Raw genomic sequence first — 72,089 nt, 5'->3', positions numbered from 1 at the left:
ATATTCACCCTCTTTATAAAGGGACAAGGTTTTCGCTTTTTCCCTCTCGTGCTCAATCAAACCCTTCCCCCGCCTCGAGTTCTAAAACCCAAAGCCTAGGTTAGGTGCTCCGGATCTTCAATCATGTCCGGATCCAGCCTTCAAGGCCAATGGATGCCCTCCTCCGTTACAGAAGAGGACATTAAGAAGTTGAGGGAGGCCAGATACCTGACCGCCGAGGTTTTGCATCGGCTGCCTGCTCGAGGGCAGATCGTCCCTACTCCCGAACCCAACGAGAACGTCGTGTTCGTCTCCCACTTCCTCTGAGGTCTAGGCCTCACTCTGGATCCCTTCGTCAGGGGTTTGATGTTCTATTACGGGCTAGATTTCCACGATCTAGCTCCGGACTCCTTTCTCCACATCTCGACATTTATTGTCATGTGTGAGGCCTTCCTCCGTGTTACCCCTCACTTCGGCCTGTGGCTCAAGACCTTTGAAGTAAAGCCAAAGATGATCGAGGGGCAACATGCAGCGTGCGGAGGTGCATCAATAGGCAAGATGGCAGGAGCCCCATGGCCGAAAGGTTCCTTTTTAGAGGTGTCCGAATTATGGCAACGGGAGTGGCTTTACGTCACGGCTCCCAGAAGTGCCAAGTGGGCGGCTGCTCCCGCTTTCCGCTCGGGCCCCCCACCACAACTGATGTCATGGATTAGCAAAGGTCTGAGCTGGGGTCCAGCCAAGGACGTGCCTATACTGCAAAGCCGCATCCGAGATCTCTTCGAGGGAGATTTCAATTTGGTTGTGGTAATACAAGTTATGCTGGTCCGCCAAGTCCAGCCTTGCAAACGCCGACCCCTTCGCTTGTGGGAGTTCAACCTAGAGGACCGCGTGCCATTCAAAGTTTCCTCGGCCTGATGCACGAGGAGATGTACAAGTCATTCTTCGGACCTCAAGTAGAGTGTCCGGATATTACCGAGGACGTGGGCCTGAGCAGTAACCGCGCCGCCGAACAAGTAAGAAATTCCTTGGCCGAACACACCGTCTTTTATTCGTCATGATGTTATTTCTGAGAGTTTGCTTTTTGACCAGGACTGGCTAACAAAGGCGAAGATGATTCGGTGTCTGGCCCCCCTCCCTGAGGGTTTGGAAAATCCGGTATTGGAAAAGATGCTCGAGGTCGCACCTTGCCCGGAGCCCTCGAAGGAAGATACGGGGGGGGGGGGGGGGGATAATACAAGCGGACGCGGGCCCCCGTCGCTGCCAGTTCCAACCAAGGGAATGAGCGTCTCCATGAAGGAGGATAACCGGGGGAGGAAAAGGACTGCTTACGAGGATTCGGAAGACGAAGCCTCCAAACGGGAGAAGAAGTCTCCCACAGAGGGTCCTGCCTCAGGGGGTGCTTGTGCCGCACAAAGTCCGCGGGGGGATCAGCCCTCCATCGAGTCGTAAGTGATCCAAAATACATTAATAGTAAAGGTATGTTATCTTTTTTCTGAGAAAATAACCACCGCATATATCTTGCAGTTCGAGCCTTAGCCCCTCTCAGTTGAGCTCGTCTTCGGGGGATCTTCTTCCAGAGATGATGGAGAGCGAAACGCCTCCCCCGGACTCCTCAGCTCAAGAAGCGGGCGACCCCGAAGTGTCGTCACAGAGGGCCTCTCTGGATCCGGTGAGGCCAGAAGATAAGCCCATAGACCCCCAAAGTCCCCAGCGTCCGGCTCCCGAAGAGAGCAGACAAAAGAGTCCGGCACCGTCTGGTGTGCGGTCGGACGTTCTGAGGGAGTTGGTGGGGCGAGCGGCCATCTCAGAAGAACACCGTACGCTGATGGGTACGGTGATGGAGAGAATTTCTTCCGTCGAAAGCGGATTACATGAAGCCTTTATGAGTCTACTGACAGGCTTTGAGGTACGTGAGATAATATGTGATAGTACTGCACATGTTAGGTGCGCCCTATGTAGATAGTAGCCCCTGAGACTCTGGTTGCCGTCGAGAACGGCGGCGAACAGAGGATCATATTCCCAGGCAATAACCAGACTGCCCCTATGTGCAGGTGGTGGAAGCTCCGGTGGCTAGCCGAACTAGTGGGTTTGCCAAATTAAAACGGCAACTGGATGTGGCAGACGCCGACATCGAGCTTGTTAACAAGAGGCTTGACGAGGCACAGGGTAAGTGTTATTATCTGGTGAACACCACATAGTAAGAGCAGCATGACGCCAATATCTTTAATATGTTGTGACTGCAGATGGAGCTGCTAAAGGAAATATGCCCTAGAGGCAATAATAAAGTTATTATTTATTTCCATATATCATGATAAATGTTTATTATTCATGCTAGAATTGTATTAACCGGAAACATAATACATGTGTGAATACATAGACAAACAGAGTGTCACTAATGTGCCTCTACTTGACTAGCTCGTTAATCAAAGATGGTTATGTTTCCTAACCATAGACATGAGGTGTCATTTGATTAATGGGATCACATCATTAGGAGAATGATGTGATTGACTTGACCCATTCCGTTAGCATAGCACTTGATCATTTAGTTTGTTGCTATTGCTTTCTTCATGACTTATACATGTTCCTATGACTATGATATTATGCAACTCCCGTTTACCGGAGGAACACTTTGTGTGCCACCAAACGTCACAACGTAACTGGGTGATTATAAAGGTGCTCTACAGGTGTCTCTGAAGGTACTTGTTGGGTTGGCGTATTTCGAGATTAGGATTTGTCACTCCGATTGTCGGAGAGGTATCTCTGGGCCCTCTCGGTAATGCACATCACTTAAGCCTTGCAAGCATTGCAACTAATAAGTTAGTTGCAGGATGATGTATTACGAAATGAGTAAAGAGACTTGTCGGTAACGAGATTGAACTAGGTATTGAGATACCGACGATCGAATCTCGGGCAAGTAACATACCGATGACAAAGGGAACAACGTATGTTGTTATGTGGTCTAACCGATAAAGATCTTCGTAGAATATGTAGGAGCCAATATGAGCATCCAGGTTCCGCTATTGGTTATTGACCGGAGACGTGTCTCGATCATGTCTACATAGTTCTCGAACCCGTAGGGTCCGCACGCTTAAGGTTTCAATGACAATTATATTATGAGTTTATATATTTTGATGTACCAAAGGTTGTTCGGAGTCCCGGATGTGATCACGGACTTGACGAGGAGTCTCGAAATGGTCGAGACATAAAGATCGATATATTGGACGACTATATTTGGACACCGGAAAGGTTCCGGGTGAGATTGGGACAATACCGGATCACCAGGAGGTTATCGGAACCCCCCGGGAGGTATATGAGCCTTATTGGGCCTTAGTGGAAAGGAGGGGAAAGGAGCAAGGGAGGGGCCCCCTCAATGCCAATCCGAATTGGGAAGGGGGCCGGCCCCCCTTTCCTTCCTCCCTCCTTCCTCTTCCTTCCCTCTCCTACTCCTAATAGGAAAAAGGGGAGTCCTACTCCCTGTGGGAGTTGGCCTCCCCCCTAGGGTGCGCCACCCTCCTTGGCCGGCCCCCTCCTCCACTCCTTTATATACGGGGGCAGGGGGCACCCCATAGACACGACAATTGATCATTGATCTCTTAGCCGTGTGTGGTGCCCCCCTCCACTATAATCCTCGATAATATTGTAGCGGTGCTTAGGCGAAGCCCTGCGACGGTAAAACATCAAGATTGTCACCACGCCGTCGTGCTGACGAAACTCATCCCCGACACTTTGCTAGATCGGAGTCCGGGGATCGTCATCGAGCTGAACGTGTGCTAGAACTCGGAGGTGCCGTAGTTTCGGTGCTTGATCGGTCGGGCCGTGAAGACGTACGACTACATCAACCGCGTTGTGTTAACGCTTCCGCTTTCGGTCTATGAGGGTACGTAGACAACACTCTCCCCTCTCGTTGCTATACATCACCATGATCTTGCGTGTGCATAGGAATTTTTTTGAAATTACTATGTTCCCCAATAGTGGCATCCGAGCCTAGGTTTTATGCGTTGATGTTGTGCACGAGTAGAACACAAATGAGTTGTGGGTGATATAAGTCATACTGCTTACCAGCATGTCATACTTTGGTTTGGCGGTATTGTTGGATGAAGCGGCCCGGACCGACATTACGCGTATGCTTACGTGAGACTGGTTCTACCGACGTGCTTTGCACATAGGTGGCTGGCGGGTGTCAGTTTCTCCAACTTTAGTTGAACCAAGTGTGGCTACGCCCGGTCCTTGTGAAGGTTAAAACAACACTAACTTGACAAACTATCGTTGTGGTTTGGATGCGTAGGTAAGAATGATTCTTGCTATGCCCGTTGCAGCCACGTAAAACTTGCAACAACAAAGTAGAGGATGTCTAACTTGTTTTTGCAGGGCATGTTGTGATGTGATATGGTCAAGACATGATGAGATATAAGTTGTTGTATGAGATGATCATGTTTTGTTGAAGTTATCGGCAATAGGCAAAAGCCTTATGGTTATCTCTCTATTGCATAAGATGCAAGCGCCAAATAATTGCTTTACTTTATCGCTATGCGATAGCAATAGTTGCAAGAGTAGTAGTTGGCGAGACGACCATGTGACGACACATTGATATAGATCAAGATGATGGAGATCATGGTGTCATGCCGGCGACGATGGAAATCATGACAATACTTTGGAGATGGAGATCAAAGGCACAAGATGATGATGGCCATATCATGTCACATATTTTGATTTCATGTGATGTTTATCTTTTATACATCTTATTTTGCTTAGTTCGACAGTAGCTTTATAAGATGATCTCTCACTAATTATCAAGGTACAAGTGTTCTCCCTAAGTATGCACCGTTGCGAAAGTTCTTCGTGCTGAGACACCACATGATGATCGGGTGTGATAGGCTCCACGTTCAAATACAATGGGTGCAAAACAGTTGCACACGCGGAATACTCAGGTTAAACTTGACGAGCCTAGCATATAACAGATATGGCCTCGGAACACGAAGACCGAAAGGTCGAGCGTGAATCATATAGTAGATATGATCAACATAGTGATGTTCACCATTGAAACTACTCCATCTCACGTGATGATCGGACATGGTTTAGTTGATTTGGATCACGTGATCACTTAGAGGATTAGAGGGATGTCTATCTAAGTGGGAGTTCTTAAGTAATATGATTAACTGAACTTTAATTTATCATGAAATTAGTCCTGGTTGTATTAGCATATCTATGTTGTAGATCAATAGCTCGCGTTTAGCTCCCCTGTTTTATTTTGATATGTTCCTAGAGAAAACTAAGTTGAAAGATGTTAGTAGCAATGATGCGGATTGGATCCGTGATCTGAGGTTTATCCTCATTGCTGCACAGAAGAATTATGTCTTTGATGCACCGCTAGGTGACAAACCTATTGCAGGAGCATATGCAGATGTTATGAACATTTGGCTAGCTCAATATGATGACTACTTGATAGTTTAGTGCACCATGCTTAAACGGCTTAGAATCAGGACTTCAAAGACGTTTTGAACGTCATGGACTATATGAGATGTTCCAGGATTTGAAGTTAATATTTCAAGCAAATACCCGAGTTGAGAGATATGAAGTCTCCAACAAGTTCTATAGCTAAAAGATGGAGGAGAATAGCTCAAGCAGTGAGCATGTGCTCAGATTGTCTGGGTACTACAATCGCTTGAATCAAGTGGGAGTTAATCTTCCAGATAAAATAGTGATTGACAGAATTCTCTAGTCACCATCACCAAGTTAGTAGAACTTCGTGATGAACTATGATATGCAAGGGATAACGGAAACGATTCCCAAGCTCTTCGTAATGCTGAAATCGACGAAGGTAGAAATCAAGAAAAATATCAAGTGTTGATGGTAGACAAGACCACTAGTTTCAAGAAAAGGGCAAAGGGAAGAAGGGGAACTTCAAGAAGAACGGCAAGCAAGTTGCTTCTCAAGTGAAGAAGCCCAAGTCTGGTCCTAAGCCTGAGACTAAGTGCTTCTACTGCAAAGGGACTGGTCACTAGAAGCGGAACTGCCCCAAGTATTTGGCGGATAAGAAGGATGGCAAAGTGAACAAAGGTATATTTGATATACAGATTATTGATGTGTATTTTACTAGTGTTCGTAGCAACCCCTCGCTATTTGATACTGGTTCAGTTGCTAAGAGTAGTAACTCGAAACGGGAGTTGCAGAATGAACATAGACTAGTTAAGGGTGAAGTAACAATGTGTGTTGGAAGTGGTTCCAAGATTGATATGATCATCATCGCACACTCCCTATACATTTGGGATTAGTGTTGAACCTAAATAAGTGTTATTTGGTGTTTGCGTTGAGCATGAATATGATTTGATCATGTTTATTGCAATACGGTTATTCATTTAAGTAAGAGAATAAATTGTTGTTCCGTTTACATGAATAAAACCTTATATGGTTACACACCCAATGAAAATGGTTCGTTGGATCTCGATCGTAGTGATTCACATATTCATAATATTGAAACCAAAAGATGCAAAGTTAATAATGATGGTGCAATTTATTTGTGGCACTGCCGTTTAGGTCCTATTGGTGTAAAGCGCATGAAGAAAATCCATGCTGATGGGCTTTTGGAATCACTTGATTATGAATTAGTTGATGCTTACGAACCATGCCTCATGGGCAAGATGACTAAGACTCCGTTCTCCAGAACAATGGAGCGAGCAACAGATTTGTTGGAAATCATACATACTGATGTATGTGGTTCGATGAATACTGAGGCTCGTGGCAGGTATCATTATTTTCTGATCTTCATAGATGATTTGAGCAGATATGAGTATATCTACTTGATGAAACACAAGTCTGAAACATTTGAAAAGTTCAAAGAATTTCAGAGTGAAGTGGAGAATCATCATAACAAAAATGAAAGTTTCTACGATATGATCTCAGAAGTAAAATATTTGAGTTACGAGTTTGGCCTTCAGTTAAAAACAATGTGAAATAGTTTCACTACTCATGCCACCTGGAACACCACAGCATAATGGTGTGTCCGAATGTCATAACCGTACTTTATTAGATATGGTGCGATCTATGATGTCTCTTACCGATCTACCACTTTGGGGTTATGCATTAGAGACAGCTGCATTCACGCTAAATAGGGCACCATCTAAATCCGTGGAGACGATACCATATGAACTGTGGTTTGGCAAGAAACCAAAGTTGTCGTTTCTTAAAGTTTGGGGTTGCGATGCTTATAAGAAAAAGTTTCATCCTGATAAGCTCAAACCCAAATCGGAGAAATGTGTCTTCATAGGATACCCAAAGGAGACAATTGGGTACACCTTCTATCACAGATCCGAAGGCAAGACATTCGTTGCTGAGAATGGATACTTTCTAGAGAAGGAGTTTCTCTCAAAAGAAGTGAGTGGGAGGAAAGTAGAACTTGATAAGGTAATTGTACCTTCTCCCTTATTGGAAAGTAGTTCATCATAGAAATCTGTTCCTGTGACTACTACACCAATTAGTGAGGAAGGTGATGATGATGATCATGTAACTTCAGATCTTTGCCATCTGCCAGCAGATGGCAAAGAACGTCTTTGCCATCTGCTTACAAAAAACAGATGGCAAAGAAATGACAGATGGCAAAGAACCTGGTTTCCATCAGCCAGTTCTTTGCCATCTGCCAGCAGATGGCAAAGAATCTTTGCCATCGGCTGGCAGATGGCAAAGAATCTTTGCCATCGGCTGGCAGATGGCAAAGAAGTGGGTGGGGCCCAGTGGATGACGGAGCTGTAACGGCCCACTAGCCCCACCTTTTTGCCATCTGCCAGCCGACGACAAAGATTCTTTGCCATCAGCTGGCTGATGGCAAAGAGGTGGGGCTTTGCCATCCGCTGGCTGATGGCAAAGAGGTGGGGCTTTGCCATCCGTTGGCTGATGGCAAAGAAGTGTGACTATCTCCTCCCCCTCTTCTTCACAAAAAAAATCTCCTCCCCTCTCTCCCAGCCCAGCCCCACCCCCCTCTCTCTCTCCCCCAGCCCGGCCCACCCCTCTCTCTATCTCCCCCCAGCCCGGCCCCACCCCTCTCTCTGTCTCCCCCCAGCCCGGCCCCACCCCTCTCTCTCCTCCCCACCTCTCCCAGCCACCACCAAACCGCGCCCCAGCCCCGTGTTCCCGATGCTGCCCCTCCCTGCCATCGCCCAGCACCGCCGTCGGCCCGCCCCTCCCCGCCACTACAGCCCTCCCCTGACCCTCCCCGCCACCGCAGCCCACCCCTGCGCCCGCCCCCTCCCCACGGCCCTCCCGGCCACGACCCAGCACCGTCACCAGCCCGCCCCTCCCCGTCACCGCCCAGCACCGCCGCTGGCCCACCCCTCCCCGCCACCGAAGCCCTCCCCCGACCAGCCCTGCCACCACAGCCCGCCCCTGCGCCCGCCCCTCAACCGTTGCAGGACGTGGCGCCGCCCCCTCCCCGTGGCCCTTCCGGCCATCGCGGCCGTCCCCGCCACCGCAGCCCACCCCTGCGCCTGCCCCTCCATCGAGCCAGGCCGCGGTGCCGGCCCCTCCCCGCGGCCCTCCCCGCCACCACGCCATCCACCGAGCCAGGCCCCTGCGCCCGCCCTCCACATGAAAAAGGTGCAGATGTATAGCACTATGTCACGATTTACAAGTTTTTAGTAGAAGATGGACTGAGTTTGGGGTTCTTCATCTATTCTCAGTGAGATGTAGAGAATGCTCATGCTGATGATAGACTAGACTAACCCGTCTTTTGTTCCTGTGCTTTGTTCATCATTTAATCGAATTATCATTATTTGATTTGCTCTCTAAATCAACTCGGAGACACAAATCGGCCTGATGTTGGTTAGTATGCTATCATGAAAATCTTTACATGTCTTCGCTGAACACCTCTTTACATGTTTTCATCCATACGAGGTTTCAAACTTGGCCTCCATTTGTTACAAGTTTTGAGCATGATACTAAACCTGTATATATATATATATGTATTGGTGAGAAATCCACTAAGGACGTTCTACAATGATGATGTAATCCTTTCTCTGTTTCTGAGCAGAACATGCACAGTAACTGTGATGCTAGGGTTCACATCTATACACGGACATGCAGGTCCCCATGTCAAATTATGCAGTTAGGTTGAATTCCCATTAGAAACTGGTAGGATGGGATATAGGCCTCTGAAAAATCTTTCAGAGAAACATCTTTTGTATGTGATCGAAAGAAGTTGATGAACAGAAAGCAAGATTTATAGTGTTAAAAATCTGCTTGATGTTTCAAAAAATAATGTTCAGACTTGCAGTCGAAGTTGCAATTGGAATTCAACCAAAATTCACAAAATTCTCTTCTTGCTACATTACAAAGTAATTGCTAGGCAGTTGCAGTGTAAGTTGGCAAGTTCTGCTAGTGTAAATCTTGGACTATAATTTGTAGGTGTTCTTGGACTCTTTTGCACTATAATTCTTGATAATTTTCAGTGTCATTTACTTTGTCAACACAGTGTGTAGGCTCTGAATGTTTTTATGCTATTAGCCTATTAGGTGCACACATTCTTTTGTATTTTTCTGCATGCTTTCACTAATATTGAGGCTGCAGTGTAATTTTCAGCTACCTAAGGATTATAGTGTAGGTTCTATGATTTTTTGGACATACAAGTGTCCTCCGTTTATTTGTCAGGAAATGTGAATGTTACCAAATTGAAAAGCAATCAAGTACTAAATAGACACTCCCTAATTTTAAGATGATTTTTAACCTAGCCTTTTCTGTTTAGTGCTGGTTTGGCTTACTTAGCTTTTATATTTGAACAATCAAGTTCACAAATAGATACCAACCTAGACACGAGCTGGATAAACCCTATCTGATTTTGTTTTCTCCACTTGAGATTTGCAGGGGAGGTTGCATTGCCTGGAGGAAAGGCAGAGGAGGGTGATGATGATGATGCAGCAACAACATTAAGGGAGGTAAAGGAGGAGATTGGGCTTGATCCAGCCTTGGTCACTCTCGTTTCCTCGCTTGAGCACTTCTTGCCCAAGGTAAGATGTCTATGAGTTCTCGCCTATACCCCTACTGAAAAAAAATCACATTGTACAGTGGATAGACTATTTAAGTGCACACTGAAAGGCATGTATATTTGTGTTGATCGGGTGGATTTAAATGTGCAGTTGTTTCGTCGCTGCGAGGGTCTGGTGTTCGACGACCTCCCCGTGCGTTCAACGAGCTCTGCCCCGACGTTCGTGGGTGAGCACAAATGACATCTCCTCCTCCCCTAATCATTTTCTGTGTTCCGGTCTTCGTGCCGATGAAACATGCTAGCTATAGGTAGATTGAATCATCAGTATGCGTGACCACTATGCGTCTCCCATTTGAAAGGGTTACATCTATAAATATGCATGCATTTGCATATTTATAACCGTGATTCTTTCGAATTGTCCAACGTTATCCATGGACAGCCCGAGTATGTGTAGATTGGGTTCGTTTTCCCATATGCTCTACTCCGGATCCGATGCAGAATTTCGTCAGTGCCTCCCTGTTGTTCTCCGGGTACACATCCTCTCTGCTTATTGCCGAGACGTGTATCAGGAGAACAACGGGGAGGTGCTGCCGAAATTTTGTGTCGGATCCGGAGCAGAGCATGGGAAAACGAACCCAATCTACACATACTCGGGTGGGATTAGGACCTATCTTTACCTATTAGCATCTAGGTTGCATGGACGCAATAAAACTGAGAAACTCTATTAACTGATGAATATGGTTTGCTGAATTATGTATGTATTTCTTGTGTGTCCAGTAGCTAGGCAAGATGAGTGATCGTGCGTGGATGTACACCGGTCACCCTAGTCAGAAAGACATGACCCCTGAATGGATGACAAAAACCAAGGGGTTTATCAGAGCCGCATTTGCAAATGGACAGGAAACAACCTGGTGCCCCTGTGTCGAGTGCGACAACTATCATAAGATGTCAGAGTTTGAAATGATCAAACACCTGCATAAGTGGGGTTTTACGCCCGGTTATACGATGTGGACATTTCATGGTGAGTCTGCTCAACGTTCCAGAGCTGAGGAGGGCCGTCGTCCCACTGACGAGCATGGTACCGGGATGGAAGACATGGTGCAAGACTTTGATGATGCTCGGGATTCGGACGATGAGATGGAGGAATATGCAAAGGCCTTCAATGATATGTTGGAGTCTTCGAAGCGTCCTCTCCACGAGCACACCGAGCTTTGTCAGCTGGATGCCATCGCACAAGTAATGGCTCTGAAGGCTCAATTCAACTTGGGCAGAGAATGCTATGACGCAATGGTGACACTATTTGGACGCTTTCTACCCAAAGGCCATATAATGCCTGCAAACCTGTACCAGTCAGACAAAATCCTCCGTGTACTTAAGATGCCCTATGAGAAGATAGATGCCTGTGAGAATGGATGTGCCTTATTTAGGCTCCAGTATGCGGACTTGAATTTTTGTCCCATTTGCAAGTCTTCCAGGTATGTTGAGGTAGACAACGGTATGGGTGAGAAGAGTCAGACCAAAATCCCCATTAACGTTCTTCGGTATATGCAAATCATACCAAGACTTCAACGTATGTTCATGGTCGAAGAGACGGCCAGACAGATGACATGGCACGTATTGGGCAAAAGAACCGAACGGGATGCAGATGGGAATCTGATGATGGTACACACATCGGATGGTGCTGCATGGAAACACTTCGATGCATTGCATGATGAAAAAGCGGAAGATCCAAGGAATCCTCGAGTAGCCATCAGCACGGATGGGTTCAATGTGTTTGGTATGATGGCAGCCCAATACAGATGTTGGCCTGTATTTGTCATTCCACTCAATCTCCCCCCCCAGACAGATTATGCAAAGAAAGAACATTTTCCTGACGTTGATAATTCTGGGGCCTAACTATCCGGGGAAGAATATGAACTGATACATTGTAGTATCACTCTCCCGCAGATCAAGAAGCACCAGACCAGCTCTGATCCTGAGATACCGCCTCGTTTACGACCAGTGGAAATCGAATTCCAGGTTTGTTATACGGACTCAATAGCCTTTCCTCCATTACATTGTGTTTGCGGCCGTCGATGATTACAATGCTAACGAGTGGTGTTGCAGGCTGCTATTGAGGCAGAGAGAGCAAAGACCCATGTTGCTTTTGAGGAGAGGGACCGGCAGTTGGCGGAGAGGGACCGGCAGGCGGCGGAGAGGGACAGGGAGAATGAGGAGAGGACGGCTAGGCTGTTGGAGGAGGAGAGGAACCGAAACGACTCGGCTAACCGGGCCATGTCCGAGCTCTTCGTGGTAAGTTTCTTCTGCATATTAGCTAAATCATGCACGCAATGTTCCTTTCATTATTAACTAATATGACTGACTCGTCAGAACCAAATGTGCAGTCCATGTGCGAGAAGAACAGCCAGACCCCTCCGCCGATGCCAGTCATTGCTTCGGCGGGCACGGTGAGTTTCATTTGAACGATCATTAGTTACTAGTCTTCACATTTGAGTTGCATCATGCTAACGATACATTGGAAATAATCTTTGGTGCAGCGTAACTCCCGACAAGCATCGACCGATCCTTCTCCGTCTGCCACTGGCGCGACCGGTCCTACACCTACACCTACACCTACACTTCCATGATGACGGTAAGTTTCCCAAGTGTTTTTCTTAATAGGGTTTTGTTGTGATGCCATGTTGTATCTACACATATCGTGCATAATGTGTGTATGTTTGAAATGCATTGTATGTGTGGGATTCAACACCTAGTCGCGTGCCTTTGGTAGCCTTCCATACAGGGAAATGCCTCCTAGTGCTTCCACTGAGCCATGGTAGTTCGCTACTGCTCCGGAACACATGTATTGACCGGCATGTGTCCTTCTTTGCTCCTGTGTCTGTCCCTACGGGGAAATATCACGCGGTGTATCACCGAAGTCCTTGTAGCTTGCTACGACTTGGTTGCACTCGCTGATGACCGACACGTGCATTGCTGGGTCATGTATGTCTGTCCCTGTACGTTTGTGCCACCTTGGTTCTATGACTAGTCATGTCGGCCTGGGTTCTCTGCCATATGGATACTAGCGACATAATCATATACTTAGCATTTTTTCCTCCAAAATGACTCAATATGCTTAGCTAGCTCAAAAATGACATAATAAGCTTAATTAGCTCCAAAATGACATATTTAACCTAGGATAGCTCTAAAATGACCTATACTTAGCATTTTTCCTCCAAAATGACTTAATATTCTTAGCTAGCTAAAAAATGACATATTTAACCTAGGATAGCTCTAAAATGACCTATACTTACCATCTTTTCCTCCAAAATGACTGAATATGCTTAGCTAGCTCTAAAATAATACAATATGCTTAAGAAATGACATATTTTAGGTCCTAAATGACTTCATATGCTTAGCTTGCTCCAAAATGACATAATAACCTTACTTAGCTCCAAAATGACCTATTTAACCTAGGCTAGCTCTAAAATGACCTATACTTAGCATTTTTTTCCTCCAAAATGACACAATATGCTTATCTAGCTCAAAAATTACATAATAAGCTTAATTAGCTCCAAAATGACCTATTTAACCTAGGATAGCTCTAAAATGACCTATACTTAGCATTTTTTCTCCAAAATGACTTAATATGCTTAGCTAGCTTCAAAATGACCTATTTAACCTAGGATAGCTCTAAAATGACCTATTTTATAGATATAAGTTGCATCATAATAATCTTCACATTTTAGTTGCATCATAATAATCTTCTTCTTCTAGTCTTCTTCTTCTAACTTTCTTCTTTCCCATTTTACAGATTTGCTTAAGATCACAGAAGCTTGGGTTGATGGAGTGCTTGTATTTAGTTTTTGTTTTGACCTTGTGAAACTTGTTACCTATGGATGAAACTGTGTAATATTGATGAAACTATGTATATGTACAGATGAAACTTGCTACTATTGGTAACATGTATTGGATATATGTGTTCATGACTATTGGTAATATGTGTTGAATATGCTATATTGGTCATATAAATATATTTGTGTTTGATATTCTGTGAAAATGAATTGATATAAGAAAAAACAAAATTAAATGGGGCAATATAGTCACTTTGCCATCTGCTGGCAGATGGCAAAGAGCTTTGCCATCAGCTGGCAGATGGCAAAGAGGCCACGTGTCATCTACACGTAAAATTTGGGCGGACCTATTTGGGCTCTTTGCCATCTGCCAGCAGATGGCAAAGCTCTTTGCCATGTGCTGGCAGACGGCAAAGCATGCAGCCTTTGCCATCTGCTGGCACACGGCAAAGCATGCAGCCTTTGCCATCCGCTGGCACACGGCAAAGAGCCTGCATACTTTGCCATCTACTGGCGGATGGCAAAGAGCCTGCAGCCTTTGCAATCTGCTGGCTAACGGCAAAGTATGCCATTAGCCTTCTAACGGGGCTAACCCCGTTAAGAGGCTTTGCCATCTACCAGCTGATGGCAAAGCCACAGGCTCTTTGCCATCAGCCAGCAGATGGCAAAGAAGCCTTTGCCGGCAGGGTTTCAGAAAAACTGTTTGCCATCTGCTGGCTGATGGCAAAGCCTTTGCCATTCGCCGACCATGCCTTTGCCATCTGCCATGGCAGATGGCAAAGTGCTAGATTCCAGTAGTGACTACCGAATCTCGTAGGTAAACCAGAGTGAGATCCGCACCAGAGTGGTACAGTAATCCTGTTCTGGAGGTCATGTTACTTGACCATGACGAGCCTACGCACTATGAGGAAGCGATAATGAGCCCAGATTCCGCGAAATGGCTTGAGGCCATGAAATCTGAGATGAGATCCATGTATGAGAACAAAGTATGGACTTTGATTGACTTGCCCAATGATCGGCGAGCCATTGAGATTAAATGGATCTTCAAGAGGACACTACTAGGGAAAAGGCTAGCAGCAGCGCGGGTTTTAGGCCTATCAGCAGTGCGGGTGCCCGCGCTACCAATAAGGCGCTACAGCTAACTCTTAGTAGTAGCGCTGCCTGTACCCGCGCTACCACTATTGACTATAGCAGCAGTGCTTTTCAGGAAAACGCTGCTATTACTTAGCTGTAGCGATTTCCCGGTCCAGCGCTACTGTTATATCTTTCACCATTTCCCCATTCCAGCTTCGATAAACTGCAATTTCCAGATACTAGGTACTACTAGATATCAATTTCATAAAGCATTATAGGTACTAGGTAGTACTCCCTCGGTTCAAAATTACTCGTCGTGGTTTTAGTTCAAATTTGAACTCAAACCACGACGAGTAATTTGGAACTGAGCGAGTACTAGATAACAATTTCATATATACTCAACATGCATCCTCAAGCAGTACAAGGTGACATCGACGACAATCATCATATTTAGTTCTAGATGATATCGACGACGATCATCATATGTAGTTCTACATGATATCGACGACGATCATCACATGTAGTTCTAGATGATATAGCCACACACATATATATGTAGTTCTAGATGATATCGACGACGATCATCATCCTCAAGCCTGGGTGGTGGGTGTTCCTGATAGTAATTAGGATGGCCTGTCCAGCACGAAGATTCTTGCCAACGAGGAATCTCTTCCACCCAACCGAGTTCAAGTGTGTGCGACCATCTGTACCCATGCGGTAAGTACATGTGGTGACGGAGCCCCTTGCGGTAAGGCATAGTCCAACTGAGCCTTCTTCATCAGGCTCGATACCACAACTCACAGATAGGTTCTTTGGCAATCCCTGAATAAGAAAAAACATATCAATTAATAAATAGCCTCACACATACTCTTGCAAATATATTTCTATTAAGTCTAGATTTCTACACTATCAAAAGACACAGTACTACGCATTTGTACTAATTAATCATGAATTCTATAATAAGTATATATATGGATTATCTACACTATTAATAGTTCTTTGGATTCTACACTAATAAGCATGTGATCAGACACTACACTAAAGTATATCATCAACTAGATTCCACAAAGCATATCATTGGACTCTACACTAAGCATGTCATCGGATTCACTAAGCATATAATCGCATAATTTGCATTTGTAAGTATAACAATAAAGCATATATATATCATCAAATTACTACATGCAGTACGTATAACATACCATTTCATGTCGATCGACCATGGTACTTGTCAGGCGGGTCACGAATGGCACCCCGACAAAGTCATCACGTGGCGGAATTATGTCCCATAGGTTGCACACCTCCTCCTCGCTCAGCCTCATTCTTTGAGCTATGATGGCTTCATGAAGTGGGTTCTCATCATCTCATTGAGTGGGTCCTCATTATCTTCATCATCTTCCTCATCTTCATCATCTTCCACCAGGTTGATATAAATGACAACCAGCTTGGGTCTTTCTACTCTGAAGGAGAATCTGATCAACTCACCACCAGTAAGACGCATGCGAGCGAGGAAACGGGCCCATCCATCTCCTCCAATCTGTGACATATTGCATCCTTTCTCGACCTCCATAGTGTACGGCCCCCCAGGAGCCTCAAATGTCACAGTGTCTCCTGTCAGCTTGTTGAATTTCAACCTCACATTGCATGGGACGATCTATGTAAGAAAAGCAAAATGACACAATGCAGTAATGCCAACACTAACAATAAAATAGTTGTTACATTTCATCTAATTTCTTACCACCGCATGACGAAAACTCGAATGGAAGTAGATGTCGAACAGCTTGCCAGTTGCAAGGCTGCTGGCGCACCTTGACTTGCACAGTCGACATAGTGGTGCTGGTGGTGGCGCCATTTTCCTAAAGCAATATGAGCAAAGGATTAATGATTCACTTCACAGGAAACAAGTGGCAAATTTAACTAAATTGGCACCTACATTTTGCCAAAAAATAACTTATTACAAAAAAACTAAATCGAGCATACTAAATCAACTAAATCAACTAGCATACTAAACCCACTAGCATACTAAATCCACTAGCATACTAAATCAACTAAATCAAAATGTTCTAAATCAACTAGTCTACTAAATCAACTAAATCAACTAGCCTACTAAATAAACTAAATCAAAATGTTCTAAATCAACTAAATCAACTAGCCTACTAAATCAACTGAATCATATCAACTAAATCAAAATGTTACATATGAAAGCCTACTAAATCAAAATGTATCAGGGAGGAGGGACAAGGAGGGGCGACTCGAGGAGGGAGAAGATAGTAGGACGGAGGAGGAAGGCGGAGCGAGGAGGGGCCGGCCGGCGGCGAGTGGAGGGAGGACGGATCGAGGAGGAAAGCGGAGCGAGGAGGGGGCGGCCAGCGGCGAGTGGAGGGAGGACGGAGGAGGAGGCCGGTACCGAGTCCAGCGAGGAGGATGAGGCGGCAGCAGCGCAGATCGGGGGAGGGGCGACGGGGGAGGACCGGCGGCGCGGGGGGTGATGAGGAGACCGTGAGTGTGTGTGAGTGTGATCTATGGATGAGGCTAGTGAGTGGGGGGAGATGGAATGGAATAGCAGTAGCGCGCTATAGGTAAACGCGCTACTGCTAAACTACCTATCAGTAGCGCCTTTCGGCCTCAATGCGCTACTGCTATGTGTCAGTATGTAAAAATAGACATAGACATAAAAAATACATTGATCATCAATGGTCTTTTTGTGTACAATCTGATTTGTCAATAGGAATCCTCGCCGGTTGGTTTAAGAACTAGCGAGGACTCCTATTGCGGCCACAGATCCTACACATAGAGTTCAATGAAGACCAAGTGCTTGTGAAAGTTGTAAAAGAAACATATTTAAGGTGGGTAAAACTCTCTTCACGGAGCGAGGTGGGACTAAATTTTTGTAGTTAATTTAGCAGTAGCGATTATTGCCTGAATGCGATGTTGCTACGTTACGTAGCAGTAGCGCTGTTTATTTTAACGCACTGCTGCTATAACTGGCCTCGCAGCAGCGTCGTGGGAATTTTAGCAGTAGCGCTTCTTGGAGTGCACGCGCTACTGATAAACTTGTTTCAGCAGCGAGTTTCCATGGCCCGCGCTACTGCTACTTAGCAGTAGCGCCTGATTTTAAAGTGCGCTGCTGGTAAGATTCTGTGTATAGGCTTTTCTCTAGTAGTGGGAAGACGGACGCTGATAGTAGTGTTACTATCTACAAAGCTAGAATTGTCGCAAAAAGGTTTTCGACAAGTTCAAGGTGTTGACTACGATGAGAATTTCTCACTCGTATCTATGCTTAAGTCTGTCCGAATCATGTTAGCAATTGCCACATTTTATGAAATCTGGCAAATGGATAAACAAAACTGTATTCCTTAATGGATTTATTAAAGAAGAGTTGTATATGATGCAACCAGAAGGTTTTGTCAATCCTAAAGGTACTAACAAAATATGCAAGCTCCAGCGATCCATCTATGGACTGGTGCAAGCATCTCAGAGTTGGAATACACGCTTTGATAAGTTGATCAAAGCATATAGTTTTATACAGACTTGCGGTGAAGCCTGTATTTACAAAAAAGTGAGTGGGAGCACTACATCATTGCTGATAAGTATATGTGAATGACATATTGTTGATCGGAGATAATGTAGAATTATTCTGCAAAGCATAAAGGAGTGTTTGAAAGGAGTTTTTCAAAGAAAGACCTCGGTGAAGCTGCTTACATATTGAGCATCAAGACCTGTAGAGATAGATCAAGACGCTTGATAAGTTTTTCTATGAGTACATACCTTGACAAGATTTTGAAGTAGTTCAAAATGGAACAGTCAAAGAAGGAGTTCTTGCCTGTGTTACAAAGGTGTGAAGTTGAGTAAGACTCAAAACCCGACCACGACAGAAGATAGAGAGAGAATGGAAGTCATTCCCTATGCCTCAGCTATAGGTTCTATAAAGTATGTCATGTTGTGTACCAGACCTATTGTATACCCTGCCTTGAGTTTGGCAAGGGAGTACAATAGTGATCTAGGAGTAGATCACTGGACATTGGTCAAAATTATCCTTAGTGGAATAAGGATATGTTTCTCGATTATGGAGGTGACAAAAGGTTCATCGTAAAGGGTTACGTCGATGCAAGTTTTGACACTGATCCAGATGACTTAAGTCTCAATCTGGATACATATTGAAAGCGGGAGCAATTAGCTAGAGTAGCTCCATGCAGAGCATTGTTGACATAGAAATTTGCAAAATACTTACGGATCTGAAAGTGGCAGACCCGTTGACTAAACTTCTCTCACAAGCAAAACATGATCACACCTCAGTACTCTTTGGGTGTTAATCACATAGCAATGTGAACTAGATTATTGACTCTATTAAACCCTTTGGGTGTTGGTCACATGTCGATGTGAACTATGGGTGTTAATCACATGGTGATGTGAACTATTGATGTTAAATCACATGGCGATGTGAACTAGATTATTGACTCTAGTGCAAGTGGGAGACTGAAGAAAATATGCCCTAGAGGCAATAATAAAGTTATTATTTATTTCCTTATATCATGATAAATGTTTATTATTCATGCTAGAATTGTATTAACCGGAAACATAATACATGTGTGAATACATAGACAAACAGAGTGTCACTAGTATGCCTCTACTTGACTAGCTCGTTGATCAAAGATGGTTATGTTTCCTAACCATAGACATGAGTTGTCATTTGATTAACGGGATCACATCATTAGGAGAATGATGTGATTGACTTGACCCATTCCGTTAGCATAGCACTTGATCGTTTAGTTTGTTGCTATTGCTTTCTTCCTGACTTATACATGTTCCTATGACTATGATATTATGCAACTCCCGTTTACCGGAGGAACACTTTGTGTGCCACCAAACGTCACAACGTAACTGGGTGATTATAAAGGTGCTCTACAGGTGTCTCCGAAGGTACTTGTTGGGTTGGCTTATTTCGAGATTAGGATTTGTCACTCCGATTGTTGGAGAGGTATCTCTGGGCCCTCTCGGTAATGCACATCACTTAAGCCTTGCAAGCATTGCAACTAATAAGTTAGTTGCAGGATGATGTATTACGGAACGAGTAAAGAGACTTGCCGGTAACGAGATTGAACTAGGTATTGAGATACCGACGATCGAATCTCGGGCAAGTAACATACCGATGACAAAGGGAACAACGTATGTTGTTATGCGGTCTGACCGATAAAGATCTTCGTAGAATATGTAGGAGCCAATATGAGCATCCAGGTTCCGCTATTGGTTATTGACCGGAGACGTGTCTCGATCATGTCTACATAGTTCTCGAACCCGTAGGGTCCGTACGCTTAAGGTTTCGATGATAGTTATGTTATGAGTTTATATATTTTGATGTACCAAAGGTTGTTCGGAGTCCCGGATGTGATCACGGACTTGACGAGGAGTCTCGAAATGGTCGAGACATAAAGATCGATATATTGGACGACTATATTTGGACACTGGATCACCGGGAGGTTATCGGAACCCCCCGGGAGGTATATGGGCCTTATTGGGCCTTAATGGAAAGGAGGGGAAAGGAGCAAGGGAGGGGGCGCCCCCCCCCCAAGCCCAATCCAAATTGGGAAGGGGGTCGGGCCCCCCTTTACTTCCTCCCTCCTTCCTCTTCCTTCCCTCTCCTACTCCTAATAGGAAAAACGGGAGTCCTACTCCCTGTGGGAGTGGACTCCCCCCTAGGGAGCGCCACCCTCCTTGGCCGGCCCCCTCCTCCACTCCTTTATATACGGGGGCAGGGGGCACCCCATAGACACAACAATTGATCATTGATCTCTTAGCCGTGTGCGGTCCCCCCCCCCTCCACTATAATCCTCGATAATATTGTGGCGGTGCTTAGGCGAAGCCCTGCGATAGTAAAACATCAAGATCGTCACCACACCTCGTGCTGACGGAACTCATCACCGACACTTTGCTGGATCGGAGTCCGGGGATCATCATCGAGCTGAACGTGTGCTAGAACTCGGAGGTGCCGTAGTTTCGGTGCTTGATCGGTTGGGCCGTGAAGACGTACGACTACATCAACCGCGTTGTGCTAACGCTTCTGATTTCGGCCTACGAGGGTACGTAGACAACACTCTCCCCTCTCATTGCTATACATCACCATGATCTTGCGTGTGCGTAGGAATTTTTTTGAAATTACTACGTTCCCCAATAGCTGCCACCGTGGAAACCTTGCGGGCAGAACTTGCCCGAGCCAAGGAACAAGCGAGGATTAGTAATGCGGCTGCTTTGAAGGCGGCCGAAGAGTTGAAGGCCGAGAAGGCTGCACATTGCGAGAGCCAAGAGAAGATGGCCAAGATGGTCGTAGAATTAAAAGACACTACCAACCGTTGCCGGGTCCTTGAAAAAGAAAACCGAGCGAAGGCAGCGGACCATGAGAAGGCCACGACGGCGGACAAAGACACCCATTCTGCTATGAGAGCGAAGAAGGAGGAGCTGCGGGAAGCCGGGGATATTGCGGCTGGGAAACCCTTCATGTTACGGAGGAAGTCCGGAGATCCACGGTATGCCCCTCTGGATTGGCTATGGAGTTCGGCAGATGCGTATATGGATTTGGCGGCGAGCGCTGCCGATGCGGCCAAGTACTTCCAAGGTCAGACAGATTGTGAAGTGGACAAGCTGTTCTGGTCGCAATTCCACGTTCCAGAGTGTCCGCTTTCATTGACTGTCCAGTTAGCCGAATGGGCCGAACTGAATAGGTTGTCCGGACTCGCCATGAGGTCTGTTGTGGATCAGCTATGGCCGGAAAAGCCAAAGCCGAACAACTATTTCAGCTTAGCGCAGCAGTTCCTTGGTGTGGTGCCGCGCATTAATGCGATGAAGAGGTCGGCATGCATAGAAGGCTCGCGGATGGCCCTTGCCTGTGTTAAAGCATACTGGGCGGAGATGGACGCTACCACTGTTGCGGTGCAGGGTTCGGCCATAAGCCGAGTGGCTGCCGATCATTATTTCGAGGAGGTTCTCGAGGGTGCTCGTTTGATAGAGGCCCAGTGCTCGAAGAATATTATGTTTGAGTGATATGTATTCTCATTGTAAACATAATGCTTTTATTAATTTTTATAAGGCTATGTTTATACTTTTGCCTGAAAGTAGTATGATGCCTCCTGTGTGGCTGTTTGTGTATACATGTGTATAACCCGAAAGATTGCAGCCGTCGGCTTCAACCCCCACGCATATAATGCGGAGGTTCTCGCGAAAAACGCGTGTTCACACTTAACCCAACGTCTTGGTCCTATTAAGGAGGTGATAGTGTAGCGAACGAGGAAACCGGACTATAATGCTTTAACACTTTCACTTAGCCATAGGAGTTTGACAGTGGGGCTACTAGACAGCCCCTGGTGGCTCCGCACTCTCCCGATCGCGGGGTGCGTACATGCCTGGCCGGAAAATGGCCCTTCGTTAAGGCGAAGGAATTCTAACATTCCGATAGGTCATCGAGTGGTTGACTAGTCTCACGCTATATCATGACAGTCAGTTTTCGGCTTTCTCTACTGAGGTGCTCGTCCGGATAAACCAGGGCACAATCGCAGTAGTTCTCCTGGTGCTACCTTAGCCGGTAAAGTGGAATGTAAGGCACCAAAACACAGGAGCCGGTCAAACCCAACATTTGACCAAAGAATATGATTCGTAGCTGATGCATATAAGGCCAAACTCGTGACGTCGATCACTCCCTAAGGTATTCGGTCTTTATGGTATAAACCAGGCCTAAATAGTGACCTTTGTAAGAAGCCCCTTGTGTCCAGGTACGTGCATTATTGTGACGTGGCCACATGCCAAGACGTCAGCATCCTTCTCAACTGTGCTGAGAATTCGGTGGATGTGTATCAACAAGAGACAGTAAAAAAGGTTTACGCAGGGTCTTAATCTAAAACGAATCCTTGGAGCTGGTCCCTGCTGCACATCTGCGCCTGTGTCTCCGTTGTGCCGTATCCTGGACGGGTGTAGCACGATGATCATTTGTAAAAGAGAGGAACTTAGGTGAAAAAGTTGTCGTGCAAAAAGATAGTTTTTAAAGAAACCATGTGTAATTCAAGATGAGTAAAAATTGCCACTTGTTTGCACGCGTTGAGCCCCTTGTATTTGTAATAGGGTCTGACCATTGATGCGGTATGAATTATGTATAGCTGCGCTGGACTCGTCTAACCGTGTCCGAGGTCTTGACGACCTGTTAAATGCTTTAGTTGGTGAGGCCGTTTTTAGTGTGCGGATGCCAAGGCGGCCACACTCTCTTCAGCGCGCAAAGATCACTTAATTCTTCCGTTCACTGTAATGATGCCATGTGGGCCGGGCATCTTGAGTGTGAGGGAAGTGTAGTGCGGTATTGCATTAAAGCGAGCGAAAGCTTCGCGTCCGAGTAGTGCTTGATAGCCACTTCGGAACGGAGCGATGTGGAAGGTTAAATATTCGCTACGGAAGTTATCGGGGAAGCCGAATATAACCTTTAGTAGCAGGGAGCCCGTGCAATGAGCCCCTGGGTCTGGCGTTACTCCTTTAAAGGTAGTATTGCTATGGCAAATTTTTGTTGGGTCTATCCCCATTTCGTGGATTGTATCCTGGTATATCAGGTTTAGACTGCTGCCGCCGTCCATCAAGACTCGTGTGAAGTGGTATCCGTCAATTATTGGGTCTAATACCAGGGCAGCCCATCCTGCACGCCGGATAATTGCTGAGTAATCACGACGGTCGAAAGTGATCGGTTGAGACGACCAGTGGCAGGACTCCGCGCTGATAGGCCCTTGAGCATATTTTTCTGGGAGTGCCGTTTTGTTTCTTCCCTTAATCACGTGTAACACGTTTACTGTTTTGACTTCTGGTGGAAATTTCTTTTGTTCCCAGTGTCTTGCTTGAGAGGCTCATCCTCGTCTTCGCTTGGTGCATCCTCCCCCTTGTGTACGGCATTGAGCTTGCCGGACTTCTTGAAGACCCAACATTCTCTATGAGTATGATTAGCGGGTTTACCAGGGGTGCTATGGATCTGACATATTTGGTCCAGAATTTTGTTTAGGCTGGACAGTTCGTCTCTGGCACCTTTAGAGGGCGGCTTTTGCTGACCTGGACGAGAGCTTTTGAATCCGGCGTTTACTGTCGTGCTCTTCGTGTTGTCTTCTTTATTTCGGCGTTTTTATTGCTGTTGCGCCGTGATTTCCCGTTTCCATCTCTAACTTCAGATGTACTGGGGTCGCTGGTGCTGCATCTGGCTAGCCAGCTGTCCTCACCCGCGCAAAAGCGGGTCATGAGGCTTGTTAATGCTGCCATTGTTCTCGGCTTTTCTTGGCCGAGGTGTCTGGAGAGCCATTCGTCATGGACGCTATGCTTAAAAGCTGCCAAGGCTTCGGCGTCCGGACAGTCGACAATTTGGTTCTTTTTAGTAAGAAACCTGTTCCAAAGTTTTCGGGCTGACTCTCCGGGCTGTTGAGTTATATGACTCAAATCGTCCGCGTCCGGAGGTCGGACATAAGTCCCTTGAAATTTTGCCCCAAAAGCGTCTTCGAGCTCTTCCCATCTTCCAATGGAGTTTTCGGGGAGGCTTTTAAGCTAGTGACGAGCTGGCCCTTTGAGCTTGAGGGGTAAGAACTTGATGGCGTGGAGATCATCTCCTCGAGCCATATGGATACGGAGGATATAGTCCTCAATCCAGACCCCAGGGTCTGTTGTTCCATCGTATGCCTCTATGTTTACGGGTTTAAATCCCTCTGGAAATTCATGGTCCAGCACCTCGTCGGTGAAACATAGGGGGTGTGCGACACCCTTGTATCTGGGTGTACCGCGTTGTTCGGATGTTTGTTGTGTTACATCATATGCTGGGGGGGCGCTTGCGTGGTCCATAGATGGATCTAGTTGCGCCGTCCTTTTGATCCGAGCCCTCGCGTGGATCGCGTATTGGCTTGTGGGTGGCGTTGTTTGCCGTTCTATGTTGGCCGTGAGGTCGTCTATCTGGCCAGGTGGCTGTTTTTATTTTTGGTTGTGGGGGGGGGGGTCTGAGGCCTCCTCATCGAATTCAGGTAGCAACTTCCGCTTTGGGTAGCTCTTGGTGGGGCAATTGCCGCCGTACTTCGCTGCTATGTTGAGTACTTTGCTCCATCTAATTTGGAGTGTGTCCTGCGCAGCCTTGAGCCTTTGCTTCTGCTTTTTCAGACTCCTCGCGGTGGCAACAAGCCTTTGATGGGCATTCTGCTGCTCCGGGTGCCTGTCCGGCGTTATGTCGTCTGGACTATTAACTTTGACAGAATTAGTTTATTCGGTTTGATTCTCCGTATTGTCGTAGTCCGGCAGTGGTTCGCCCTGCTCCAACGCTGGGTCTGTATGATTGTTATTTCTGCCGAGGCGGGATTTGGGGCGGCGCTTGCGCCGCCGCTTTGACTGCTTCTCGAGGGAACAAGCCTTCGGTGCGTCCTTCCATTCCTCGTCGTCGTCTTCTTTTGGTGTGTCCACCATGTATACGTCATATGATGAGGTGGACGTCCAGTGCCCTGTGGGTGGTGGTTTTTCTTCGCCTCCCGCATCGTCGTCCATACTGTCGATGTCTTCGGAGTTGAAGTCGAGCATGTCGGTTGAGTCATCGACAGTGGCTATTAAGTGGGTGGTGGGTGGGCGTCGAATTTCTTCATTATCTGCGTCCCAATCATGTTGGCCATAAACCGGCCAGGGCTCTTCTGACAAAGAGAGAGACCTTAGTGAATTCAGAATGTCGCCGAAGGGTGAGTGCTGAAAGATATCCGCGGCGGTGACTTCCATGATCGGCGCCCAATCGGATTCAATTGGCAGGGGCGCGGATGGTTCGGAGTCCGGAAAAGAGTCCGGCACCTTGGAGTCATGGGCTGCGCAGAGGTTTAGGCTGGTGTTCGGCTCGATCGCCGTTGAGACTGCAGCCCCTGAGGCGGTGTCTAACCACCCGTCCTCGACTGGCGCAGTTGGCTTCGAGCTAAGGGTCGGAGCTGATGTGGGCGCAGCCTCTAGGGTACTGTTCGGAGGCAGAGCTGGGTCATACCCATAGCGACAATGCGGCACGCCCGGCTGTGGCTCAAATCCATCGAAGATCAAGTCTCCGCGGATGTCGGCCGTGTAGTTCAAACTTCCAAATCTGACCTGATGGCCAGGGGCGTAGCTTTCAATCTGCTCCAGATGGCCAAGCGAATTAGCCTGTAGTGCATAGCCGTCGAATGGGAAGATCTGTTCGGGGGGAAAAATCTCACCCTGGACCGCGTCACTATCGATGATAGTAGGAGCCATCAAGCCTAACGGCGACGACACAGCGGAACTCTCAATGAAAGCACCAATGTTGGTGTCAAAACCGGCGGATCTCAGGTAGGGGGTCCCAAACTGTGCGTCTAGGCCGAATGGTAACAGGAGGCAGGGGACACGATGTTTTACCCAGGTTCGGGCCCTCTTGATGGAGGTAAAACCCTATGTCCTGCTTGATTGATATTGATGATATGGGTAGTACAAGAGTAGATCTACCACGCGATCAGAGAGGCTAAACCCTAGAAGCTAGCCTATGGTATGATTGTATGTTATGGTTGTTGTCCTACGGACTAAAACCCTACGGTTTATATAGACACCGGAGAGGGTTAGGGTTACACAAGGTCGGATACAAAGGAGGAGATATCCATATCCGTATTGCCTAGCTTGCTTTCCACGCCAAGTAGAGTCCCATCCGGACACGAGACGAAGTCTTCAATCTTGTATCTTCATAGTCTAACAGTCCGGCCAATAGAGATAGTCCGGCTGTCCGGAGACCCCCTAATCCAGGACTCCCTCAAGGGTATTTAGGTCCTGCCTAATACTGATGATCATGTGCTAAGAACAATTAAGTAGGGTTGGTTCGATGACTATCAAGATGATGATCGTATGACTTGTTATTAATAATGAGTAGAAGTTGTATGATGATGATTAGTAGGACTTGTTAGGATTAGTATTACTTCCGACAAACTCGCTACTCGCGGTCTCGAGACTTGTAATGTTCTATCTTTGTTCGGTCTTTTGAATTCGGAGACTAATATGATGAATTGTATTCGGAGACTAATCTTCTATTCTATTTGATGAATCCGCTGTTGCTGTGTGGTGCTGTCTATATTCTGTCCAGTAATATATTTTGTAGCCTGTGCAAATATCAGAAAAAAAATCCCTAATATTCATACTAGTGGTGCACCACCAACTAGTGCGCCATTAGTAAGCCAGAGCACACTAGTGGTGCATCATCAATTAGTGCGCCATTAGTAAGCCAGAGCACATGGGTAAATATGGCCCCTGGGAGTCATACTAATGGTGCACCGTGGGTATACTAATGGCACACTGCATGGTGCGCCATTAGTATACCAGATACTAATGGCGCACCCGTGGTGCGCCATTAGTAAAAAATTCTAATGGCGTGATGCTAGTGGCGCACCTGTGGTGCGCCATTAGTAGGCAAAACAGGTGCGCCACTAGTAGGCCTTTTCCTAGTAGTGTACTTGACTATCTCATTGATTAAAGATGGTTAAGTTTCCTAACCATAGACATGAGTTGTTATTTGATCAATGGGATCACATCATTAGGAGAATGATGTGACTGACTTGACCCATTCCGTTAGCTTAGCACTTGATCGTTTGTTTATTGCTATTGCTTTCTTCATGACTTATACATGTTCTTATGACTATGAGATTATGCAACTCCTGAATACCGGAGGAACACTTTTTGTGCTACCAAACGTCACAACGTAACTGGGTGATTATAAAGGTGCTCTACAGGTGTCTCCGATGGTACTTGTTGAGTTGGCATAGATCAAGATTAGGATTTGTCACTCCATTTGTCAGAGAGGTATCTCTGGGCCCTCTCGGTAATACACATCACTGTAAGCCTTGCAAGCATGATAACTAATGATTTAGTTACAGGGTGATGTATTACGGAATGAGTAAAGACACTTGCCCGTAACGAGATTGAACTAGGTATTGGATACCGACGATCGAATCTCGGGCAACTAACATACTGATGACAAAGAGAACAACGTATAGTGTTGTGCGGTTTGACCGATAAATATCTTCGTAGAATATGTAGGAACCAATTATGAGTATCTAGGTTCCGCTATTGGTTATTGACCGGAGACATGTCTCGGTCATCTCTACATAGTTCTCGAACCCATAGGGTCCGCACGCTTAAAGTTCGATGACGGTTATATTATGAGTTTATGTGTTTTGATGAACCGAAGGAAGTTCGGAGTACCGGATGTGATCACAGACATGACGAGGAGTCTCGAAATGGTCGATACATAAAGATCGATATATTAGAATCCTATATTTGGATATGGGAAGTGTTCCGGGTAAAATCAGGATTTTACCGGAGTACCGGGGGTTACCGGAACCCCCCGGGGGTTTAACGGGCCAAGATGGGCCTTAGTGGAGAAGAGGAGGGGCGGCCAGGGCAGGCCGCACGCCCCCTCTCCCTCTAGTCTGAATTGGACAAGGAGGGGGCGGCGCCCCCTTTCCTTCCTCTCTCCCTCCTCCTTCCCCTTCTCCTATTCCAACCAGGAAAGGAGGGAGTCCTACTCCCGGTGGGAGTAGGACTCCTCCCTGGCGCGCCTCCTCCTGGCCGGCCGCCTCTCCCCCCTTGCTCCCTTATATACGGGGGCAGGGGGCACCTCTAGACACACAAGTTGATCGTAAAGATCTCTCCCAGCCGTGTGCGGTGCCCCCCTCCACCATAATCCACCTCGGTCATACTATAGCAGTCTTTAGGCGAAGCCCTGCTGCGGTAGCTTCATCAACATCGTCACCACGCCGTCGTGCTGACAAAACTCTTCCCCGAGCTCTACTGGATCGTGAGTTCGCGGAACGTCAACGAGCTGAACATGTGCTGAACATGGAGGTGCTGTACGTTCGGTACTGAGGATCGGTCGATCGTGAAGACGTACGACTACATCAACCGCGTTGTCATAACGCTTCCGCTTAATGGTCTACGAGGGTACGTGGACGACACTCTCCCCTCTCGTTGTTATGCATCACCATGATCCTGCGTGTGCATAGGAAATTTTTTGAAATTACTACGTTCCCTAACAGTGGTATTAGAGCCTGGTTTTATGCGTAGATGTTATATGCACGAGTAGAACACAAGTGAGTTGTGGGCGATACAAGTCATACTACTTACCAGCATGTCATACTTTGGTTCGGCGATATTGTTGGATGAAGCGGCCCGGACCGACATTACGCGTATGCTTACGGGAGACTGGTTCTACGGACGTGCTTTGCACATACGTGGCTGGCGGGTGTCAGTTTCTCCAACTTTAGTTGAACCGAGTGTGGCTACGCCCGGTCCTTGAGAAGGATAAAACAGCACCAACTTGACGAACTATCATTGTGGTTTTGATGCATAGGTAAGAACGGTTCTTGCTCAGCCCGTAGCAGCCACGTAAAACTTGCAACAACAAAGTAGAGGACGTCTAACTTGTTTTTGCAGGGCATGTTGTGATGTGATATGGTCAAGACATGATGCTATATTTATTGTATGAGATGATCATGTTTTGTAACGAAGTTATCGGCAACTGGCAGGAGCCATATGGTTGTCGCTTTATTGTATGCAATGCAATCGTCCTGTAATTGCTTTACGCTATCACTAAGCGGTAGCGATAGTCGTAGAAGCAATAGTTGGCGAGACGACAACGATGCTATGATGGAGATCAAGGTGTTGTGCCGGTGACGATGGTGATCATGACGGTGCTTTGGAGATGGAGATCACAAGCACAAGATGATGATGGCCATATCATATCACTTATATTGATTGCATGTGATGTTTATCCTTTATGCATCTTATTCTGCTTTGTTTGACGGTAGCATTATAAGATGATCTCTCACTAAATTTCAAGATAAAAGTGTTCTCCCTGAGTATGCACCATTGCCAAAGTTCGTCGTGCCGAGACACCACGTGATGATCGGGTGTGATAAGCTCTACGTCCATCTACAACGGGTGCAAGCCAGTTTTGCACACGCAGAATACTCGGGTTAAACTTGACGAGCCTAGCATATGCAGATATGGCCTCGGAACACTGAGACCGAAAGGTCGAGCGTGAATCATATAGTAGATATGATCAACATAGTGATGTTCACCATTGAAAACTACTCCATTTCACGTGATGATCGGTTATGGTTTAGTTGATATATATCACGTGATCACTTAGATGATTAGAGGGATGTCGATCTAAGTGGGAGTTCTTAAGTAATATGATTAATTGACTTTAAATTTATCATGAACTTAGTACCTGATAGTATTTTTCTTACCTATGTTGTTGTAGATAGATGGCCTGTGCTGTTGTTCCATTGAATTTTAATGCGTTCCTTGAGAAAGCAAAGTTGAAAGATGATGGTAGCAATTACACTGACTGGGTCCGTAACTTGAGGATTATCCTCATTGTTGCACAGAAGAATTACGTCCTGGAAGCACCGCTGGGTGCCAAGCCTGATGCAGATGCTGCTGACAATGTTAAGAATGTTTGGCAGAGTAAAGCTGATGACTACTCGATAGTTCAGTGTGCCATGCTTTACGGCTTAGAACCGAGACTTCAACGACGTTTTGAACATCATGGAGCATATGAGATGTTCCAGGAGTTGAAGCTAATATTTCAAGCAAATGCCCGGATTGATAGATATGAAGTCTCCAATAAATTCTATAGCTGCAAGATGGAGGGGAATAGTTCTGTCAGTGAGCATATACTCAAAATGTCTGGGTATCATAATCACTTGACTCAACTGGAAGTTCGGAGTCCCGGATGTGATCATGGACATGACGAGGAGTCTCGAAATGGTCGAGACATAAAGATTGATATATTGGAAGCCTATATTTGGATATCGAAAGTGTTCCAGGTGAAATCGGAATTTTACCGGAGTACCGGGGGTTACCAGAACCCCCCCCCCCCCCCGGGGGGGGGGGGTTAACGGGCCAAGATGGGCCTTAGTAGAGAAGAGGAAGGGCGGCCAGGGCAGGCCGCGCGCCCCCTCTCCCTCTAGTCTGAATTGGACAAGGAGGGGGGCGGCGCCCCCCTTTCCTTCCTCTCTCCCTCCTCCTTCCCCCTTCTCCTATTCCAACTAGGAAAGGAGGGAGTCCTACTCCCGGTGGGAGTAGGACTCCTCCCTGGCGCGCCTCCTCCTGGCCGGCCGCCTCTCCCCCCTTGCTCCTTTATATACGGGGGCAGGGGGCACCTCTAGACACACAAGTTGATCGTAAAGATCTCTCCCAGCCGTGTGTGGTGCCCCCCTCCACCATAATCCACCTCAGTCATACTGTAGCGGTGTTTAGGCAAAGCCCTGCTGCGGTAGCTTCATCAACATCGTCACCACGCCTTCGTGCTGACGAAACTCTTCCCCGAGCTCTACTGGATCGTGAGTTCGCGGGACGTCACCGAGCTGAACATGTGCTGAACACGGAGGTCCCGTACGTTCAGTACTGAGGATCGGTCAATCGTGAAGACGTACAACTACATCAACCATGTTGTCATAACGCTTCCTCTTAATGGTCTACGAGGGTACGTGGATGTTGGAAATATGCCCTAGTGGCAATAATAAATTGGTTATTATTATATTTCATTGTTCATGATAACCGTTTATTATCCATGCTAGAATTGTATTGATAGGAAACTCAGATACATGTGTGGATACATAGACAACACCATGTCCCTACTAAGCCTCTAGTTGACTAGTTCGTTGATCAATAAGATGGTTACGGTTTCCTGACCATGGACATTGGATGTCGTTGATAACGGGATCACATCATGAGGAGAATGATGTGATGGACAAGACCCAATCCTAAGCCTAGCACAAAGATCGTGTAGTTTGTATGCTAAAGCTTTTCTAATGTCAAGTATCATTCCTTAGACCATGAGATTGTGCAACTCCCGGATACCGTAGGAGTGCTTTGGGTGTGCCAAACGTCACAACATAACTGGGTGGCTATAAAGGTTCACTACAGGTATCTCCGAAAGTGTCTATTTGGGTTGGCACGAATCGATACTGGGATTTTGTCACTCCGTGTAAACGGAGAGGTATCTCTGGGCCCACTCGATAGGACATCATCATAATATGCACAATGTGACCAAGGAGTTGATCACGGGATGATGTGTTACGGAACGAGTAAATAGACTTGCCGGTAACGAGATTGAACAAGGTATCGGGATACCGACGGTCGAATCTCGGGCAAGTACAATACCGCTGGACAAAGGGAATTGAATACGGGATTGATTGAATCCTCGACATCGTGGTTCATCCGATGAGATCATCGTGGAACATGTGGGAGCCAACATGGGTATCCAGATCCTGTTGTTGGTTATTGGCCGGAGAGTTGTCTCGGTCATGTCTGCATGGTTCCCGAACCCGTAGGGTCTACACACTTAAGGTTTGATGACGCTAGGGTTATTAGGAAGACTTGTATGTGATTACTGAATGTTGTTCGGAGTCCCGGATGAGATCCCGGACGTCACGAGGAGTTCTGGAATGGTCCGGAGGTAAAGATTTATATATGGAAAGTTGTTGTTCGGGTTACGGGAAAAGTTCGGTTTTTTCCGGTATTGTACCGGGAAGCTTCCGGAAGGTTCCGGAGGATTTCGGAGGGGTCCGGAGGTCCAGAAAATGTTCCACCACGTCCAACACAGCAGCATGGGCTGTAGGGGGGCGCCCTAACCTTAATGGGCCAAGGGCACCTCCCCCCAAGGCCCATGCGCAAGGGAGAGGGGAAACCCTAAGGGGGAGGGCCTCCACTTGACTTGGGAGGCACTCCTCCCCCCTTGGCCGCTGCCCCCAACCATAGATGGGATCTAAGGGGGGGCCGGCCCCCTCTCTCCCCACCTATAAATAGTGGAGGGGTGGGAGGGCGACCACACCCTTGAACCTGGTGCAGCCCCTCCCCTCCAATACCTCTCCTCCTCCGCGTGAGCTTGGCGGAGCCCTGCCGGAGAACTGCCACTCCATCACCACCACGCCGTCATGCTGCTGTTGGACTCTCTTCCTCAACCTCTCCTTCCTCCTTGATAGATCAAAGCGTGGGAGACTTCTCCGTTCCATATGTGTGTTGAACGCGGAGGTGCCGTCCGTTCGGCGCTAGGATCATCGGTGATTTGGATCACGACGAGTACGACTCCATCAACCCCGTTCACTTGAACGCTTCTGCTTAGCGATCTACAAGGGTATGTAGATGCACTCTCCTTCCCCTCGTTGCTAGATTACTCCATAGATTGATCTTGGTGATGCGTAGAAAATTTTAAATTTCTGCTACGATCCCCAACAGTGGCATCATGAGCTAGGTCTATGCGTAGTTTCTATGCACGAGTAGAACACAAAGCAGTTGTGGGCGTCGATATTGTCAATTTACTTGCCGTTACTAGTCTTATCTTGATTCGGCGGCATCGTGGGATGAAGCGGCCCGGACCGACCTTACACGTACGCTTACGTGAGACTGGTTCCACCGACTGACATGCACTAGTTGCATAAGGTGGCTAGCGGGTGTCTGTCTCTCCCACTTTAGTCGGATCGGATTCGATGAAAAGGGTCCTTATGAAGGGTAAATAGAAATTGGCATATCACGTTGTGGTTTTGGCGTAGGTAAGAAACGTTCTTGCTAGAAACCTATAGCAGCCACGTAAAAACTTGCAACAACAATTAGAGGACGTCTAACTTGTTTTTGCAGCATATGCCTTGTGATGTGATATGGCTAAAAGGATGTGATGAATGATATATGTGATGTATGAGATTGATCATGTTCTTGTAATAGGAATCACGACTTGCATGTCGATGAGTATGACAACCGGCAGGAGCCATAGGAGTTGTCTTAATTTATTTATGACCTGCGTGTCAACATAAACGTCATGTAATTACTTTACTTTATTGCTAAAGTGTTAGCCATAGTAGTAGAAGTAATAGATGACGAGACAACTTCAAGAAGACACGATGATGGAGATCATGATGATGGAGATCATGGTGTCATGCCGGTGACAACGATGATCATGGAGCCCCGAGATGGAGATCAAAAGGAGCAAAATGATATTGTCCATATCATGTCACTATTTGATTGCATGTGATGTTTATCATGTTTTACATCTTATTTGCTTAGAACGACGGTAGCTTAAATAAGATGATCCTTCACTAAAATTTCAAGAAAAGTGTTCCCCCTAACTGTCCACCGTTGCGAAGGTTCGTTGTTTCGAAGCACCACGTGATGATCGGGTGTGATAGATTCTAATGCTCGAACACAACGGGTGTTGACGAGCCTAGCATGTACAGACATGGCCTCGGGACACATGCGAAACACTTAGGTTGACTTGACGAGCCTAGCATGTACAAACATGGCCTCGGAACACGGAAGACCGAAAGGTCAAACATGAGTCGTATAGAAGATACGATCAACATGAGATGTTCACCGTTGATGACTAGTCCGTCTCACGTGATGATCGGACACGGCCTAGTCGATTCGGATCATGTTTCACTTAGATGACTAGAGGGATGTCTATCTGAGTTGGAGTTCATTAAATTAATTTGATTAGATGAACTCAATTATCATGAACATAGTCTAAATTGTCTTCGCAAATATGTTGTAGATAAATAGCTCACGTTGTAGCTCCCTATTTCAATACGTTCCTAGAGCAAGATTAAGTTGAAAGATATTGTAAGAAATGATGCGGACTAGGTCCGTAGTCCTAGGAGTGTTCTCACTGCTACACAGAAGGTTTACGTCTTTGATGCACCGCTCGATGTGCAAACCCCTACAACGTCGTCTGTGGATGTTGTGAACACCTGATAGACACATCCTGATGACTACTTGATAGTTTAGTGCACCATACTTTACGGCTTAGAATCGGGATTCCAATGACGTTTTGAACGCCATAGAACACATGAGATGTTCCAAGAGCTGAAATTGGGATTTTAGGCTCATGCCCATGTTGAGAGGTGTGAGACCTCTGACAGGTTCTTTTGCCAACAAGATGGAGGAGAATAGCTCAGCTAGTGAGCATGTGCTCAGAATGTCTGGGTGCTACAATCACTTAAATCAAGTGGGAGTTAAACTTCCAGAGAAGATAGTGATTGATAGAGTTCTCTAGCCACTATCACTAAGCTACTAGATCTTCGTGATGAACTATGACATGCAAGGGATGGAATTGATCCCGGAGCTGTTCGGGGTGCTTAAGACCGCAAAAGGTAGAAATCAAGAAGGAGCATCAAGTGTTGATAGTTTAACAAGACCACTGGTTTCAAGAAGGGCAAGGGCTAGAAGGGAAACTTCATGGATGGCAAACCAATTGCCGCTCCAGTGAAGGAACCCAAGGTTGAACCCAGACCCGAGACTGAATGCTTCTATTGTAAGGGGAACGGTCACTGGTAGCGGAATTACCCCAAATGCATGGTAGATAAGAAGGCTGGCAACTTCAACAAAGTATATATGTGTTATTAATGTGTACCTCACTAGTACTCCTGGTAGCACCTGGGTATTGGATACCGGCTCAGTTGCTATTATTGGTGACTTGAAGCAAAAGCTACGGACTAAACGGAGACTGGCTAAGGGCGAGGTGACGATGTGTGTTGGAAGTGTTTCCAAAGTTGATGAGATCACCATCGCACACTCCATGTGCCTTCGGGATTAGTATTGAACCTAGATAAATGTTATCAGGTGTCTATGTTGAGCATGAATATGATTAGATCATGTTCATTGCAATACGGTTATTCATTTAAGTTAGGGAATAATGGTTATTCTGATTACATGAATAATACCTTTCATGGTCATGCACCCTATGTGAATGGTTCATTGAATCTCGGTCGTGGTAATACACATGTTCACGCCAAAAGATGTAGAGTTAATAATGATAGTACCACTTTCTTGTGGCACTGCCGCTTAGGTCATATTGGCGTAAGATGCATGAAGAAACTCCATGTCGATGGATGTTTGGAGTCACTTGATTTTGAATCGCTTGACACATGCGAGCCATGCCTCATGGGCAGGATGACTAAGACCCCGTTTTCAGGTACAATGAAACGGGCAAGTGACTTGTTGGAAATCATACATACCGATGCGTGTGATCCAATGAGAATTGAAGCGTGCGGTTGATATCGCTATTTTCTCATCTTCACTGACGATTTGAGTAGATATAGGTATATTTTCTTAATGAAGCACAAGTCTGAAACGTTTGAAAAGTTCAAGCGATTTCAGAGTGAAGTTAAGAACCACAATAACAAGAAGATCACATTCCTACGATCTGATTGATGAGAATTTCTGAGTTATGAGTTTGGCAATCACTTAAGACATTGTGGAATTGTTTCACAGTTGAATCCACCTGGAACACCACAGGGTAATGGTGTGTCCGGACGTCGTAATCGAACCTTATGAGATATGGTGCGATCTATGATGTCTCTTACCGATCTACCGTTTTCATTTTGAGGTTATGCGTTAGAGATAGCTGCATTCACTTTAGATAGGACACCATCTAAGTCCGTTGAGATGACGTCGTGTAAACATTGGTTTGTCAAGAAACCAAAGTTTTCGTTTCTTAATGTTTGGGCTATGATGCTTAAGGCTTCAGCCGGAGGAGCTCGAACCCAAAAGCGGACAAACACATCTTCATAGAATACCCAAAGGTGATAATTGGGTATACCTTCTATCTTAGATCCGAGGGCAAATTGTTTGTCGCTAAGAACAGGTCCTTTCTCGAGAAGGAGTTTCTCTCGAAAGAATTGATTGGGAGGAAGATAGAACTTGATGAGGTTGTCGAACCTTCACTTCAACCAGAGAGTGATGCAACACAGAAGGATGTTTTCTGTGGCACCTGCGTCTGTTGAATAGGAAGTTAATGATAGTGATCATGAAGCTTCGGATCAAGTTGCTATCGAACCTCGTAGGCCGACAAGGATATGTACTACTCCTGAGTGGTACGGTAATCCTGTCTCAGATATCATGTTGTTGGACAACAATGAACCTACGAGCTATGGAGAAGCGATGGTGGGCCCGTATTCTGACAAATGGTTAGAAGCCATGAAATCCAAGATAGGATCCATGTATCAGAACAAAGTATGGACTTTGGTGGACTTGCCCGATGATCGGCAAGCCATTGAGATAAATGGATCTTTAAGAAGAAGATGGACGTGGGCGGTAATGTTACCGTCTATGAAGCTCGACTTGTGGGAAAGAGTCTTTTTACAAGTTCAAGGAGTAGACTACGATGAGAATTTCTCACCCGTAGTGATGCTTAAGTCCGTCGGAATCATGTTAGCATTAGCTGTATTTTTCGATCCGACAGATGGATGTCAAAAACAAGTTTTCTTACCAGTTTTTGTAAGAAAAGTTGTATGTGATACAATAAAAGGTTTTGTCGATCCTAAGGATGCTAAAAAGTATGCTGGCTCCAGTGATCCTTCTATGGACTAGAGAAAGCATCTCGGAGTCAGAATATATGCTTTGATAGAGTGATCAAAGCTTTTAGGTTTATACAATGTTTGCTAGAAACTTGTATTTACAAGAAAGTGAGTGGGAGCACTACAACATTTCTGATAAGTATATGTGGATGACATATTGTTGATCCGAAATAATGTAGAATTTCTGGAAAGCATAAATGGTTGTTTGAAGAGTGTTTTTCAAAGGAAGACCTGGATAAAGCTGCTTACATATTGGGCATCAAGATCTATAGAGATAGATCAAAACGCCTGATGATGCTTTCAAAGAACGCACACCTTGACATGTTTTTGAAGGAGTTCAAAATAGATCAGTCAAAGAAGGGGTTCTTACCTGACTTGTAAGGTGTGAAGTTGAGTAAGACTCAAAGCTTGACCACGGCAGAAGAAAGAAGAAGGACGAAGGTCGTCCTCTATGCTCTTGTCATAGGCTCTATACGGTATGCCATGCTGAAGTACCGCACCTAATGTGTGCCTTGCCACATGTCTGGCAAGAGGGTACAAAGGTGATCTAGGACTGGATCACCAGATAGCGGTCAAAATTGTCCTTAGAGGAATAAGGAAATGTTTCTCGGTTATGGAGGTGATAAAGAGTTCGACGTAAAGAGTTACGTCGATGCAAGCTTAACACCTATCCGGATAGCTCTGAGTAGAGATACCGGATACATATAATGGAGCAACAATTTGGAATAGCTCCAAGTGGAACATGGTAGCAGCATCTACGATATGACATAAAGTTTTGTGAAATACATAGGGATCTGAATATGGCAAGACCCGTTGACTACAACCTCTCTCACAAGCATAACATGATCAAACCCAGAACTCTTTGAGTGTTTATCACATAGTGATGTGAACTAGATCATTGAGTCTAGTAGACTCTTGGGTGTTGGTCACATGGCGAGACCTGTGAGTGTTAATCACATGGCGATGTGAACAAGATTATTGACTCTAGTGCAAGTGGGAGACTGTTGGAAATATGCCCTAGAGGCAATAATAAATTGGTTATTATTATATTTCATTATTCATGATAACCGTTTATTATCCATGCTAGAATTGTATTGATAGAAAACTCAGATACATGTGTGGATACATAGACAACACCATGTCCCTAGTAAGCCTCTAGTTGACTAGCTCGTTGATCAATAAGATGGTTACGGTTTCCTGACTATGGACATTGGATGTCGTTGATAACGGGATCACATCATTCGGAGAATGATGTGATGGACAAGACCCAATCCTAAGCCTAGCACAAAGATCGTGTAGTTTGTATGCTAAAGCTTTTCTAATGTCAAGTATCATTTCCTTAGACCATGAGATTGTGCAACTCCCGGATACCGTAGGAGTGCTTTAGGTGTGCCAAACGTCACAACGTAACTGGGTGGCTATAAAGGTTCGCTACAGGTATCTTCTAAAGTGATTGTTTGGGTTGGCACGAATCGAGACTGGGATTTTGTCACTCCGTGTAAACAGAGAGGTATCTCTGGGCCCACTCGGTAGGACATCATCATAATGTGCACAATGTGACCAAGGAGTTGATCACGGGATGATGTGTTACGGAACGAGTAAAGAGACTTGCCGGTAATGAGATTGAACAAGGTATCGGGATACCGACGATCGAATCTTGGGCAAGTACAATACCGTTGGACAAAGGGAATTGAATACGGGATTGATTGAATCCTCGACATCGTGGTTCATCCGATGAGATCATCATGGAACATGTGGGATCCAACATGGGTATCCAGATCCCGCTGTTGGTTATTGGCCGGAGAGTTGTCTCGGTCATGTCTGCATGGTTCCCGGACCCGTAGGGTCTACACACTTAAGGTTCGATGATGCTAGGGTTATTAGGAAGACTTGTATGTGATTACCGAATGTTGTTCGGAGTCCCGGATGAGATCCCGGATGTCACGAGGAGTTCCTGAATGGTCCGGAGGTAAAGATTTATATATGGAAAGTTGTTGTTCGGGTTCCGAGAAAAGTTCGGTTTTTTCGGTATTGTACCAGGAAGCTTCCGGAAGGTTCCGGAGGATTCCGGAGGTCCGGAAAATGTTCCACCATGTCCAATACAGAAGCATGGGCTGTAGGGGGGCGCCCTAACCTTAATGGGCCAAGGGCACCTCCCCCCTAAGGCCCATGCGCATGGGAGAGGGGAAACCCTAAGGGGGAGGGCCTCCACTTGACTTGGGAGGCACTCTTCCCCCCCTTGGCCACCGCCCCCAACCATAGATGGGATCTAAGAGGGGCCGACCCCCTCTCTCCCCACCTATAAATAGTGGAGGGGTGGGAGGGCGGCCACACCCTTGAACCTGGCGCAGCCCCTCCCCTCCAATACCTCTCCTCCTCCGTGTGAGCTTGGCGAAGCCCTGCCAGAGAACTGCCACTCCATCACCACCACGCCGTTGTGCTGTTGTTGGACTCTCTTCCTCAACTTCTCCTTCCTCCTTGCTGGAACTATCATTGTGGTTTTGATGCGTAGGTAAGAACGGTTCTTGCTTAGCCCGTAGCAGCCACGTAAAACTTGCAACAACAAAGTAGAGGACGTCTAACTTGCTTTTGCAGGGCATGTTGTGATGTGATATGGTCAAGAAATGATGCTATATTTATTGTATGAGATGATCATGTTTTGTAACGGAGTTATCGGCAACTGACAGGAGCCATATGGTTGTCGCTTTATTGTATGCAATGCAATCGTCCTGTAATTGATTTACTTTATCACTAAGCGGTAGCGATAGTCGTAGAAGCAATAGTTGACGAGACGACACGATGCTACGATGGAGATCAAGGTGTCGCGCCGGTGACGATGGTGATCATGACGGTGCTTCGGAGATGGAGAGCACAAGCACAAGATGATGATGGCCATATCATATCACTTATATTGATTACATGTGATGTTTATCCTTTATGCATCTTATTCTGCTTTGTTTGACGGTAGCATTATAAGATGATCTCTCACTAAATTTCAAGATAAAAGTGTTCTCCCTGAGTATGCACTGTTGCCAAAGTTCGTCGTGCCGAGACACCACATGATGATCGGGTGTGATAAGCTCTACGTCCATCTACAACAGGTGCAAGCCAGTTTTGCACACGCAGAATACTCGGGTTAAACTTGACGAGCCTAGCATATGCAGATATGACCTCGGAACACTGAGACCGAAAGGTCGAGCGTGAATCATATAGTAGATATGATCAACATAGTGATGTTCACCATTGAAAACTACTCCATTTCACATGATGATCGGTTATGGTTTAGTTGATATGTATCACGTGATCACTTAGATGATTAGAGGGATGTTGATCTAAGTGGGAGTTCTTAAGTAATATGATTAATTGAACTTAAATTTATCATGAACTTAGTACCTGATGGTATTTTGCTTACCTATGTTGTTGTAGATAGATGGCATGTGTTGTTGTTCCATTGAATTTTAATGCGTTCCTTGAGAAAGCAAAGTTGAAAGATGATGGTAGAAATTACACGGACTGGGTCCGTAACTTGAGGATTATCCTCATTGCTGCATAGAAGAATTACGTCCTGGAAGCACCGCTGGGTGCCAGGCCTGATGCAGATGCTGCTGACAACGTTAAGAACGTTTGGCAGAGTAAAGCTGATGACTACTCGATAGTTCAGTGTGCCATGCTTTACGGCTAAGAACCGGGACTTCAACGACGTTTTGAACGTCATGGAGCATATGAGGTGTTCCAGGAGTTGAAGTTAATATTTCAAGCAAATGCCCGGATTGAGAGATATGAAGTCTCCAATAAGTTCTATAGCTGCAAGATGGAGGGGAATAGTTCTGTTAGTGAGCATATACTCAAAATGTCTGGGTATCATAATCACTTGACTCAACTGGAAGTTCGGAGTCCCGTATGTGATCACGGACATGACGAGGAGTCTCGAAATGGTCAAGACATAATGATTGATATATTGGAAGCCTATATTTGGATATCGAAAGTGTTCCGGGTGAAATCGAAATTTTACCGAAGTACCGGGGGTTACCGGACCCCCCCAAGGGGGGGGGAGTTAACGGGCAAAGATGGGCCTTAGTGGAGAAAAGGAGGGGAGGCCAGGGCAGGCCATGCGCCCCCTCTCCCTCTAGTCTGAATTGGACAAGGAGGGGGGCGGCGCCCCCCTTTCCTTCCTCTCTCCCTCCTCCTTCCCCCTTCTCCTATTCCAACTAGGAAAGGAGGGAGTCCTACTCCCGGTGGGAGTAGGACTCCTCCCTGGCGCGCCTCCTCCTGGCCGGCCGCCTCTCCCCACTTGCTCCTTTATATACGGGGGCAGGGGCACCTCTAGACACACAAGTTGATCATAAAGATCTCTTCCAGCCGTGTGCGGTGCCCCCTCCACCATAATCCACCTCGGTCATACTGTAGCGGTGTTTAAGCGAAGCCCTGCTGTGGTAGCTTCATCAACGTCGTCACCACGTTGTCGTGCTGACGAAACTCTTCCGCGAGCTCTACTGGATCGTGAGTTCGCAGGACGTCATCGAGCTGAATGTGTGCTGAACGCGGAGGTGCCGTACGTTCGGTACTGAGGATCGGTCGATCGTGAAGACGTACAACTACATCAACCGCGTTGTCATAACGCTTCCGCTTAACGGTCTATGAGGGTACGTGGACGATACTCTCCCCTCTCGTTGCTATGCATCACCATGATCATGCGTGTGCGTAGGAATTTTTTTGAAATTACTACGTTCCTCAAGACTTACCTCTTAGTACAGCACTTTGTCCAATTGAATGCCCTAAAAGAATACTCACTCCGATCCCAAATAAAAGGTGTGCATGTTGTTTCATCAGTACCAATACCAGTTAAACCAACCAATCATCCTTATGTTGAGAGAGAGACAGACAGAGATAATAAGAGGTACTCAGTTTGATAAATCACATATTTTCATCCGTTATAAGAATTTAGTATATTAAAGAATCGACATGAATAACTCGTGTCGCATATAAACTCTTGCTTTTTCAACATGATCGAGGGCCATCATGGAACACCATTTTGCTTCATCTCTTCCATAGTCTCGAGCCCTTCAAATGTCATCCCTACTTTCATTTTCTCGTCGCATCTTGGTGTAAAAGACGAGCACCGGAACATAAACAATAAATCACAATAACCATCATTATGCATAACTCTCTAAACTGAAAAGTGTCGTGGTCAAGGTAATTTATGAACTCAAGAATAGAGGAATGGTGGCTTTCTTTGTTGGCGTTGCAAATCGTCCCTCAATCATTGGAGTTTGCAACCTATTGCTGCCTGATTCTCCGGCTGCACATACATGTACATGATAAGTCGTCTAGACTCCAGAGAGAAAATGCACGTATACAATGTACACAAATGTATGTTCTTTTTATGTGTTATTACCTGAACCTCCGTCTGTTGTACTGTCAAGTTGGTGTTCTGCTGTGGTAACATTACTGACACTAATAACTGGGCAAGTGAGATCAGTATGTTGGCGGCTAGGTGGAGATGCAGTCTCAGGGTCGCCAAGTGATCAGGAAGGAGGGAGTTCCATCCACTGCTGTTGAATCAGCTGCATCATCCCAAACTGCCGCCATGCTGACCGGTTGGCGCATATTGTGCGAACAGAATTTTGTCCGCCATGTTGATCGGGAGTTGGGAGATGCATCTGATCGTCGCCGTCGCAGATGCGTTACGTCCTGGCAATCGACCAAGCAAGTCCATTATGTCCTCGCCTCCGCTGGATGTAGGTTGCAAATCCTGATTGAGATCAGGGAAAGGGAGAAGGGGATTGGTAGAGCTGCCCACGGCTGGGGGGCTTTTAGAAAAAATCACACGGTTAGCAGGGACGGAGGCGGGAGTGTTTCTGTAAAAATAAGGGCCCGGTTTCATTAATCGTAGGATTTAAAACGGATGGTCAGCGCTGATGGGGTACAGGGATGCAAAGATATGGCCGGATTCACCGGATACGACACCTCGTTTGGTACACATCATTGGAAAGGAGCTAGAGATGATCTTACCTCTTAGTACAGCACTTTGTGCAATTGAATGCCCTAAAAAATACTCACTCCGATCCCAAATAAAAGGTGTGCATGTTGTTTCATCAGTATCAATACCAGTTAAACCCTCCAATCATCCTTATGTTGAGGAGAGAGAGAGAGAGAGGCGTCCGGGGAGTATGTTGTTATTTGGCCCGCAGAAGCAACCCAGTGGTACCATGTGCGGGGCGGGATACCCCTGTTTTATCGTTTCGATTTTTTTTTCTTTTTGCTTTTTTCCTTCTGTTTTTTATTTTTTTTAAATAATGTGGTTCGAAACAATTGTGCATTTTTTAACAAAAAATCAAGAAATCATAATGTATTCATGGTTTAAAAAATGTTCAAGGATTAAAAGAATGTTCATGATTTAAAACAAATGTTTGTGAAATCAGAAAATGTTCATAATTTTGGAAAGAATGCTCACGTATGAAATTTTTTTTGTGAATTGGAGAAATGATTGCTAATTTTAAAAATATTCATGGAAATTTTATAAAATGTTCACAAATTTTTTGAAAAAATATATTCCTAAATATCACAAAAATCATCGATTCAAAAATGTTCACGAATTCAAAAAAATCATGCATTTCAAAAAATTCATCCATTCAAAATTGTCCATGATTCGAAAAATTGATCACAAGTTTCCAAAAAATGCAAATTAAAAAAAGTTCTCCAATTTAAAAAATGTTCATAATTTGAATAAAAATACATTAATTCGAAAAAGTGTTCATGATTTCAAAAAATCTCCATGACTTCCCAAAAAATACAAATTTGAAAGATGTATAAAAAAATTAAAAATAAAGAAAAATAAAAAATAGTACCTCCGTCCCAAAATAAGTGACTCAATTTTGTACTAATTTTAGTACAAAGTTTGTACAAAATTGAGTCACTTATTTACCCAGTTAGTATAAATTTGAGTCACTTATTTTGAGACGGAGGGAGTAGAAAGAAAAGAAAAGGCAGAAGAAAATATGATAGTGAAAAAAACACAAAAAAAACCCTGTTTGGGAAGGTTCTAGAGCCCATCCCATAACCAGAAAGAATTTAGTTAGGCCGGCCCAAGTGTGTGCAGCGGTTTTATAGTGATTGATAATGCAGTCCTAACAACGCGCGCGTATTGAGTGGCTTATGCATGGTGATAAGAACACATATTTTTTCCACCTACAGGCGAGTAGACGGAGGAGGAAAAATTAAATAAAGTCACTCTTAAAAGAGGATGGGTCGGCGACAGAAAATGTTATGGAGATGGAGAACTTAACTACAGCTTTTTATCAAAACCTTTATACGTTAGAGGGAGTTCAAGACATGGCGCTGGTTTTGGACACTGACCGACCAAAGTGACCCAAGATATGAATGATATGCTAAACGCTCCATATAGCCAGAAAGAAGTGAAGACTGCCTTGTTTCAGATGTTCCCGACAAAGGCACCTGGGCCTGACGGCTTTCCGGCTCATTTCTTTCAACACCACCGGGATACATGTGGGGAAGAAGTGTGACGCCCCCGATTCAACCGTACACAAATCATACAAGCAAACGTGTACGATCAAGATCAGGGACTCACGGGAAGATATCACAACACAACTCTACAAATAAAATAAGTCATACAAGCATCATATTACAAGCCAGGGGCCTCGAGGGCTCGAATACAAGAGCTCGATCATAGACGAGTCAGCGGAAGCAACAATATCTGGGTACAGACATAAGTTAAACAAGTTTGCCTTAAGAAGGCTAGCATAAATTGGGATACAGATCGAAAGAGGCGCAGGCCTCCTGCGTGGGATCCTCCTAAACTACTCTTGGTCATCGTCAGCGGGCTGCACGTAGTAGTAGGAACCTCCCGAGTAGTAGTAGTCGTCGTCGACGGTGGCGTCTGGCTCCTGGGCTCCAACGTCTGGTCGCAACAATCGGGTATAGAAAGGGGAAAAAGAGGGAGCAAAGCAATCGTGAGTACTCATCCAAAGTACTCGCAAGCAAGGAGCTACACTACATATGTATGCATTGGTATCAAATGAAAAAGGGGGTATCATATGTGGACTGAACTGCAGAATGCTGGAATAAGAGGGGGATAGCTAGTCCTTTCGAAGACTACGCTTCTGGTAACCTTCATCTTGCAGCAGGAGAAGAGAGTAGATGGTAAGTTCACCAAGTAACATCGTGTAGCATAAACCTATCCGGTGATCCTCCCCTCGTCGCCCTGTTAGAGAGCGATCACTGGGTTGTATCTGGCACTTGGAAGGGTGTTGTCATAAGGTCAAGGTACAACTTCGGGTCGTCCTTTTTCCGAGGGACACGGCTATTCGAATATATCAACTTACCTGCAGGGGTGCACCACATTTCCCAACACGCTCGATCCCCTTTGTCCGGACACACTTTTCTGGGTCATGCCCGGCCTCAGAAGATCAACACGTCGTAGCCCTACCTAGGCACAACAGAGAGGTCAGCACATCGGTCTAAATCCTATGGCGCAGGGGTCTGGGCCCATCCCTCATTGCACACCTGCACGTTGCGAGGGCGGCCAGAAGCAGAACTAGCCCCCCTTAATACAAGAGCAGGCTTACGTTCCAATCCAGCGCGCGCCGCTCAATCGCTGACGTCACGAAGGCTTCAGCTGATACCACGACGTCAAGTGCCCATAACTGTCCCCGCGTAGATGGTTAGTGCGTATAGGCCAGTAGCCAGACTCAGATCAAATACACAGATATCGTTAAGCGTGTTATTTTGAAGTAGCCGCGAACGCCGACCAGGGCCAGTCCCACCTCTCTTCTAGGTGGTCTCAACCTGCCCTGTCGCTCCGCCTCAAAGTAACAGTCGGGGGCCATCAGGAACTCAGGCCCACCACTACCTGGATGGAGCCACCCGCCCCTTCAGCCCCCATCTCCAAACAGTATCACCGGTAATGTAACAGTGTAAAGTATATAGTATATGCCCGTGATCACCTCCCGAAGTGATCACGGCCCAGTAGTATAGCATGGAAGACGGACAAGAGTGTAGGGCCACTAATGATAAACTAGCATCCTATACTAAGCAAGGTTGGAAAAAGCGGTAGGCGTAAGCGAGGCGGTTAGCCTTCGCCTAGTGCCTAGGCGGTGGTTAAGCGCCCTAGGCGCAGCTTAGGCGGTTATATAATTTTTTACTATTATGGTGTATATGTGGTTATTATATGTTTATTTAATTTAGGGCATATAAGTATCTTAACGAGCAGCTACTACGATTGTAATATGGCCCTTTTGGCATATCAGTGCAATATGGCATGATTTCTCGCTTGGGTAGACAATTTTTACTTGCTCTGCCTAGACTTCTGCTTATGCCCTAGGCGAGGCGTTTGGCCATTGCCTAGCGCCTAGGCGTGCCTAAGCGCCTCCTAGGCACTGCCTTTTCCAACAGAGATACTAAGCATTTAGGATTGCATGTAAGGTATCAATAGTTGTAGCAACAATGACAGGCTATGCATCAGAATAGGATTAACGGAAAGCAGTTACATGCTATACTACTCTAATGCAAGAAGTATAGAGGAGAGTAGGCGATATCTGGTGATCAAGGGGGGGGGGGCTTGCCTGGTTGCTCTGGCAAGAGAGAGGTGTCGTCAACACCGTAGTCGTACCGGCTAGCAGCGGCATCAGTCTCTGTATCTAGCGAGAGAAGAGGGGGAAGAAACAATAAATATTAAGCAAACAGATGCATAGCGACGCATGACATGACAAAGCGTGAAGCTAGGTGTGCCCTAACGCGGTATGAGGTGGTACTAGTGAAGGGGAGAAACATCCGGGAAAATATCCCCGGTGTTTTGCGTTTTTGGACAGATGAATCGGAGGGGGGAAGTTGCGTGTTCGCTATGCTAGGTATGCGTGGCGGACGAACGGGCTACGTATCCGGATTCGTCTCCTCGTTCTGAGCAACTTTCATATATAAATTATTTTCATCCGAGATATGGTTTATTTTATATGATTTTTTGAAGTTTTAAAATAATTTCTAGAATTTCTTATTTATTTTTAATTTAAAAAATCAGTAGTTAAAAACTTGGTGCATCCGGTGCAGTGCACCAGAGGTGCACCGGTGAGGCTGACCAGTGGGCCCAGTCAACTGCCAAGTCAGCAGTCAAAGTCAAAGTTGACCAGTCAACTGTCAGGGAGGGGGTCCACCTGTCATTGACTAATGTGATAATAGGACTGGTTTAAACTAGTTTTTACCTTGGTGGTGGGGGCCCACTATCATACACCTATTAACTAACAGGGCTAGTTAGTAAAGGGGGGTTAGTACTAACTAAAAGGCCAGCCCCTAGTCAACGCAAGAGTCAGCAGGGGCCATCGCCAAGACGCACGCCGGGCATGGGGCCATGACGCCCATGGCCAGCAGCAGCAGCTGGCGGCCGGCGGCAGTAGCCACTGCAGCAGCGCAGCAGGGGAGCGGGGCGGCGGTCGGCGGCAGCCACGCGCGGCGCAGGGGGCGCGGGCGGACTAGGCGACAGGCGCATCGGCAACAACAGTACGCGGCGGCAGCGGCGGTCGAGGCTGCACGGGCGCAGGTAGGGAGCGACCACAGCGGCGCAAGCAGCAGAGGCAAGCGGGAAAGACGGCAGCGAGCGGCTGTAGGTGGGCGGTGACGCGCGAGGAGGGAGCAGCGCGGCTGGAGCACAACAGCAGGAGGCGACCGGGGGCGCGGCCACGGGCGCAAGGATTGAGCGCGGGGGAGGAGGCATGCGGGCACGGGCAGTTTCCGGTGGGTGTGGCGAGGCGCAGAGGATGCAGCGGTGAGCCGGGCGTGGACGGAGTCGGGGTTGCTGGGCACGGCGTGGTCCGTTCGAACGGCCGTGCGATGCCTCGTTGTTGGGTGTAGGTGGCTCATCCAATGGTCGCCGGAAACGACGCCGACGACGAGGGAAGTGGAGTGGGGTCGACGAAGAGCTTAGCGGTGGTGGTTCGGCCATGTATGCGGAAGAGGAAAGCGGCGCAACGGGGAGAGGGAAAGAACGCTAGGGTTCGGCCTGGGTGGTCGGGGGAGGACTTGTAGGTGACGGGGAGGAGCTGGATGGCCGGCACGTGGCCATCCACGGCCATGGACGTGTGAGGGGAAGCCACCCAGCCTCCTGTGAACAGGAGGTGGATGATGAGAGGGGGAGTTGGGTTGGTTTCAGTTAGATGGGCCAAGTTGGGTAGATTAGGTCTGTTGTTTTGTTTCTCTTTTCTTTTATTCATGCTTTATACTATTATGTTTTATTTTCTATTTATTATAGTTTTATAAAATATAAAATTAGTTCCTAAAATAGTATTACTATTTGTTCTAATGCCACAATAACTTGCTACCCAAACTAAAATAGTTTCGTAATTATTTAGTATTTAAAAGTATTTAGATAATAGGTTTCGCTACTGTTTCATTCATCTAATAGTTTTTAAAAAAATTATGAAGGTGAGGTTTCTACACCATAATTAACTATGCATTATTTGGCTCACTCCGAACATTTTAGTTTTAATATTTGAAAACTTTTATTGTTTGCTTAATTTTGAATCTGAATTTCAAATCGGTTTCGAACTAACGCGAGATTAGGAACAGTAACCGTGGTGACGTGGCATCATTAAGAGAGGTTTACTGTAGCTTAATTATCCGGGCGTCACAATTCTCCTCCACTACAAGAAATCCCGTCCCGAGATTTAGGAGCGGGAGTAAGGAGGAAATATCTGGTTACGAAATTCTAAGGAATCTTCTGAGTCTTGGTTGCTTTCTCGAAGAGGTCAATCCATTACATTGATGCCTTCATTCCTATGCATCAATGCATCATGATGAAATTGTCGTCCTGCCTTTAGGATCTTCACTGAACTTACGAAAGGATAAGAGGGGAAAAACTCTATAAGGACGGGTTCTAACCAGATTAGCATCGGGCGGATAACTCATGGGAAGAAGCATAAGTACCTCTCGAATTGAAACTTAAGAAGATATCGAGAGCAAAGTTAGAAGGTACCATGAGAAGTTCCAAACGGATAAACAATCATTTGATGTCTGAAACAGGGTGTGAAAGGGGCTCAGAGCATTAAGAATAAGTATTGCATCTGATACCGGAACACATCACTAGGAAGGTGGCTCGTGAATTACACACGAAGCCAAGCGTGCATATTGACTTTGGGAAAGGGGTGTACAGGAGAGTCAGGTTTCGATCATGTGGAACTGTGGGTTATGGGCCCACCATGTGGGTTAAAAATAGGAAGGGCGCTGACCTCTTGCACAGTCATGATAGCAAGGCATGTCAGAGAATACCCTGTCAGTTATGTCAGAAACAACATCGGTATTAAGGGCGAGGGACAAAGAGAACCATTTTCCTGCTCGTTGAACGAGGCGGACCAATAGGCAAGGTTCTCATCCATCGGTGGTTACCGGAATGTCATCAACAATAGTAACAGGGTCTTACTGATAGAGTTGTACACCAAGATGTTTGCACAAGCAGGGAATTATTACTGATTATATCATATAGATCACAAGAAACGTTAAACCAACCAATGGAAAGGAAAAATATGATTATCAGATTAAACAGAACAATGGAAAGGAAAATGTGTTTAAACACATTTTTCAAGGGTATATCCTTCCCAAGGACAAGCAGTGCATGCTATCCATGACAAGATATAATGTAGAAAACTCCTTAGGCAGGGGAGAGAAATTTCATGACATTACCCATACAGCGGTGTTTGGATAATTGAGCAGGAAACATTTAGCATTGGGCTTCAAATGTTCTTGTTGAAAATTGGAGTATCATAGACATGCTTCGAGATAGCATTGACATGGTCGTCAAGCAAAGGTTACACTTCGGATACACGAAGGATCCATCAGGAACAATTGTAGAATAAGCCTTACAATTTCCTCATGGAAGAATGGATAATCTTGCTAAAAGGAAGAACTATAACAATAGGTCCTCCGGCCAGGTGTGCTAGGCATGACATCACCTTACCGGTATATAAGGACCAATGTTATAACTCTTGGAAATATGCCCCAACCATCATATCTGACCAAGATTCAGATCTGATTGGTGCCAGGATACCTCAGACTCAGGACCCTGAGATAGAAAGGTGCAACACGAATTGACGAGAAGTCGGCATAAGATTCTCGGGAAATGAACTATGGAAGTGAGTTCTGAAACAAGAGTTCATCAGTAAACCAAGGAGAGGATGAGGAGGTGGCTGATGGACTCAGCGACAAATCATCGAGATTTCCAAAGGATGGATTTCCACAATTATGTGAACAAGGAGATAACATTTGTCGGATCAAATGATATAATGATGTATGCTCGAGGAAAACATACACAATTTAACAATGATAGAAGGGTGCACCCGGAAATCTGGACTAGGTAGCACGATCAATGTTTGAATGATGATTCAATAAGCAATAGACTTAGAGTGAAACATCGACCATTAATCTTCAAAGCAATAGGGTTGCTAGAAGTGAATGGATATGGCAAGAAGTATCACCTGTATCAAGAATTCTTAAGAGGTGGTGAAATTCTCATGACATTCTTGACCTAAAAGATGGTAATACTCCAAGGTAAAGAACAAATTCTGGATAGCAAGGAGCTCCATAACATGAACAAGTTTGTGTTGGAGGGAATGCAATAAAGTTGTTCATGATAACACAAATCATTGAGGGGCAAGGATGGTATTTCTCATCAAGAATTCAATTGATATACTGGAAGAGCTCAGAATGCTGATGATGATCACGACACATTTGTCAAGAGACCTCATGAAGATGTAATCGATCGGCGATGACATCAAGTTGAAGGGATGATGAAGCGAAATGTTATTGGAACCATGGGTACGACACAAACTCGAAATCAAGTTTGTTGTTCAAGGAGAAATGATATGACGAGGAAGATCGACGTAAGATTAGCTCATCGTCAAAATTTGTGCTCCGAGAAGAAGGACCAGGTAGCATAGTTAAAATCATCACGACAATATTATAGCCAAACAGGCTAGGAATGGTGTGATCGGGTACAAACTCGTACGTAAATAAGATTACTAAGAGTTGTTTAACCATAGTCGGACTCGGTTCAGTTACTGATGTCTTTGAGTGTTTCATAACTCAGAGCCCGTGAAAATTGGAATCAGTGAGAATGTAATACTTGATGAAGAACTCATAAGAGGTTATGCAGTTCCATGATAATCTCGAGATACCAGGGGGTAATGCTCGACGATAGATCAAAGTAGAGGTTGGACTAGGTCATTTCTCTGCAGAAGACAAGTGCTTAAACTTGCACGAGAAATGGTATTTAAAGGAGAACATGGACGGAACCACGCTTGCAAAGGCCAGATACCAGATATAAGGTGAACTTATACCCGGGGAATAATTAATTTAAGAGAAGCTTTCATGATAAGATCTACATCATGTCCATGGGCATGAACACAAGGTTCAAGGTCGACTCCCACTTCTTCAATGTATAACCTTCCATTCACCTCTCGCTTTTCTAAAATGACATTAGTTGTTGAAAGTTTTACCTGGTGCAATACCAGATAAGTATGACCCGTGAAATCTTTTGGGTTCACACGGATTAGGGGAGGCATAGGTTCAACCCATCAGGGAATCTTAGGAACATATATCACAAACTTCGGAGTAAATAATGCAAGTTCGAAAGTAGAGCATGGTTCACAAAGTAGAGGATACAATTTACCAAAGGCATTATGTATCCGAAGAAAAGCTCACAATGTTTAATGAATATGAAGGACGGTGTCTAATAAAATCCAACAAAGGATTTGGTGGTCCACAAGGGATCTGAGGTGAGCATCGGTACTCAACCAGAAGAAGGAAAAAGGTAAGAAGATCAGACCATAGAAACAACTGACTAATTTAAGCTCAAATGCAACGGAATTATGATTTTCAAATCAAGGGATCAGAAGCAACACTCTGATTAGGGTTGGATAAGTTGAATAGCCTTAGGGGTAAAATTGACACTATTTGAATGGTTGAGAACCAGCTCATGTTCGGGAAGACATCCGAGCCAGAAAAATAATTTATAAGGATCAACTGATGATTGCGTGCATTCGCACACTTGCTGAATCAATATGGTCAGAATGTTCATCACAAGGATTTTAACGAATATTGCTTGACATATGGAATTAACCATTATGCAAGTAGGTAAAGAAGATCAAGAGCAATAGGCTACTGAGGATTTTGGAAGATCGAATGGCATTTCGAAGAATTTTGCGAAACACCTGAACAACCGGGGATGAACGAATCCCTGGTAAATGCAAGGAATTATTCATACATGTATTAATGAGGAAAAGGACCCGCAAGACAACACAAAGAATCCTCGGAATATCCAAAGTATTTTAGGGTATCTTGTAATAACAACAACAATTGGAAATGAAGTTATGGATGACAAGTGTATGTAGCTTTCCATAGGGATTTATCGGTGGTATGGAAGTGCAACGGCGAAGGGCACAAGGGTCTCAGGGAAACATCGGAGAGTATCTTCAAAATATTCTGGTGCAGCCAACAATCATCTGGATTGAAGGGGCTCTCCGGGAGAAAGTATTTACAAGAACCTAATGTTAGAGTTTTAGTAAATTCATTTAACCCGAAAAGAAGAGATGTCAGAGTCCCAGAGTATAGGTCGAGGAATAAAAGATCCTAATACCACCCAGATGGTTGTTGGGGAACGTTGCAGAAAACAAAAAATTTCCTACGGCTTCACCAAGATCCATCTATGAGTTCATCTAGCAACGAGTGATCGGATGCATCTACATACCTTTGTAGATCGCGAGTGGAAGCGTTCAAAGAACGGGGATGAGGTAGTCAAACACGACGTGATCCAAATCACCGGAGATCCTAGCACCGAACGGACGGTACCTCCGCGTTCAACACACGTACAGTCAGCGTAACGTCTCCTTCTTCTTGATCCAGCAAGGGGCGAAGGAGAAGTTGATGAAGATCCAACAGCACGATGGCGTGGTGGAGGATGCAGGGCGTCACAGTAGCAGGGCTTCGCCTATACTACGAGAGAGAGATGTAACAGGGGAGAGGGAGGCGCCAAAAGGCTGAGGTTTGATGTCCTCCATCTCCCCCACTATATATAGGGGTGTCTAGGGGGGGAGCCGGCCCTAGGAGATCCAATCTCCTAGGGGGCGGCGGCCAAGGGGTGGGGGGCTTGCCCCCCAAGCAAGGGGGCGCCCCCTTTTAGGGTTTCCCCAAAACCCTAGGCGCATGGGCCCTTTTGGGGCTGGTGCCCTTGGCCCATATAGACCAAGGCGCACCCCCTACAGCCCATGTGGCCCCCCGGGGCAGGTGGCCCCACCCGGTGGACCCCCGGGACCCTTCCGGTGGTCCCGGTACAATACCGGTGACCCCGAAACTTGTCCCGATGGCTGAAATAGCACTTCCTATATATAATTATTTACCTCCGGACCATTCCGGAACTCCCCGTGACGTCCGGGATCTCATCCGGGACTCTGAACAACATTCGGGTTACTGCATATACATATCTTCACAACCCTAGCGTCACCGAACCTTAAGCGTGTAGACCCTACGGGTTCGGGAGACAGGCAGACATGACCGAGACGACTCTCCGGTCAATAACCAACAGCGGGATCTGGATACCTATGTTGGCTCCCACATGCTCCACGATGATTTCATCGGATGAACCACGATGTCAAGGATTCAAGCAACCCCGTATGCAATTCCCTTTGTCAATCGATATGTTACTTGCCCGAGATTCGATCGTCGGTATCCCAATACCTCGTTCAATCTCGTTACCGGCAAGTCACTTTACTCGTACCGTAATGCATGATCCCGTGACCAGACACTTGGTTACTTTGAGCTCATTATGATGATGCATTATTGAGTGGGCCTAGTGATACCTCTCCGTCATACGGAGTGACAAATCCCAGTCTTGATCTGTGTCAACCCAACAAATACTTTCGGAGATACCCGTAGTCTACCTTTATAGTCACCCAGTTACGTTGTGACGTTTGGTATACCCAAAGCACTCCTACGGTATCTGGGAGTTACACGATCTCATGGTCTAAGGAAAAGATACTTGACATTGGAAAAACTCTAGCAAACGAACTATACGATCTTTATGCTATGTTTAGGATTGGGTCTTGTCCATCACATCATTCTCCTAATGATGTGATCTCGTTATCAATGACATCCAATGTCCATAGTCAGGAAACCATGACTATCTGTTGATCAATGAGCTAGTCAACTAGAGGCTTACTAGGGACATGTTGGTGTCTGTTATTCACACATGTATTACGATTTCCGGATAACACAATTATAGCATGAATAAAGACAATTATCATGAACAAGGAAATATAATAATAATGCTTTTATTATTGCCTCTAGGGCATATTTCCAACAGTCTCCCACTTGCACTAGAGTCAATAATCTAGTTTACATTGTGATGAATCGAACACCCATGGAATTCTGGTGTTGATCATGTTTTGCCCTAGGGAGAGGTTTAGTCAACGGATCTGCTACATTCAGGTCCGTATGTACTTTACAAATCTCTATGTCTCCATCTTGAACATTTTCACGAATGGAGTTGAAGCGACGCTTGATGTGCCTTGTCTTCTTGTGAAACCTGGGCTCCTTGGCAAGTGCAATAGCTCCAGTGTTGTCACAAAAGAGTTTGATTGGCCCCGACGTATTGGGTATGACTCCTAGGTCGGTGATGAACTCCTTCACCCATATTGCTTCATGTGCTGCCTCCGAGGCTGCCATGTACTCCGCTTCACATGTAGATCCCGCTACGATGCTCTGCTTGCAACTGCACCAGCTTACTGCCCCACCATTCAAAATATACACGTATCCGGTTTGTGACTTAGAGTCATCCAGATCTGTGTCGAAGCTAGCATCGACGTAACCCTTTACGACGAGCTCTTCGTTACCTCCATAAACGAGAAACATTTCCTTAGTCCTTTTCAGGTACTTCAGGATATTCTTGACCGCTGTCCAGTGTTCCTTGCCGGGATTACTTTGGTACCTTCCTACCAAACTTACGGCAAGGTTTACATCAGGTCTGGTACACAGCATGGCATACATAATAGAACCTATGGCTGAGGCATAGGGGATGACACTCATCTCTTCTATATCTTCTGCCGTGGTCGGACATTGAGCTGAGCTCAATTTCATACCTTGTAACACAGGCAAGAACCCCTTCTTAGACTGATCCATATTGAACTTCTTCAATATCTTATCAAGGTATGTGCTTTGTGAAAGACCTATGAGGCGTCTTGATCTATCTCTATAGATCTTGATGCCTAATACATAAGCAGCTTCTCCAAGGTCCTTCATTGAAAAACTCTTATTCAAGTAGGCCTTGATGCTGTCCAAGAGTTCTATATCATTTCCCATCAAAAGTATGTCATCTACATATAATATGAGAAATGCTACAGAGCTCCCACTCACTTTCTCGTAAACGCAGGCTTCTCCATAAGTCTGCGTAAACCCAAACGCTTTGATCATCTCATCAAAGCGAGTGTTCCAACTCCGAGATGCTTGCACCAACCCATAAATCGAGCGTTGGAGCTTGCACACTTTGTCAGCATTCTTATAATCGACAAAACCTTCCGGCTGCATCATATACAATTCTTCCTTAAGGAAACCATTAAGGAATGCCGTTTTGACGTCCATTTGCCATATCTCATAATCGTAAAATGCGGCAATTTCTAACATGATTCGGACGGACTTTAGCTTCGCTACCGGTGAGAAAGTCTCATCGTAGTCAACCCCTTGAACTTGTCGATAACCCTTAGCGACAAGCCGAGCTTTATAGATGGTCACATTACCATCCGTGTCTGTCTTCTTCTTAAAGATCCATTTATTTTCTATGGCTCGCCGTTCAACGGGCAAGTCAGTCAAAGTCCATACTTCGTTTTCATACATGGATCCTATCTCGGATTTCATGGCTTCTAGACATTTGTCGGAATCCGGGCCCGCCATCGCTTCTTCATAGTTCGAAGGTTCACCGTTGTCTAACAACATGATTTCCAAGACAGGGTTGCCGTACCACTCTGGTGCGGAACGTGTCCTTGTGGACCTTCGAATTTCAGTAGGAGCTTGATCAGAAGTATCTTGATCATTATCATTAACTTCCTCTCTAGTCGGTGCAGGCACCTCAGGAACATTTTCTTGAGTTGCGCCATTTTCCGGTTCAAGAGGCAATACTTCATCAAGTTCTACTTTCCTCCCACTTACTTCTTTCGAGAGAAACTCTTTCTCTAGAAAGAATCCATTCTTGGCAACAAAGATCTTGCCTTCGGATCTGAGGTAGAAGGTATACCCAACAGTTTCTTTAGGGTATCCTATGAAGACGCATTTTTCCGACTTGGGTTCGAGCTTTTCAGGTTGAAGTTTCTTGACATAAGCATCGCATCCCCAAACTTTTAGAAACGACAGCTTAGGTTTCTTCCCAAACCATAATTCATACGGTGTCGTCTCAACGGATTTCGACGGAGCCCTATTTAAAGTGAATGCGGCAGTCTCTAAAGCATAGCCCCAAAAAGATAGCGGTAAATCGGTAAGAGACATCATAGATCGCACCATATCTAATAAAGTGCGATTACGACGTTCGGACACACCATTACGCTGAGGTGTTCCAGGCGGCGTGAGTTGTGAAACTATTCCACATTTTCTTAAGTGTGTGCCAAATTCGTGACTCAAGTATTCTCCTCCACGATCTGATCGTAGAAACTTGATCTTCCTGTCACGTTGATTCTCAACCTCACTCTGAAATTCCTTGAACTTTTCAAAGGTTTCAGACTTGTGTTTCATTAAGTAGATATACCCATATCTACTCAAGTCATCAGTGAGGGTGAGAACATAACGATAGCCACCGCGAGCCTCAACGCTCATTGGACCGCACACATCAGTATGTATGATTTCCAATAAGTTGGTTGCTCGCTCCATTGTTCCTGAGAACGGAGTCTTGGTCATTTTACCCATGAGGCATGGTTCGCACGTGTCAAATGATTCATAATCAAGAGACTCTAAAAGTCCATCGGCATGGAGCTTCTTCATGCGTTTGACACCTATGTGACCAAGGCGGCAGTGCCACAAATATGTGGGACTATCATTATCAACCTTACATCTTTTGGTACTCACACTATGAATATGTGTAGCGTTACGCTCGAGATTCATTAAGAATAAACCATTCACCATAGGAGCATGACCATAAAACATATCTCTCATATAAATAGAACAACCATTATTCTCGGATTTAAATGAGTAGCCATCTCGAATTAAACGAGATCCCGATACAATGTTCATGCTCAAAGCTGGCACTAAATAACAATTATTAAGGTTTAAAACTAATCCCGAAGGCAAATATAGAGGTAGCGTGCCGACGGCGATCACATTGACCTTGGAACCATTCCCGACGCGCATCGTCACCTCGTCCTTTGCCAGTCTCCGCTTATTCCACAGCCCCTGCTTTGAGTTACAAATGTGAGCAACTGCACCGGTATCAAATACCCAGGAGCTACTACGGGTACTAGTAAGGTACACATCAATTACATGTATATCATATATACCTTTTGTTTTGCCGGCCTTCTTGTCTGCTAAGTATTTGGGGCAGTTCCGCTTCCAGTGACCACTTCCCTTGCAATAGAAGCACTCAGTCTCGGGCTTGGGTCCATTCTTTGGCTTCTTCCCAGTAGCTTGCTTGCCGGGCGCGGCAACTCCCTTGCCGTCCTTCTTGAAGTTCTTTTTACCCTTGCCCTTCTTGAACTTAGTGGTTTTATTGACCATCAACACTTGATGTTCCTTCTTGACTTCTACCTCTGCTGATTTCAGCATTGCAAATACCTCAGGAATGGTCTTTTCCATCCCCTGCATATTGAAGTTCATCACAAAGCTCTTGTAGCTTGGTGGAAGCGACTGGAGGATTCTGTCAATGACCGCATCATCCGGGAGATTAACTCCCAGCTGAGTCAAGCGGTTATGTAACCCAGACATAGTGAGTATGTGCTCACTGACAGAACTATTTTCCTCCATCTTACAGCTAAAGAATTTGTCGGAGACTTCATATCTCTCGACCCGGGCATGAGCTTGAAAAACCATTTTCAGCTCTTTGAACATCTCATATGCTCCATGTCTCTCAAAACGCTTTTGGAGCCCCGGCTCTAAACTGTAAAGCATGCCGCACTGAACGAGGGAGTAGTCATCAGCACGTGTCTGCCAAACATTCATAACGTCTTGGTTCTGTGGGACAGGCGGGTCACCTAGCGGTGCTTGTAGGACATAATCTTTCTTGGCAGCTATGAGGATGATCCTCAGGTTCCGGACCCAGTCCGTATAGTTGCTGCCATCGTCTTTCAGCTTGGTTTTCTCTAGGAATGCGTTGAAGTTGAGGACTATGTTGGCCATTTGATCTACAAGACATATTGTAAATATTTTAGACTAAGTTCATGATAATTAAGTTCATCTAATCAAATTATTCAATGAACTCCCACTTAGATAGACATCCCTCTTCTAGTCATCTAAGTATAACATGATCCGAGTCAACTAGGCCGTGTCCGATCATCACGTGAGACGGACTAGTCAACATCGGTGAACATCTTCATGTTGATCGTATCTTCTATACGACTCATGCTCGACCTTTCGGTCTTCTGTGTTCCGAGGCCATGTCTGTACATGCTAGGCTCGTCAAGTCAACCTAAGTGTTTGCATGTGTAAATCTGTCTTACACCCGTTGTATGTGAACGTTTGGATCAAACACCCGATCATCACGTGGTGCATTGAAACAACAAACTGTCTCAACGGTGCACAGTTAGGGGGAACACTTCTTGAAATTATTATGAGGGATCATCTTATTTACTACCGTCGTTCTAAGTAAACAAGATGCAAAACATGATAAACATCACATGCAATCAAATAATAAACGTGACATGATATGGCCAATATCACATAGCTCCTTTGATCTCCATCTTGGGGCTCCATGATCATCTTGTCACCAGCTTGACACCATGATCTCCATCATCATGATCTCCATCATCGTGTCTCCATGAAGTTGCTCGCCAACTATTACTTCTACTACTATGGCTAACGCATTTAGCAATAAAGTAAAGTAATTTACATGGCGTTTCTCAATGACACGCAGGTCATACAAAAATAAAGACAACTCCTATGGCTCCTGCCGGTTGTCATACTCATCGACATGCAAGTCGTGATTCCTATTACAATAGCATGAACAACTCATACATCACATATATATCATTCATAATTCATCACAACTTTGGCCATATCATATCACAAAGCACTTGCTGCAGAAACAAGTTAGACGTCCTCTAATTGTTGTTGCAAGTTTTACGTGGCTGAAGTAGGGTTCTAGCAAGAACGTTTTCTTACCTACGTGAAAGCCACAACGTGATTTGTCAACTTCTATTTACCCTTCATAAGGACCCTTTTCATTGAATCGTTCCAACTAAAGTAGGAGAGACAGACACCCGCCAGCCACCTTATGCAACTAGTGCATGTTAGTCGGTGGAACCGGTCTCACGTAAGCGTACGTGTAAGGTTGGTCCGGGCCGCTTCATCCCACAATACCGTTGAAGCAAGATAAGACTAGTAACGGCAAGAAAGTTGACAACATCTATGCCCACAACAAATTGTGTTCTACTCGCGCAAGAAGAACTACGCATAGACCTAGCTCATGATGCCACTGTTGGGGAACGTTGCAGAAAACAAAAAATTTCCTATGGCTTCACCAAGATCCATCTATGAGTTCATCTAGCAACGAGTGATCGGATGCATCTACATACCTTTGTAGATCGCGAGCGGAAGCGTTCAAAGAACGGGGATGAGGTAGTCGAACACGACGTGATCCAAATCACCGGAGATCCTAGCACCGAACGGACGGTACCTCCGCGTTCAACACACGTACGGTCAGCGTAACGTCTCCTTCTTCTTGATCCAGCAAGGGGGAAGGAGAAGTTGATGAAGATCCAACAGCACGACGGCGTGGTGGTGGATGCAGGGCCTCACAGTAGCAGGGCTTCGCCTATACTACGAGAGAGAGATGTAACAGGGGAGAGGGAGGCGCCAAAAGGCTGAGGTTTGATGTCCTCCATCTCCCCCACTATATATAGGGGTGTCTAGGGGGGGGAGCCGGCCCTAGGAGATCCAATCTCCTAGGGGGCGGCGGCCAAGGGGTGGGGGGCTTGCCCCCCAAGCAAGGGGGCGCCCCCTTTTAGGGTTTCCCCAAAACCCTAGGCGCATGGGCCCTTTTGGGGCTAGTGCCCTTGGCCCATATAGGCCAAGGCGCACCCCCTACAGCCCATGTGGCCCCCCGGGGCAGGTGGCCCCACCCGGTAGACCCCCGGGACCCTTTCGGTGGTCCCGGTACAATACCGGTGACCCCGAAACTTGTCCCGATGGCCGAAATAGCACTTCCTATATATAATTCTTTACCTCCGGACCATTCCGGAACTCCTCGTGACGTCCGGGATCTCATCCGGGACTCCGAACAACATTCGGGTTACTGCATATACATATCTTCACAACCCTAGCGTCACTGAACCTTAAGTGTGTAGACCCTACGAGTTCGGGAGACAGGCAGACATGACCGAGACGACTCTCCAGTCAATAACCAACAGCGGGATCTGGATACCCATGTTGGCTCCCACATGCTCCACGATGATCTCATCGGATGAACCACGATGTCGAGGATTCAAGCAACCCCGTATGCAATTCCCTTTGTCAATCGATATGTTACTTGGCCGAGATTCGATCGTCGGTATCCCAATACCTCGTTCAATCTCGTTCCCGGCAAGTCACTTTACTCGTACCGTAATGCATGATCCCGTGACCAGACACTTGGTTACTTTGAGCTCATTATGATGATGCATTACTGAGTGGGCCCAGTGATACCTCTCCGTCATACGGAGTGACAAATCCCAGACTTGATCCGTGTCAACCCAACAGATACTTTCGGAGATACCCGTAGTCTACCTTTATAGTCACCCAGTTACGTTGTGACGTTTGGTATACCCAAAGCACTCCTACGGTATCCGGGAGTTACACGATATCATGGTCTAAGGAAAAGATACTTGACATTGGAAAAACTCTAGCAAACGAACTATATGATCTTTATGCTATGTTTAGGATTGGGTCTTGTCCATCACATCATTCTCCTAATGATGTGATCTCGTTATCAATGACATCCAATGTCCATAGTCAGGAAACCATGACTGTCTGTTGATCAACGAGCTAGTCAACTAGAGGCTTACTAGGGACATGTTGGTGTCTGTTATTCACACATGTATTACGATTTCCGGATAACACAATTATAGCATGAATAAAGACAATTATCATGAACAAGGAAATATAATAATAATGATTTTATTATTGCCTCTAGGGCATATTTCCAACAATGGCGACGTGGGCACGTAAGGCAGACATCCATGTTAGTAAAAGTTTTTGGTAATGTCTAGACTCAACCTCGGCCAAGGAGTGTGGAAGGGGGATTCCTACAGGCAGTCGGCTCTGATACCAACTTGTGACGCCCCCGATTCAACCATACACAAATCATACAAGCAAACGTGTACGATCAAGATCAGGGACTCACGGGAAGATATCACAACACAACTCTACAAATAAAATAAGTCATACAAGCATCATATTACAAGCCAGGGGCCTCGAGGGCTCGAATACAAGAGCTTGGTCATAGACGAGTTAGCGGAAGCAACAATATCTGAGTACAGACATAAGTTAAACAAGTTTGCCTTAAGAAGGCTAGCACAAACTGGGATACAGATCGAAAGAGGCGCATGCCTCCTGCCTGGGATCCTCCTAAACTACTCTTGGTCGTCGTCAGCGGGCTGCACGTAGTAGTAGGAACCTCCCGAGTATTAGTAGTCGTCGTCGACAGTGGCGTCTGGCTCCTGGGCTCCAACGTCTGGTCGCAACAATCGGGTATAGAAAGGGGGAAAAGAGGGAGCAAAGCAACCGTGAGTACTCATCCAAAGTACTCGGAAGCAAGGAGCTACACTACATATGTATGCATTGGTATCAAATGAAAAAGGGGGTATCATATGTGGACCGAACTGCAGAATGCAGGAACAAGAGGGGGATAGCTAGTCCTTTCGAAGACTACGCTTCTGGTAACCTTCATCTTGCAGAAGGAGAAGAGAGTAGATGGTAAGTTCACCAAGTAACATCGTGTAGCATAAACCTATCCGGCGATCCTCCCCTCGTCGCCCTGTTAGAGAGCGATCACCGGGTCGTATCTAGCACTTGGAAGGGTGTCTTTTACTAAGTATCCGGTTCTAGTTGTCATAAGGTCAAGGTACAACTCCGGGTCGTCCTTTTTCTGAGGGACACGGCTATTCGAATAGATCAACTTCCCTGCAGGGGTGCACCACATTTCCCAACACGCTCGATCCCCTTTGTCCGGACACACTTTTCTGGGTCATGCCCGGCCACGGAAGATCAACACGTCGCAGCCCTACCTAGGCACAACAGAGAGGTCAGCACGCCGGTCTAAATCCTATGGTGCAGGGGTCTGGGCCCATCGCCCATTGCACACCTGCACGTTGCGAACGTGGCTGGTGAGCAGACCTAGCCTCCCTTATACAAGAGTAGGCGTTCCAGTCCAACCCGGCGCACGCCGCTCAGTCGCTGATGTCACGAAGGCTTCAGCTAATACCACGACGTCGAGTGCCCATAACTGTCCCCGCGTAGATGGTTAGTGCGTATAGGCCAGTAGCCAGACTCAGATCAAATACCCTGATCTCGTTAAGCGTGTTATTTTGAAGTAACCGCGAACGCTGACCAGGGACAGTCCCACCTCTCTCCTAGGTGGTCTCAACCTGCCCTGTCGCTCCGCCTCAAAGTAACAGTCGGGGGCCGTCGGGAACTCAGGCCCACCACTACCTGGATGGAGCCACCTGCCCTTTCAGCCCCCATCTCCAAACAGTATCACCGGTAATGTAACAGTGTAAATAGTATAGTATATGCCTGTGATCACCTCCCGAAGTGATCACGGCCCAGTAGTATAACATGGCAGACGGACAAGAGTGTAGGGCCACTAATGATAAACTAGCATCCTATACTAAGCATTTAGGATTGCATGTAAGGTATCAACAGTTGTAGCAACAATGACAGGCTATGCATCAGAATAGGATTAACGGAAAGCAGTAACATGCTACACTACTCTAATGCAAGCAGTATAGAGGAGAGTAGGCGATATCTGGTGATCAAGGGGGGGCTTGCCTGGTTGCTCTGGCAAGAGAGAGGTGTCATCAACACCATAGTCGTACCGGCTAGCAGCGGCATCGGGCTCGGTGTCTAGCGAGAGAAGAGGGGGAAGGAACAATAAATATTAAGCAAACAGATGCATAGCGACGCATGACATGACAAAGCGTGAAGCTAGGTGTGCCCTAACGCGGTATGAGGTGGTACTGGTGAAGGGGGGAAACATCCGAGAAAATATCCCTGGTGTTTCGCGTTTTCAGACAGATGAATCGGAGGGGGGAAGTTGCGTGTTCACTATGCTAGGGATGCGTGGAGGACGAACGGGCTGCGTATCCGGATTTGTCTCGTCGTTCTGAGAAATTTTCATATATAAATTATTTTCATCCGAGATATGGTTTATTTTATATGATTTTTTGAAGTTTTAAAATAATTTCTAGAATTTCTTATTTATTTTTAATTTGAAAAAAATCAGTAGTTAAAAACTGGGTGCATCCGGTGCAGTGCACCAGAGGTGCACCAGTGAGGCTGACCAGTGGGCCTAGTCAACTGCCAAGTCAGTAGTCAAAGTTGACCAGCCAACTGTCAAGGAGGGGGTCCACCTGTCATTGACTAATGTGATAATAGGACTGGTTTAAACTAGTTTTTACCTTGGTGGTGGGGGCCCACTATCATACACCTATTAACTAACAGGGCTAGTTAGTAAAGGGGGGTTAGTACTAACTAAAAGGACGGTCCCTAGTCAACGCAAGAGTCAGCAGGGGCCATCGCCAAGCCGCACGCCGGGCACGGGGCCACGGCGGCCATGGCCAGCAGCAGCAGCTGGCGGCCGGCGGCAGTAGCCACTGCAGCAGCGCGGCAGGGGAGCGAGGCAGCGGTCGGCGGCAGCCACGTGCGGCGCAGGGGGCGCGGGCGGACTAGGCGACAGGCGCATCGGCAGCAGCAGTACGCGGAGGCAGTGGCGGTCGAGGCTGCACGGGCGCAGGTAGGGAGCGACCACGGGGGCGCAAGCAGGAGAGGGAAGCGGGAAAGACGGCAGCGAGCGGCTGTAGGTGGGCGGCGACGCGTGGGGAGGGAGCAGCGTGGCGGGAGCACAAGCAGGAGGCGACCGGGGGCGCCGCCACAGGCGTAGGGATTGAGCGTGGGGGAGGAGGCATGCGGGCACGGGTAGTCTCCGGCGGGTGTGGCGAGGCGCAGAGGAGGCAGCGGTGAGCCGGGCATGGACGGAGTCGGGGTTGCGGGGCGCGGCGTGGTCCGTTTGAATGGCCGTGCGATGCCTCGTGGTTGGGTGTAGGTGGCTCATCCAATGGTCGCCGGAGACGACGCCAGCGACGAGGGAAGCGGAGGCCGGAGCTTGGGTGAGCACGAAGGCGGCGCTAGGGGGCTCGGCAGGATAAACTAAGGGCACAGGCGGCTCTGCCGCGAGGCCGTGAACACAATGCGGGGTTCGGTGGAGCTCATGGGCGTCGGTAGAAACGACGAGAAGCTCGGCGGTGGTGGTGAGGTTCGGCAACGGAGGAGGAAACAGAGCTAGGGACGCTCGTGGAAAACGGGAAGAGAGAGGGGAGACCGTGGGCTCACTGTGGTCCTGTAGGTGTGCGTGAATGGGCTCGGGGAGGGCTCGACGGCGCCGGAATCAAAGACGAACGCCGGCGGTGGTCCGAGGTAAACGGAGCTCGAATTCAACGATGTAGGGGCTCCCGGCTTGAGCTCATGGTCGAGGAGGACGTAGCGGGCGCTGGCGGAGCTTCTGGACACCTTGGCGCGGCGAGTGGAGGCCGGTGGCCGCGGGGTCGACGAAGAGCTTAGCGGTGGTGGTTCGTCCATGTATGCGGAAGAGGAAAGCGGCGCGACGGGGAGTGGGAAAGAACGCTAGGGTTCGGCCTGGGTGGTCGGGGGAGGACTTGTAGGCGACGGGGAGGAGCTGGATGGCCGGCACATGGCCATCCACGGCCATGGACGTGTGAGGGGAAACCACCCAGCCTCCTATGAACAGGAGGTGGAAGATGAGAGGGGGAGTTGGGCTGGTTTCAGTTAGATGGGCCAAGTTGGGTAGATTAGGTCTGTTGTTTTGTTTCTCTTTTCTTTTATTCATGATTTATACTATTATGTTTTATTTTCTATTTATTATAGTTTTATAAAATATAAAGTTAGTTCCTAAAATAGTATTACTATTTATTCTAATGCCACAATAACTTGCTACCCAAACTAAAATAGTTTCGTAATTATTTAGTATTTAAAAGTATTTAGATAATAGGTTTTGCTACTGTTTCATTCATCTAATAGTTTTTAAATATTTTATAAAGGTGAGGTTTCTACACCATAATTAACTATGCATTATTTGGCTCACTCCGAACATTTTAGTTTTAATATTTGAAAACTTTTATTGTTTGCTTAATTTTGAATCTGAATTTCAAATCGGTTTCGAACTAACGCGAGATTAGGAACAGTAACCGTGGTGACGTGGCATCATTAAGAGAGGTTTACTGTAGCTTAATTATCCGGGCGTCACAAGAAGTAACCAAGGTGGTCCTAAAAATTATGGAGGGAAACGAGTCAGCAGAATGTATCAACGAGACTATTTTGGTCCTCATACCCAAGGTGAAAAACCCTACACACTTGTCTCAGTTTCGGCCTATTAGCTTGTGTAATGTTCTATACAAAACCTCTTCTAAGGTGATCGCTAATAGACTGAAAATAGTCCTACCTGATATAATATCTGAGGAACAATCCGCCTTTGTGCCTGGAAGAATGATTACAGACAACATCATTACAACATATGAGTGTTTGCATTTTATGAAGCGTAATAAGGCTAAGAAGAACCAATCCTGTGCCCTCAAGCTTGACATGATGAAAGCGTATGATAGGGTTGAATGGTCCTATCTGAGGGCAATTATGATGAAGCTGGGCTTCAATGAGCGTTGGGTATATGTAGTGATGAGCTTGGTAACAACTGTCAAATTCTCAGTGTTGTTCAACGGCAAGAAACTTCAACAGTTCGAACCATCTAGAGGAATCAGACAAGGAGATCCAATTTCTCCGTATTTGTTCTTGATAGCAGCAGAGGGCCTTTCGTGCCTCCTCAAATCAAAAAGTGAGTCATCCAATGTGACTGGCCTACACGTGGCTGCTACGGCGCCTTCGGTGAACCATCTTCTATTCGCAGATAACAGCCTGCTGTTTTTAAGGCAAATAATGCGGAGTCTAATGAGGTGTACCATGCTCTGAATACCTATTGTCAGGCAACCGGCCAATGTATTAACTACGCCAAGTCATCTATATACTTCAGTAAAGGTGTGCCAGATACGGTCAGACATGAGATAAAAGATACTCTACGGGTACCCAATGAAACTCTGAACGAGAAGTATTTGGGTATGCCTTCTGACATTGGCAGCTCCAAGAACGGCGCATTCAAGTATCTAAAAGATAGGCTTTGGAGTAAGGTACAAGGCTGGATAGAGCGAACAATGTCCACGGCAGGGAAGGAGGTTTTGGTTAAATCTATAGCACAAGCGGTGCCTGTATTTTCAATGTCATGTTTTAAGCTACCGAGGGGACTTTGTGAACATCTCAATATGCTAATCAGAAAATTTTGGTGGGGGAGTAAAGAGGGCAAAAGGAAGCCCCATCGGGTGTCCTGGGAGACCATGACTCAACCTAAGGATATGGGCGGTCTGGGTTTTAAGGATTTTGAGCTCTTCAATCTTGCAATGCTAGCCAGGCAAGCATGGCGGCTGCTTCAATATCCAGATTCTCTTTGTGGCCGAATCCTGAAAAGCATATACTATCCTGCGAGTGACATCCTGGGAGCGGAACTTGGAGGACATCCGAGCCAAGTGTGGCGAGCTATGATTGAGGGCAGGGATGTTCTAAAGCAGGGCCTTGTCAAACGGATAGGTAATGGCGAAACTACTCTCATATGGGAACAAAACTGGCTGCCTCGGGAGGAGTTTCTTCGTCCCCTTGGTTGTCGTGTTCACAACCCACCCACAAGGGTCTCTGAGCTGATTGTTAGGGCCACAGCTTCTTGGAATCGAGAACTAGTCCAAGCAACCTTCTTGCAAATGGACGCAGAGATCATCCTCGGAATACCACTCTGCACGCGCAACCTAGAGGATTTCTGGTCTTGGCATCATGAAAGGCATGGTTCCTTCACGGTTAAGTCGGCATACAAGATGCTTGTGGCGACCAAACAGAGAAGGGAGGTGTGCTTAAATGGAGAAGCTGGTCCATCCAACGCAAGGGCAGAAAAGGGTGAGTGGAAATATCTCTGGAAAACAGCAGTTTTGGGGAAGATCTGTATGTTCCTATGGAGGTTATCTAAACACTCACTCCCAACCAATGATGTCCGAGCACACCGTCATATGGCCAATTCAAGCACCTGCGGCCTCTGTGGGGTTCAGGACTCTTGGCGGCACTCTCTCCTTGAATGCACATCTTCGAGAAGCGTTTGGGCATTCTGCAGAAGAGGAGATCACACATAAAATCACGTCTAATACCGAACCAAAGGCGAAGAGCTGGCTTTTTATAGTTATGGGACTGCTGGCACATGGCCAATTTACCACAATGGCAGTCACCCTTTGGTCCATATGGCATGCCCGGCGAAAAGCTATACATGAAGCAATATTCCAGAGCCCTCAAGTAACCCATGGCTTCATCGAGAGGTACCTGCAGGACTTGGTGATCATACAAGATACATGCCAGAATCAGAGCACAAATGTCGCCATACCACGACCAGTTCATACGAAACCAAAAAAACCTCCTCCGGGACACCATAAAATCCATGTTGATCCGGGTGTTCGAGTGAGGAGAGGTGGATCAGCGGTAGCTGTCTGTAGAGATGAAGATGGCAACTATATTGGAAGCTCGGCCCTGGTAGTTGAAGGAGTTTGTGATCCCCCAACTTTGGAGGCAATAGCATGCCATGAAGCTTTGGCCCTGGCAGAGGATCTGGGCATCCACCATTTCATCGTAGCATCTGATTGTCGACGGGTCGTGCTAAACATCGCCAGAAGGGCACGCGGGCATTATGGCGCTGTCATCAATGAGATCAACATCAAACCCTCTACTTTTTCGTGTAATTTTTCTTTTGAAAGTCGTGCTGCAAACTATGAAGCACATCGCTTAGCTAAATTTGCGCTTTCTAGAGGTCCGGGTCGCCATGTCTGGTATGGTGTTCCTCATGACCAAGTGTGTATCCCACTTCATGTGGTTTTTGATGAATAAAGCATGCTTTTACCCCTCAAAAAAAAGATAATGCAGTCTTATCTTTTGATCTCCACGTAATCTACATAGAACAATAAAAAATATTGTGCAACTGGTTATTTCTTAGTTTTTATCTTCAATAACTAAATATCCCTAAATATGAAGAGACCATTTTTTTTAACATCAGTACAGACACAAGCACTGATACATACGCGCATACACTCACCTCTATAAACACACATGCACACCCTATTCTTATGAGCACCTCCGAGAGACTGAGCCGGCATTCATCTTGAAATTTACGAAGTCACCGTAGGCACCTCGCCGTCGACAGGAATGTCTGCTCCCACCGAAAGCATATCGCCGGAAATCCTGAAATAAATCCAGAAATAATGCGAGCACCAAGACTTAAATCCTGGTGGGCTGGGATACCACAGTCCCTCTAACCATTGAACCACAGATTGGTTCACATAAAGAGACAGTTGTTACTAAAAGATCGTACCTTAATTAAGAGAAGACAAACTTTTTCTGATGATTCATTTGGCACTAATAAAATAACATTATTGTACATTCCCTAGTTAATCTTTTGCCAGGCGGTTAGATAGAGTACGTGCCAAACTCAGAAAGCTTCTGCGGTTGGCAATCCAGTCCAGGAATGAATGTCCGAGCTAGCTTCCCAATTTAGCATATATGTCTTTTTAGAGGGAACGAGTCATGGTCACATCACATGGCCATGACGACCTACCTAGCTTGGCTACGTACTCTATACATCTTCCAGCATGTAGATGGCGGCTCTGTACAGAGCATCTATACATCTTCCTTTTTCTGAGGATCACATCTATTGATCTATACATCTTCCGGCATGTAGATGGTCACAAATTGTCCCGTACAAGGCATCGAGTACGACGCATCTTGCCACTCGCCGTCGGTTGGAACAGAAGGTGACGAGGGAAAGCACGACGAGCAGAGCCATGGATGCGACGATTAGAAGGCTGTCCCTTGACATGGTCGCAACTCGCATAGTAGGGACAACCTGACAACCTCATATGCGTGTGTTGAGATTTGCGCCAACGGCCACCTCACGGTCAGATCGAATCTCCGCCGTCGACCACGAAGGCAATGGTAATGACGATGGCCATGCCTCGCGTTCTATTTTTACCTTTTCCAGCCACCGATTGTTCCTTGCTTGCTGCGTCCACGATTCCCTGTTGAGAAATACAGTAGTATCCATATTTCTGGGACCTTTCTCTCCAATTTTTATGTATTGATCTTTTTTGCTTTGATTTGACATAGAAAAGAGCTGGGGTGTCGTGGCATGTTCGCTAATGCAAATGTGACAGCTAGAAAAGAAATGCACGTCTCTTAATAGGATAGTGAACAATTACTAGTAATGGTGGAAGAATAGGATGCTTAAGTAGGAGATTAATACGGTGAAGCGTGCCTTATTAGTTGATTGTAATTGATCCTCGGGTGATCGACTATACACCCGTTTATACCATGAACGATGAAGATACGGTTTTCGCCCGCTTCCCCGCAAATTAATTGGGCAACTTCCTTTTTTTTTAAATCGAGATTCTCAGGGACCGAGTTTTGAAACGTGAGATATTTCGCCGTACTTTGATGTGACATGAATTAGGGAGGGGTACCCCCAGGGGTACTCTTGGAACCTCTCCTTAGTTCAAGCAAATGAATAGAATTTTAAAAGTTATTTAAACTCTAAAAATATAGTTCATTTAGTTAAACCAAAGAGGGTTAATTAGAGAATACCCTAAAGGGTACCATTTGCACCCGGCCTTTAAAATGAATGCACACTAACTCCTAAATTCTTTCCAACGAGCGGATATCCAACTTCAGAGAGTGGAGACTAGATTGTTAACATAAAAGATCACTTCATATAGCGGTTAATTATATAGTGGGGCGATTTTGTTTTGTGTTATTGTCTGACAATACACTACCTCAGTAAAAAAAAGTTGTATTTAAAAGCATGCTAGCTAGCAAAAATCCTATTTGGGGAGCCAATTCATGAGGAAAAAAAATGACATTGTACCATACTTTCCCGTAATAATATAAACAACCCACCTTCAAAAAATTATATAAACACCATATATATGTTTAGAAACTATGGATACATATTGTCATGTACGGAATTTCGTTTTGTAGCTTAGACTCCATGTAGCTTCTTTAATGAAAACTTTCAAAAATAATTGTTTCAAGTTTTATTAAATTTAAGAAAAAAAAACACATTTCATATGTGTAATTTTTTTATTATGAATGGTTTAATATGTGAGCTACAAAAATATTGTGGAGTTTTAGTACTATTAAAATCTATGAATTGGTTTTTTTTATGTAGCTCGCATCTTAAGTCATTCCAACATGATAATTTATACGATTGTAAAATACATATGAACATGTGGAATTTTTTTCCTGAACTTTTTTGAAAATTGTAACATTTGATTTTTACCTTTTTTGGAAGGTCTCCATGGAGCCTGAGTTCCAAAACATCAAACTCTTGTCAGGTTGTATTAATATACAAAAAATGAGTCATAATGCAATTTATTTGCATCCCATAAGGAACAAAAAGTAGGATGCCTAAATGTACTTGATTTGTCCTATGTGGACTACTAGGGAGTAGAGTCCATAGAAACAACTATGCATGCAAACTATCAAGAGCATGACTGTGAAAGTTAGAACTTGCAAGAAAATGGGGATTCAAGTTAAAGAGATGCAAATAGTAGGTGGCTCGATGATGTAATTTCGAGGCTTTGAAGTTGTGATTATCCTGCTCCTCATTGACGGAGGTTCGAACCATAAAGGTTATAAGACAACAAAATATCTCGACGCTGCAGCCCACAAAGAGGCCATGAATCGCATTGCCCACCTATCTAACCAGTGGCGGCGTCAGGCCCTAGGCACGCCAGGCCGCCGCCTGGGGCGTGGCCGAGATGTGTTTCATTCACTGTAGCGTGCAGTGGTACTGTTGCATATTATAGCCCGTTGTAGGTGCAAGGCTGGCATGGGGCGTGGCTGGATCCTGGCTCCACCATTGCATCCAACCATGGCTTATAGACCGCAAAGGTCCAATGTCACTTGGCGAGGTCTTCCAAAAACAAGCAATGTCCGGACCATAAGCCTGCAGCAGGGACACACCAGGTTATGCAGATGTTCTATGGTTACCGAGCCGGAGGAAATGACAAAGCACAATCTTAGACTAGATTCATCTTCCACTGCCCTTGATCGCTGTCGATGTCGCATCGAGTTCCCATGGATGGTACGTGTGGGTGGGGAGGGCATGCAAACAGAAACAACCAAGGAACATGGACGCGGTCCCTAGGTCTTCATCATCTCTACGCAGATCGCCATGACATCACCTGGATGGGGTGGCCACTCCAGCGACGATGAGCTCCTCTCTCTCCCCATCGCCTTGTGGTAGCTAATGAGAAAATTTCATGTGCAACTAGTAACAAAACACAATGG

This window comes from Triticum aestivum, chromosome 5A, assembly GCF_018294505.1.
Source record: "Triticum aestivum cultivar Chinese Spring chromosome 5A, IWGSC CS RefSeq v2.1, whole genome shotgun sequence".
Lineage (NCBI taxonomy): Eukaryota > Viridiplantae > Streptophyta > Magnoliopsida > Poales > Poaceae > Triticum > Triticum aestivum.
This window is presented reverse-complemented; position numbering follows the sequence as displayed.